We start from the raw sequence: 59,672 nt of genomic DNA on the forward strand, positions 1-59,672 counted from the left end.
AATAGTCAAGAGTCGATTCTCAGGAACTGACGATCTAGGATTTACCCCACCATGGTAACAAAAAGGCGAATACGCTCGCCCCCAACACCCCCGCCAACCCGTCCCAGGGCCAACACGGATGAGGTAACTCACGGACGGCTACTAGCCTTTGGAATAGTGACTAGCACATAAGGGAGACATTTACCTCGATTTTATCGAGATTCGAACCCCAGACCTCATGGTGGCAACACCTCATGCGCTAGCCACTAGACCCATCCGAGGGGACAAAAAACTAAGGTAGGGTAAACTTTTTAACGTGACTGAACCCACCGCTTCGCGACCCCGTACTCCAGAAACCCCCGAAGGGATTTTTTGGGGAGCCTCAATACCACATATCTGACGGATAAAGAGTTGATAAGAGGGCTCGAACCTGACACCTCAGTCAACATTGCCCCAAATTGGGGATTTTTTAATTGATAAGAGCGTGCGTAGGTGGGGGCTCGAACCTGACATCTCAGTCAATGGATAATAACGTCATAACTAGAGCACCCCTAGTTCAATTGGAGGGTTTACCCCACTATACACCTATGATCTGTGTACCTGTATGTACCTCCTCCATATCTATGGGGGCAGTACTAAAAGACTACTACAATAACGGATCTACCTTTTGACAATAAAACACACATTCCATCCTGCTTAGATCCTTTTTGTGAACGGAAGCAATATAACCCAAAAAAAAAAAAAAAAAAAATCCTTCCTGCTCCAAGATCTTGCAAGACATGCATACAAACACATCAAGCACTTCAGTCGAAAAAGATAATCTTATGCGCTAATGACTAGTATTCAGTCGAATAAGTGTTGCATCTTGCTAACATTTTCAACTGACTCAGTGTTTTGATTGAGTGAATTGGATAAGATTATAAGTTTATTTGTCAGTGACTTTATCTTTAGTTGACTCCATGAGGATCAAATCGATTTAGAATGTTTAATGGACTCAGCTAGCTGATATAGTAAGTTTATCTTATCCAACAATCACATGAGTTGACATTCTAATCGACTCAATCACATAAAGAGTAAGTCTAAGCTCAAGCATAGGATTCTACTTGATCAGGCAGTCTAGTCGATTGAGAAAGAAAATCAATTGACTCAATCTCCAATTTTACTCGACTTACACCTCTTAACCCCTCATAATATTTTTAGTACTTGGACTATGACCAACAACACATGTTTGCCACCATTGTAGAAAACTCTCTATGAAGCCTACCTAATCAAAAATCACAAACTAGAGATTACAAATCACACAATCTCTCCCAGCTCACTATCTTTCAGTAGTTTATGTCTTCTAAGGTTTCACTTTTTATGAAGTCCTTAATCTCTCGAATGCATCGAGCCTTTTTTCACATGTCATCACTATCACCTACAAAATCCATCTCTTACGACTTTTTTCAGAGTTGTTGAACCAACTTTAATCTCTCCTTTCTATTGCCCTTGAGATGTTTCATGTCATCCTTCTCCAAACTCTAGTAGACCTCTTAAGACTTGAGTTGAATTAATTTGGTCGTGACAAGTCAATATCACAACTCAACCACATTGAGTCACAAACTCCGCGAGCTCCATATATTTGTTATCAAATCCCTAAAATCTTCATGCATACATCAGCAAAATAGGAAAAAACCTAATTTAAAGCTCTTTATCAAATACATCAAAACTAGCTGGTCGAACACAACCGCTCAAAAATTGATTGCACTTATATGAGTTACTCTTGGGACCAATGTAATAAGATGCTAGAGAGGGTGTATAACAATTTTATCTGCAAATGTTATTTTTAATATACTCTTGCTACAAAATTAACAAAGTCATACAAAAATTAGCAAAAAAATATAAATAAACCTAAATGCAAACATATACCAATCGACAACAAGGTCGATTTGATGGTCTCTAAAGCTCTTATTCCTTGGCTTATGATTTGTCAACTCCTTCTCGATCAACTACTTAAAAGAGAGAAATCATACAACATGCAAGAATACAAGAATTCAGGAGGAAGGTTTAACATTACAATGGACAAGCTTCTAAAAGAATTTAATTAACTTGATTTTGTCAACCTCCAAGCTTCCACCAAGCTCCCCTTTACAACCTTCATCACCTCTTCATTCTTCACTCGTTATAAGCTAACCTTTGTAGCTTGACTTTGCCGGACAATCTCTACTCATCCTCAAATGTACCAAAGCCTCAACTCGCTTCACCTATTAGCTTTCACACTTCACATACATGGTGAACCTCCATCGAATGTCATTAACACTACCCTCTACCCTCGATGCTCCTTATCCTACAGTTCTTCAAATGTCCCCTTTCAACCTTCTCAAAACTCATTGAACCTCAAGCCACCGAGCCACTAATTTAGTGATGTCAAGTCGTGCTTTAGAGCTACTGAATGTTTCTCCGATCTCCGCAAACCTCCAAGCCACTAAATGTATCGCTTTAGAGCTACCTAATTGAGTCACAAGCTCTCTAAATCTCTACAAATTCAAACATACATATTAAAACGCAATGCAACACATCTTAAATCCATGCACAAACATCAAAATCAAAGTCACCCCCAACCGTTTAAAACACAATTCCATCGTACTATAACCAATTGAATATAATCATCATCCAAATTTGTTTATCATCATTTGAAAATCATTCTAGCATGGCTTACTCCATTCTATCATCTCCAACCAGTTGAGTAGAGGGACTAAGTCTACCTAGGAGCACAGGGCAAAGTTAATTTTTGATCATTCAACATTTCTAGGTCCATCCTATCGTCAAAAAATTACTTCTACCACAAAGTCACTAAAATTTTATGTCCATAATAGATACCTCAAACATGCAAATAAAATAAAAAACAATTTAATATGATCAAGCATAAATCTGAGCTTGTAAAAAATCTAAATGGGAAAAGAAAAGTGCAATAAAAATAGAACAAATGCAAGACAACTTATACAAAACCCTTTCTAATCCTCTCTATACTCCTCTCGACACAAATGAGAGAAAATAAACTCATCTCTAACATCACCATACACCAAAAAATGTTTCATAGAGAATGAAAATTTTCTTGTCTGCAAATTGTTGATCTCTCACAATTTATTCAGAAGACATCTATAGGCTCCAAAATGCTCCCACAATGTAAAAAAGTCAGCTACCAGAATTTCAATCATCAAACTCATACACAAATTGGCATCAAATAATCTTGACAGAAGTGAAATAAGAATTTTCCAACTTGTTGGAAGAATGTACAACAGCCCTATGTTGCAGAGTGAAATAATCATACAACAGAAATGCAGGAATCTGTACGACAAGAATGTACAGAACTAAACCAAAAAGATTACATAACCAAAAGATTGCATGATCAAATAAAACAAGATAAATCTGTCTAATGTACCAACTCTCCACATCTTAACATCTTTACAGTCATCACTCTCTTTATCATCTTTACAGTCATCACTCTCTTTATCATCTCTTTGAACTAATTAGAGCTTACTTACCTAGAGAATTTACAACTTTTGGTACCCAGGTAAACATTCGTACTGTCTATTAACCCTGTAAGAACCTACAAAATGACAGGAGCTCAAACTATCCTCAGCTGTACAATGTTGGTTCTCGTGCCAATGGACTGGTGCTTTGGGTCTGAAATTCAATCCTCCTTTCTGCAAAAGGACATAATGAAATGCCAGTTTGAATATTAGTGAAAAGGAACTTGGAAGATACAAGTGTGGGTAGTGGCAAATTGTAGAACCATTTTAATCTGTCACATGTTTTCTGTGTTCGACAATGAGAAGAGTAGCACAAGCGTTAAGAAAAGAAGGGACAAATAGAACATATTAAAAATTATAAATTTAGGTCTTTGCATGAAGTTTTCAGCTCCACACAACATGAATGTGGCTGAATTTTGCACTGTGTTCATCTATCCTAACGGTATTAATCAGCCCTAGGTGGATCCAACATGTATGACTTGTTTTTGCATCCCGCTACTTTAGTACACATACAAATTCTGTTATGGTTGCATTCGAGAGCACAAGTTTTCTTGTCACAGATTGTCCATCAAGCACACGAGGTGAAATATTGTTTACAATCCATCAATTTTGGATTTTAGAGGACAATAGCACTGTATGCAAACTGATTAAGAGTCTAACCACACACCATTTTTTATCTTCTGCGTATTTATTTTCTTTATCATCTTGTGCCATTGAAGATGATCAAAGTTACACAAGGTGTTTAGGGTTTTTCACCAAGGAGATGAATTTAAGCCGCATGGCTGTGTAATGATTTCAAAGTGAAAGCAAATCTATTCTATCTTCTTGGGGCAGAAAACAAGAAATTTCTTGCTATTTTAACCTAGCAAATGTTCTCAGAGAAGAGTCAACCCCAACACTTTGATAGAGCATAAATTTTAAACAATATCTAAATGAAATGAAGAATTTGAATAAGCTAAAAGGAAATATTCTAGTAATGCTAGGTAGTGGTAAATAGTAGAAACATTCAAAGATGGTGTATGTATCCCATGTTTGCTATATCTTTTGATAAATAATTATGCTATAATCAAAATCATAAGCATCAACAACCAATCTATCTCTAGACAATAGGATTCATCTTCCAAACCAGAGATAAATATCGGCAAGAAAAACCAACAGTTGGATATGATTTCATGACAGTTTGCATTCCATCTGAAGGGTTAAAATTCAATGTGATAAATGGGCAATTGGGAATTTAATGACGAACACTTTTTGACATTTGACTAAAAAAATGTAATGAATGAACAAAATTTGGAATTTACAGACAAATAATGTCAGTTTCCTTTTGATGTTTGCCTTTGGAGTAGGAAATCAAATGAAGCAACTAAAACAGCAAACTAAAGGACAATGCCTTACCCCCAGCTGCAACAAGTTTCTCCACACGAGCAACTATATGCTTTCCGTATGTATATTTCTTCAGAGCACTCAAGTGGTCTTTTATTCGTGACACTATAAACTCACGCTGCTGATTATCACAGGTCTCTAACACTTTCTGTATAACGTAGTTAGCAAACTGATCTTTCATCATTGCCTAACACAAGTAGATTACTGTATAAGTATACAAAAGAAGAATATTTGAGTTTCCTACTCCTAGCTGTTCTTTTCAGACTATTGTAAGTCAGGATCTTGTATTGTATGGAGGAGAAGAAAACCTTTTGCAAATTGCTCACGTAATAGTTAACATGCTAGAATAAAAATGTTATACCAAGAATGCAATGCCTTTCTTTCACTTCACCACTAATAAAATGGTATTATTAGAAGACATTATTCAAAGACTTCAGTTATATACAATATAGGAGCTGAACTTCTAATAATAAAATATGCTCCGACTAACTTGGAGCTTGAATCACTTGTTCAATGCAATAAAATGATGTCGCACACTTCAAAAGGACCATATATGAGAACAGCCAAGCGTCCTGGGAACTATTTCATGCTTGGTATTTTGAGAAAAGAAAAATGCCTTCACCGCATTGCCCAGATGAACTGTGAAAAAAATTAAGAATCTAGCGACATGGTAGAACAGGATTTGTGCATGGTAGGGTAAGTAAAAAAAAAAAAAAACATTTTAAATGACAGAAATAAACCTGGAGAGGCGCGTTCTCATCAGTTGAACCAAGCATTTCATTTACCAAAATCTGGCGTTCCTCAAAACTACCAAAAGTCAAACACTTTTCAACAACATTTGAAGCAAACTTCTGCAAACTCATCTGAACTATCTTTCCAGCCAACTGCTTAATGATGGCAGAACGCTCATCAGGATTGCCATGCTCTAAAACATGCTGTTACAAATATAATTTCAATGAGTAAAAAAGCTTCAAGATTACAGAATAAATATTGTATAGATCTCAGCATAGAATGCGACAAGAAAGTCAAACACAAGTTTAGTTAGATCCATGACTCGTCATGAACTGAAGCTAGTACGTTGAACTGCAGCGAGATATTTCTGAATTTTCTAACAGGAAGATGGTATTAGAACTACAAAAGATATAGTTTCCTAAATTACCAATTGTGGTGGAGTGATTTTATGCATTTCTAAAAATGATTAAATTTAGGAGGGCATGTCCTTGTCAGGTCCAAACTTGAATTGCCACTTTGAAACCACCAAGAAAAACCACCTGAACCAAAACCAGAGCAACTGATTGAACTAATTTAAGCCGAAATATCCAGTGTAGGGTTATTTCAAAAGTTATACATGGTACATTTTACTTACATATGAAATGAAGGTAGTTTTAGTAATAGTTTAATTTAACAGTCATTTGCTGAACTAATTTTAGCATTTCTAAAAATGATGGGATGTCTTCAAAATGTTAAGTCTCTTAGCAGGCCTTTGGCTTCCAAACTCCAATTCCCATTCTAAACCATTTAGAAAAATTGGAACTAGAGCAAGAGTAGAACTAATTTGTGCCAAAACAATTTACAAACTGTAGTAGTATAGGGTTAACTTTGAAGTTTCACACAGTTGATATTCCATCCATTGTTAGGAACAACAGCCTCATTATTTAACTAATGAAGATATCATTAACAGGAAAAAAACAGGTGGTTGACATAGAAAGGAGTTTTTAAAGCCTTGAATGATTCCCGTTTGAAAATTTTATAGGATTGTGGTATGTCCCAACATTCTTTTGTAGTTTTATGCATTGGGGGTTGGTGAGCTATTAGGAAACAAATAGCCCAAAAGCTTAATATAGTAAAAATAAGAATGCTAAGACATGCATGGAGTTATTCCAAAGTTTACAATAAAATTTCAACAAAAAAACAAACTAATATGTGAGAGCATTTAAGTGTAGCTCCAGTGGATGTTAAACAAAAAAAAAAGTGTTGATATGGCATGGACTTGTTCAAAGGCATAATTTTAAAATTTAAGGAGTTCAATAGATCAGGAAGATGAAAGGGTAGTCAATGTAATATAAATGGTTTAATTGATTTGTTTACCAATGATACAACCTTTGTGTAAAGGTCAATATTCAGTACCAAACATTTGGGACAAGTGTGGCTTAACAATGATCCTGATAAGTCATATAAAGTATTGTTTATGAGTCAAATATCAATATTGTCAATATATTCTTTCCTTATTCTTCCTTCCTTATTTAATTTTTATAGCTATAAATTCCTTGGTTGTCTCTCTCATCATTGTTATATTCTTACTGTAATTATTGCTGTATTTTTTCCTAAATTAGATCCTAGGATTAAGGAGTTAAGGGATCTGGTAATCCTTGATATTTATATATTGTAATTCTCTTAGTGAATTAGATAGAAAATATTTTTTTAGAAATTCTCTTTTATTTCTTTTTCATTTTCTTTGTAATGGTATCAAAGCCAAAACTCTGAGATCATTTCATCCTATGTCTGATTTCTTGTCTAGCTCAAAGATCTTAATGTTTTGTTTTGTTCTCGTGTTCTTCTAAGTATGTTTTCTTCGACCTGATCTCGTAATACTTGTTTCTAGTTGAAACATGTCTATGGAACGATCTGAATATTTTCTTGTTCGATTTAATGGAAAGAATGGCCATTCCAACTTCAGATCTTTATCAAGGGAATGGAATTATGAGGTCATATTGATGGGACAAATCCTGCACCTAACAGCGAGAAGGAGAAGTAGAAATATGTGAAATGAGAGGTGAAGGATGTTCAGATTATATCTTGGATCCTTGGAAGTGTGGAATTCTCCATACTTCTCAATCTCAAGCTTTATAAGACCTCTAGAGAAATGTGAGATTACTTAAAGAAAATTTACAACCAAAGCAATACAACACGAAGGTTTCAATTGGAACTCGAGTTGAGTCAGCTCAGTCAAGAGAGTATGTCAATCCAAGAGTTTTATTCTTCCTTTGGAAACCTTAGGGTTGAGTTCACCGATATTGTGTATGCAAGTGTATCTTCTGAAAGACTCGTTGCTATCCAAAGTATGTGATCCTGTCCGAAAGCGGGAAGGTGGAAAATTGGGATGTGGCAGCTTCACTAACAACACAAGTTTCTCAATAACAAATTGATGTTGATAGACTTATCTGCATCAATTTGAGGAGGGATGTTAAATTGTCCATATTGTCAATATATTCTTTCCTTATTTAGTTTTTATAGCTGTAAATCCCTTGATTGCCTCTCTCATTATTGTTATATTCTTCCTGTAATTATTGTTGTATTTCTTCCTATATTTTAGACCCTAAGATTAAAGGATTTGATAATCCTTGATATCAATATATTGTAATTCTCTTAGTGAATGAGATAGAAAACATTTTTTCCAAAATTCTCTTTTATTTCTTTGTCATCAAACCCCCATTCCAATTCTGAAGTAACCAGGATAAACCACCCAGAGGAAGTGGAAACCGAACAAGAGCTGTAACCATAAAATGTCTACACACACTAGCTCCAGGTGTTTAGTTTTATTTTTACTAGTCACTATAAAGATAGACATAGGTGGTTCTCAGTTAGCTAAAGTCATTATAGCATCCAGTTGCAAGGTAAGTTCCAAAAACATTAGTCACACAAACCTGGACAACATAATTTCCATACTGGTCTTGAGCCAATAAACAAACAGATTGTATAATCTCTCCCATCACGATATGCTGGGTTTTCACGTCATCACAATACTCCAGAACTCTCTGAAATCAATATAAGAGTTAATTAGCCTGAGGAACAGGCAGTATGGACATAGAATTTATTATTTGAAAAATGCCAAAAGTTAAAGGGCTTATTAACCTGTATAACCCGACAACCATATGGATGTGTAGATAATGCCACAACTTGATCGTAAAAAGTGGATATGATAAACTGAATCGCATCCTGCGGAACACACTCGATACATTTCTGAATAACATGGTTTCCATTTTGGTCACGGACACATCGAATGACACTTCCATCAAGTTCCAAAACTATTTTTTTCTTTTGATCCAAATCAACCACTTCTATGGCCTGTGAAGTATGTCATGTTTACTTTCTAAGAGATTAATCAAAATATTCCATACTATTAAGTTCACATATATCTAGAAAGAAGCAAACCACTAGCAAGACAACATACAAGTCAAGGATATCCTGAAATATCTGTAATCCATATTAGGAAAAGGCATTATAATTAAATTTATTGCATATTTTACACTAGTACTTAAAAATAAATAAAGATGTACATGTAACATTGGACAATGAGAATTCAGTAGCAATAATTAATAAACCTTAATTGAATTTTTTCATAATCAATCTGGGAACAAAAGCAACAGAAAAATCAATCATTTAGGCAAAGAAACTACAATAATATTTGATCAGTAAACCTCTCTTAGCAAACTTTTCACGCCCTGAATCAAGAAATTGCCTTGGTACAGAAAGTTCCAGCCTCTTCCAAACTAGAATGATGGTTAGACTAAGCTGCTACATGATTAAAAGCAAAAAAAGTAGTGATATGAACAATGGGCACTCACAAGAGTGTTCAAGCATAAAACTTCTTGCTCCTAAGATTTTCAACAGAAACAAACAGACACCTATATGATATATATTCTTTTGTAAATAAGAAAATTTTCCAGCAGTGCCTCCTTTTTTTGTTTGGTTCTTTTCCTGATTATTACAGAAATGTCACATGGCAGTTAATCCCTTTATTCCTATCATCACTCCTTGTCTGTCCAATTTTCACTTCTCCCAGCATTGCTTTTCACCATCTCATCACATGCTTTTTATTCCTTTTTCATTTGCAAAAACAGAAGGTGCTTATCCTCTCACATTCATTTTCACTGTCTCTTTGCATTACTTTTAGCAATATCTATTGTCTTTCTTCCTCCCCAAATCATGAGGTTGGCCTCATTTGTATTTGCATGTTGCTTATGCCACTCAAGGTGAAGAGAAAGGACAAGGTAGACATAGATGTGATCATCAGTGGGACACCAGACAGTGTACATCAACCATGAGAAGGGCAGACCACCACCATCATAGTGGTTCAAGATACCGCTAATTTACATCAACAATTCCCTGTTGGCAGAGTTGATGCAGGATGTCCAAGCAGAGAGGGTCACATAATGACTCAGGCCTATGATCAAGTCAGTAATATGGAACTCTAACACTGCCATATTTGTTGATGATTAGTATTAGTCATAGGGATCACTCTAAGCCCTACGTCCATTGTGGTTGGAATTGAATGGATAATACAGAAACAATACAGAATTGCAATGAATTCGACAGAGTAAAATTAGTGTTGTTTTCAGCAGTGAAGACAGCAAAGCCTAACCTCTTTATCATCTATCAATCTTGCCTTTATTTGTAATCAACCTAGGTGGTTCTTATAACATTGCAAGAAAAATGAATAATTTTGTCTATAAATATGAACTTTTGTGTTAAACACATAAAGAATATGATTAAGTTGATTCCTATGAAACAAACAAGGATGAAACCAAATCATGTCTCTGCTGACTGCTCTCAATCTCATCTCTTCCAACCTCTTCTTTACTGAAACAGAATTGAAACCAGATGTTTTATCATATTAAAAGCAGAAATGAACTCATAGGAACTGTGGAAGCCATTGTGAAACTTCCTAAAGCACGAACAGCAACTAATTGATCAAATTGAGAAGGTGATGCAAAACTAGTCTAATGCTTCATCTCAGATGTAAACACAATAGATAATTTTTAATTAAAATTATCATATATGTGTAGCAAAGCTTTAGAATGGAATAAAGAAACTAGGGTTATAAATGAAGCAAACATTAGTGAGCAAACTTGGTGTTCGATTTAATAAAAACTTGTTTATGTTCATTTAAGATCAATTAAATGAAAAGGCTTGAACAACTCATGTTCAGCAAATTAGTGAACAATGTTCACAAACAAAACTTGTGAACCATGTTGATCAACAAAGCTTTTATCAAACTTGTAAATAAAAAAAAGTTCTAAAAACAAACAAACGCACTTGTTATCGAATTGAGAGCTCGATAATATCTAAATGAATCAAACTCAAACCAAGCTCAAGCTCGTAAAAAAAGAAATCAAGCCAAGCTAAAACAAATATTTCAACAGCTTGGTTCATTTTAGACTCGGCTTGGCTTAGAATGGTTACACTTAAACACAAAATTTTGCACAAAACTTGGAGCCAACTTGGCTGGTTTACAACTCTAAAAGAAATTGAGTGAGAACAATTTATGTTTGATTTTTGTTAACGCATTTGAAATTTATTCCAATGAACATAATGAGATCTCTTGCCACAATTTTTTTTATTCAAATGTACATTGTGTTTTATCATTCAAGCAATTAATTTTTTCCATGAAGCTAAGTGACACACAAGGTAGATGAGAAGAACATGTAGAATAAGCTACTCATTCTAAATAAAGTAATAAAGTTACTCTTTGTAAATTCTCGTGTTCTAAAGATAACAACAAATAATTTTACCAGCGAACACTAATAAATGCACAAAGTCTTAAAGAATGGTGTCTTTCCAAAAGATGTGTAAATTGTGTAGGAATTTACTTCCCACAATCTGTCATATTTGCAAATTGATTTAATCCTTAAAAATAATTTTACCAGCAACCAGTGATTAATACAAGGAAATAAAATACTAAAGAATGACACTTAAAACTTTTCTAATTTGTAGTCATATTTATATTTTACATATAGTTTACCTATAGTAAAACTTGTACATATAAAAACCTAAAAAAATCATAATACGATATCCTAATTTTTTATTATTAATCAAAATTACTTTAAGCTAAGATAAATAAGAATTAATTCAACAGCCCTAAATTTCAACCTACACATAGCGCAGATATTTATCTAGTTGAAAAAGTTATAGTAAGTTTGAAAAAACATATCAGAGCTGTTTGAATTTAAATAAATGAATGATAACTTTAGTAATTTTAAGTACAAGATCAACATGGGAAAGCAACTAAGAAGTTTCTTTACTTCAACAAAAAAAATTTTAAAAAGTGTCCATTACTTGGTCTATCATCAGAGAAAGGTCATATATCACATGAAATCATACAAAATGAAGATACTAAAAAAGAGCATACACGCACAGAGGACTTAAACTAAATACCTTTTGAATTACCCGACAACCATACATTTGAAGGCTGAGAGCCAATACATGCCCATTAAGTTTGTTAGCCAGTTCCCTTCTCTGAGCTGAAGATCCATGCTCAAGAAACTAAATCAAAGCCAAATATAAGTGACATTGTGGCACGTGCATTTCACAAATAACATTTCATACAATACCTTCTGCACCACATAATTGCCAAATACATCCGACATCAAAGATAGAGCATGAGGCATGATTTCTTGGAAAACCATGTTTTTCTCTTCAGTTGTAGCTATTTCAAGTTTCTGTTGTATAAAACGACTCCCATATTGGTCAGCACTGGACATAAACAAAAAGAAAAAGATTGATGGTTTAGACCATGACACACAAAATTATGTCAAAACCTTCATAAACATGGGTCTTAGATATATTTTAACTTGGCTAAAAGTTTGATCATATTAAATTAGTAATTATGCCACTGCAAGAAGCTTAACGGTGGTATTCATGTGACTATTCACAAATAATAGCTACACAAGAATTGTTTTTATTGTTTCCAGTGGTTATACAAGGTTCTATTCCTTTAATGTTCATTCATTTGGTTGGTTTCCTTCTAATAATAAGATCATAGCTATTTGATAGTCTATTGAATTAAATTATGAAGAAAAAATTTACAAACATATAATAAACATCTCGACTAGTGAGCTATCAACCACCAGATGTTCGCTGGAGATGTGTGATCCACTATCATATCACAACACTTACAATGCTAGTGGAATTGATTCTCTGGCCTATGGGTTTGTTGAAGAATTGGACTAATGTTGTATTGGTGTTATTGCTTAGACTTCATTACATGTCAAATAATTAATTACAAAAAACTATTTATAATTAATAATTCAAATTTTCAGTTCCTCGGATGCTCTAAGCCATCCTTTGTGTATCACCTCTAAGTACACCTCATTTCAGACCTCTAAGCTTTATCGAACAAAATCCATCTAATTTGATTGCATCAAAACCATCCATAATAAGCAATCTTATTAAGTCACAAGCTATGAGAGCTTCATATGAAGTTGATCGCTTGAGAACATTGTTGCACCAACAATTGAGTCAAAAGAAATATGTCAATAGAAGTTTTAATTGATTTGCAAATTTAAAAATTAATTATCTAACACTCCAAGTTCTTGATATCATTTTGTTCAATTTGCCTTTTTGGCTTCTTTGGATAATATGAATGAGTTATGTAAGCCTGTGTTGATCAACATCAAGTTGTGTCTTAAAAGGGTTAAGTCAATAAGAGGTTCTTTTAAAATTATATTACCAAGAGGATCATCGAAAATGTTATTAAAGGATTCTTTTAAAGTTACATCATCTAGGGTTCATCTAAAGTGTCATTAGGGACTCTTCTAAAACGTTATCTAATGACTTTCATATAATCAAGTTAAGAGGATTTTTTAGCATGATTCTTTCATTTTAACTAAAAATTTTATTGATTGTACATGATGTTGACTTTGAGTTTGGTTTACCTAAGGAAAATTACTTTGAGCTGACAAACTTATAAGGAAATTAGCAATTTACGGTCAATTTTATTTTAATTTCAAGGCAATACATGATGAGGTTTACTCACATCATGTAATGGTCGTCCTCAACATTGTCAAAATTTCTACAGCTCCTATGAGTTTATTATTGGCAAATTGTATTCGTTTAACTGATGTCAAGTGATGCCAATCAAAATGATTTTCAATGTCATCAAACTATCGCATGCATAAGCTTATATCGAGCATGATTTTTAGGGAATAATTTAATTCTTCTCTAAAAATGAGATAATTTAATTGTGCACAAATGTCCCTGTTACTCATAGAGTTGTAAGTGTAGAAATAATTATTTTAGTTCTTATTTTAGTTGAGGACAAACTCCGAGAGACACGTTTAAGATGGTACGGGCATGTACTTAGACGACCAATAAATGCTCCAGTTAGGCGATGTGAAACTATGATAAACATGCATATCAAACGAGAAAGTGGAAGACCAAAAAAGACTTAGTTAGCAACAATAAAACAAGATAAAATTTATTTAAATATAGATGATGATATAATAGGAGATAGAGCTCAATGGCGTAAAAGGATTCATACAGCCGACCCCACCTAGTGGGAAAAGGTTTGGTTGTTATTGTTGTTGTATGAATTAAACTCACTCTTTACATGGTAGTTGTTGGTGCTGGGAGCACCACATTGAACCTATGTTTTGATGTATGACTAAGTTTAAAGTTGGTTTATTTGTGATTTGACGAGTTTATCGAGTTTGCATAAGCAGGTAACTTGACAAATGATAAAGTCCTAGTTGGGAATCATGCAATGGCAAAGACCTAGTGGGACTAAGCAATGGAAGTTTTGATTGGAACTAGGCAGCTGAATGCCCTAGTGGGACTAGGTAAGGAGGTCGAGGGAAGAATCCAGCAAAGGAAGACCAAGTTGGACTAGGCAAGAAAGACTTGATTGGGAACCAAGTAAGGTATACCTAGTTGGGAACTAGGTGAAGAAAATCTAGTTAGGAGCCAAACAAGGTAAACCTAGTTGGGAACTAGGTAAAGAAAGTCCGAGAGAGTCAGTTCGGATCTAAGGTCTTGGCAACAAGTCAACTAGGAGTTGAGGTCTAGGCAACTATGTCTAAATGGGTCATATGGGAGTTGAATATCTACTCAAGGTACGTTAACCATTTATAATCTCGTACTTATTAATGTTTATCGTGTAGGGAGCTACTCAACAGTTCCAAGCGATCGGAAGGGATTCTAGGCGAATGGTTGCGGATAAGTCTCGACTGACGAAGTCAATAGCTTCCAAGCGACCAGAGTGAGAAGCAGGGCAACCTTGACGTCCAGGCGACCGGAGTAGGCTTCCTAAGAGATCGGAGACGATGTGATCCAACGATCAGAGGAGGCAATCAAGATTGCAATTTTACCACGCTCTAGGCGCCTGAAGGGAATCCAAGCGACTAGAGATCGTGGAAACGTTATTTGCAGCCACGTCAGCAAGCTCCAAGCTACCGAAAGGAGCTTCCGGTCGACCGAAATGGTACCAAGCTAGCTTCGACAAGGCTCTATAAAAGGAGGCTAGAGGCAAAGCTTTACAACACTCTATAAAAGTAACCAGTTGTTTTTTTAAGGAGATCTATAAAATTATATTGCTTAGAGTGAGCCACATCATTTATCACTCTTATATCATCAACATATACTAAAAATGCAGTGACTCTCCTTGAAAAAGAGTATTTGATAAACAATATGTGATCCCCTTAGCTTTGTCTATACCTTATAGCAATCATAACTCTTGCAAACTATGCTCGTGGTAATTTCTTAACTTCGTATAAAATTTTTATACAGTATGAGCTTCCAAATTATTTTTATATCGTGGTGGGACTTCCATATAGATTTGTTCCTCTAGTCCTTCATGCAAATATGCATTCTTGACATCAAACTCATTCTCAGCATTTGGGTTGGATTCTTGGACTCACAATAGTTCAGGGGTGACCATCTTATTCCTTAAACATGTCTGGTCAAGTCTCACATTTTTAATGAACAAGCTTGGGATTTTCAAGCACAAGTTCAAACATAGAATTTGACATAGACTTAGATACTGATTTAGATATTGGAAGTAATACAAAAAAAAAAAAAAAAAACCTCCATCCTAATCTTCTACTTCCCTGAAGATAAAGTGGTGAAGCAAGGCCTGTGCATTAAAAGTAATGTCTGACAGATGGAACTTCTTTGATAGAGGATGATAGCACTTGTACCCTTTTGATAAATAAGTTAAATATCTTATGGACAAGATTATTTTTAGTGTCAATGTTTAAATAGTATATTAAAAGTGTTTCTCTTGAACTCTTAAGCCCTAAGAAATCCAACTATGAAGAGAATTGAAGGTCAAGCAACTAGGAAAAATATAGCTATGAAGGTTGGTAGAAGAAATCCAATTATAAAAGTTGGTAAAAGAAATTCCTCGCTAGAAGACTGGCAACAAGGACAAGTCAACAATGAAGGTCGAACAATAATAGAAATATCTAGCTGTGAAGATTGTTAAAAGGAATGAAGCATAGCTCATATTAGCAAAAAATCGGCAATGAAGGTGAGGCAATAGATAATAAACCAGCCATTAAAAAGAATCCAATTACGAAGGTTGGTAAAAAAAATGGCAATAAAGGTTGAGGAAAAAAAAATCCAGCTATAAAGGCTAGTAAAATGAATTCAACTATGAAGGCTACAATAAAGGTCAAGCAAAAGGAAAAAATTCAATATAAAGGCTAGTAAAAGGAAAAATCGGCAATGAATGCCAAAAAAAAGAGAAAAATTCAATTATAAAGGATTCAACTGTAAAGGCTGATAAAAGAAATCCAACTATGAAGGTTCTAAAAGAAAAAATTTGTAATGAAGACCGAGCAAAGAAAAGAATAGAGCCATGAAGCTTGGGAAAATAAATCCAACTATGAAGGTTGATAAAAGAAAAAAATCAATAATGAATGCCAAGATAATCCGATGATGAAGGATAGAGAAAGGAATCCAATTATGAAGTCCAGTAAAATGGAAAAAGGAAAATTCGAGAATGGATGAGAAAAGGAAATATAATAAATCTAGAATGGTCCCACCCTTCCTTAGGACTCTGCATTGACTGGAGTTTCATGCACCAGACTGCCGTTTTGGGTTTTGATTGGAGGCATCGCAAGGAGAAAAAAAAATAAAAGAAAAGGAAAAGGAAAAGGGACAAAATCTATAATTGGTGAGAATAAATGAAAAGAGATTTCAAAAGATGAAAGTAGCGGGGAGATGAAGAACATAAAGATAAACACTAATAATAGAAAAATCAAAAACAATAAATGAGTTAAAGAAGAAGAAAAAACAATAATAAAAATAAATTAAATGAGATCGAGATAAGGAAGATAAAGGAGTATAAAGAAGAGAAAAAAAAAATTAAAATAAGTTATCATGGACATAAAGCAAAGAGAGAGATAGGTTTCCCAAAGAAACTAGTTATCATTGCTAAATTTAATTAATAAAAAAGATATTGCATTCATTGGTAAGGAAGAAATTTGTATTGTGGGGTTATTTCACCGGTTGAAGATGGAGATGAAAGTTTTGTTTTTTTTTTCTTTTACACACTAATCAAGAAGGAAATATATACATGGATAAATTATAAAAAGATAAGAGGCAAAAAAAAGTAGAAGAATTACAAAAAAGAAAAATAAGATTAAGATGACATGAAGAAAGAGAGGATAGAAAAAAAAATAAGATATAGAATACAAAAAAAAAAATCAAAGACTTAATTTTTTATTTGTAAAGAAAGAATAAGGAGAGGAGGAACCAAACAAGACACCGAAGTAGTGCAAATAATATATGGATAGGACGGTGTTGACAATGATGATGAATTAAAGGATAACTAGAACTTAGACTGAATCACTAAGTTTTGGCTTTGATACCATGTTGAAAATTAAAAATTGTATTAACTGAAAACTTCTCTAATACATGGGATCATAACCCCTTTTAATAGATTGATATCATAACCTATTCTTCATAAAATAACATATTATTCTAAATAGACTTATCGAATAATAACATTTTTATGGAACCTAGCTACACTATTATATATATATACATATACAAAATCAAGTTTCCTCACACTTTGTAATGCATCTTTGAATCAATAATATTTCTTTTTGATAAATTTATCATTGTGGAAATCATGTACTTCAAGTTCGTCCCTCTGCAGTCTATTTGTTGTTTCGTGCTCCTTCATAAGCTAAACCTTATCAGTATTATTATCATTCTAAGAGCCTCGCCTTCCACTGCTATCATTTATGCCACCTTCACTCCCAAATTACAACCTCACTACCTCCACTCAATAAATAAAGGCATGAACCTAGGTGGTTGTTGTGCCTCTTCCATAAGTCAAGTAAGCCATCATTGCACAGGGCACCCTCAAGAGTTATCATCAGTAGCTTTTACTACACCTATTCTTCATCTTTGTTCCGGATCTAGAGATCTCTCTTATATCTTTTTCTTCATCATTGTTCCAGACCTAGAGATCTCTCTTAGAAAACAAAAACAAAAAAAAGAGAATTCAAATGGTTGATCTCCACCTCATCCTTTGGATCTCATACAAAACTTGGTCAAAGACAAAACATATGTTCAGCATCAAGATTTGCTCCAACATTTATTACAAATAAAATCTTACCAGGTGTGATCTGAATCTTGCAAAAGATCGAATAATTTTAGTGCAAAACGGGGATAGTCTGAATTTTGTACAGCACAATGATCTGAGTCTTGACCTTTAATGTTTGCGCCATCTTCTTCTTTTGATCTCTTTAATGTACTTTGTTTCTCCTAGTTACTAAAAGTTGAAGCTTGATTTCGTTCTCACACTTTTACCACCCTTTCCAAGTAAGAAAATATTGCAATTGATCACAAGATAAAGATGATGCTTGCATCTCCACAGTAAGCATAGCTATGAAATTTATAATGTGGAGGAATCAGTTGGTAAATCAGTTGGTACTAAAGATTGACGAAGTGTGACATGATAAAAAATTGATATGCAAGGTGAAGACTCAAGTGTCTTATTATGAATTACTAAATCTTCTTATTTGAAAATTAAACTAATGCTTGAATAAGCCACTAAGTTAAAAAAAAAATGCACTAAAATCAACTATACTCAAAATATGGCTAAATATATTAGACAAGTAACCAGTTGTGTGACAATTTATCCAGATATTTTATTATAATCATTTAGCAGTCTATAATTATATTCTTTGGTGGATGAGAAGAAACATTTATTCCATGACATCAACGCCCTTATCCCAACAAATCTATGGCAATTCTTTAATTTGGGTCAAAAAAATTATAAGGTTGATCTCAAGGATGCTAGAAGAATCAACCCTCTCATCTGATACACAAGACTCATTTAATTATTAGTTAAAGTATTATCATCTATTAAAATAGTTATTAGCAATTTGTTACTATAAAATTTTCGTTCAATTGATTTCCTAATTATTATATGCTTCTGTTTGGAAGTAAAGGGCAACCCAATGCACGAAGACCACGCAAACCCGTGACCATTAAGTCACATGGCAGCAACTTTACCGTTACGCCAAGGCTCCCCTTCATGCTTATATTTGTATGTAACAACCAAAATTGGTCATTATAAGATTAAAACTCATTTGCGTTAATTTTATCTCATTGTTGAAAGTGTGCTACTAAACCAAAACCAAAACCAAAACTCGAGCACATAAAAGTACTTTAAATCTTGACTAGAACCCATGATATAAAATATTGAGTTTTGCTGATTGAGATGGGCAGAATTTACAATTCCACCTGTCGATCGACGCCAACACAAGTTCGAAGCCTTGAGGCTGCCCCGACCTCACGACAACCTCGTGCGATCGTGGAGACAGCCGAACCACACAACAACCTTTAAGGTCATAAAGGTAGTTGCTACCTTGTGAGGCTATGGAATTCATTTTCGTTTTTATTTGTTTCATTTCCATTTTTTTATTTTTTTATACAGTTAATTCTAATTCCTTTCCCTCTCTTAATTTTTTCTTCCTTCATCCGTTAATTTTTTTCTACTTCATCATTAATTATTTCTTTTCCCTTCATCCATCTATGAGGGTAAATAGAGAAGAAAAAAAAGTCTCTTTACCTATTTAAGGATAGTTATTTTTTCGCTCCTTCATCCATCCACGAGATAAACAACAAAAATACCTCTTAAAGGATAGTTAATTTTTTCCCCTCATTCATTTATCCATTGGTAAATAGAGAAAAATAAAACTTTAAGATGGCAGAAATATATTGTTAGAAAAATATATATATATAATATAATATAATATAATATCTAACCTTATAAAATATAGTACTATGAATTAAAATATATATATATAAATTTGGTTTAATTTTAAAATGATTAAAATAAATTATGTCTACATGGTGGACTTCAACTAACCCTAAATTGACTTTTACTCAATAAGCATCAAACATTTTTAATAACAAAACTTGAATTCAACATTCAACATCTCAAATATAACTCAAAAGTAAACATTTATATCAATCAATATTATTAAAAATATTTTTTAATTAATATATTTATATTTTAAAAAAAGTACCAGAACAGCATTGGCACGAAAACAACATCATTCCAGTCATAAACTGAAACTTCACCATGATTCAAAAATTTAAACCTTGACCAAACCATGATAAAGTTTAGGATCCCATGACATCTTCAATTTAGAAAAGATGATTATATCTGGATCGTCAACAACTTCGTGTTTTGAAGATGGGCATCTTCAAGATTGTCATCTACTTCAATCAAAGCATTGCATCCTCAAAATTTCTCAATCTTTTGGCAATGCTCTAGCTTTATCACCTTGGTTTAATGTCTTTTCATAATTTTTTTCTTTTATAAGACATTTGATATAACAAGTTGTACATAATATTTGTGCCCAATTTGAGAAGAGTTAAATTATTAAAGTTATTAGTAACATTTACAGCAGTTTAGTCCGGAATTGGGTACTTTGTCTTTGAGTTTCATGAAATGCTGCACCGCCTTAGCCCCAAGACAACTTTTCCCTACCTCCCAAATGTCAAACTTTTGAACTACTCCTTGGAGGTGTTCCCAATATTGTTCCATCGCAATGTCAGGGTTCTAGATTACTCTTTGCTGTTTTTCATACATGTAATAAATCTTCTGAAATCATTTTTAAATTGGATAATTCTTCATCAAATTTCTTTTTTATAAACAACTGATATTTTCTCATAGCAATATGTGAAGATTCTGCTAATAATTTTGTTCAAGTAACTCTAGCCTATTTTCTACCACTGTATTGGTCATAATAGCACAAGAACCTAAATCTCTTTAAATAAACTAGCTGTTCTATCTAAAAACATAAATGCCAAATGTATATAGCATGTAACTTCAGCATACCTGAATTCCACAACATGACCAGCAATCTCGGCAAGCTCAAAGCATCTTGTTTTGTTGTTCTTGAACTCCTCTAACAGCGAGGATGCTATGTGTTCCTCCATGTTCTGGAGTTTATTAAAAATCCATGATCCTATACTGCTACCTTTTTCATTTCTCAAGCCATAAGGAAATTGCATAGAGCAATCATCAAACCAAAGTGTGCTATTATGTCCAACCGGAGAACCAAGCCGTCCTGCTAAAGGGCTTTGTGGATAAGGTAAGCCAAGTCCAAAAGTAGGATTAGCATAGTAACCAGCATTAAGTGAACCAGATTTTGCGAGCATTGGGAAACCAGACTGTTTCTGTGATTGAAAATATGATTCAAGGTAAGCCTTTAATGGAGGATCACTATAGTTAGCAGCAACTGGAGCAGTATATTCAGCAGCTTTCAGGTTCTCAAAGTAGAGAGGGTTATTAAGAGGTGTATGGACAGCAGATGCTGCAGGCTGACTGCCAATTAGACTATGATTCTGCCAATCTGCAAGTCGAGTTAAACTTGGTGTTACATAAGTACTGCCTCCAGAAGCCCTGGATTCTGTTGTAAGAAATGCTCCTGAAGCAGAAGCATAATTTCCAAATACAGAGGGCATAGTTCTTGAGTCAATATAATTGTGCAACTTTGAAGATAATGCAGAGGTACCAGAATAAGTACTGAATCCACTACCTGCAAAGGCTGCATTTACACTCTCAAAGTTCTGATAATGGCAAAGTGAATTATCAGGACCAGTAACGATAGTTGACGAAGGTGACTTCACATATGAATTGGCAGATGATTTGGTAGACCTACATGGTTCAACTGAATCACTAGCTCTGGGACCTGAATCTCTGACCTCCGCCACACATCCAGAAGCAGCATCAAGTGAAGACTTGAATGAACCTGCAAGAGAGTGGACCTTTAAAGAATATGGATCCAAATTGTTCTCCATAGTGCGCATGTTAACATTTTCTTGGATTGACAGCGAACCAAATAGAAAGTTATGGTGATCAGCCAATTCACTTCGAAGATCTGATTGACATACACTGCCATTGTTTAGTGTGCCATTAGTTGATAAGTTTAAATTTGATAATGCAGCTATAAGGTTATCAGAGTCAATAGAACTTGATATGTCTTTACACTTCTGACCATTGGGACCAATTCTCTGGCCTATAGGTGGAAGAGAAGGACTAACAACCCTAGCAACTACCTGAGGATCAGAAGCAGTGTGTTTGCCAAGCGATGAATTTCCAACTGATACAAAATTATGTGACATTGGAAGTCCGTTGATGCTTTGTACGTATTCAACAGATTTTTGTGCAGCTAAAGTTGAGATTTCATTGTTTAAAACAAGATGAGAATCAACAGAGCTTGATACTTCAAGATCATTCACATGGTTACGACATAGTGAATGTGGTGGCACTTCACAGTCAAAGTCATCCTGAGAAGACAAACAATATTTCTAACTAAATTTAGAAAACAAATTTTGAACAAGTAATGTGTGTCTCTAGATGGCATCCATAAAACAATCCTAGAGGATATCCATCTAGAATGAATTATATGCACCTGAATAGAGATTGAATGAGAAATAATTCAACTTTTGGTTCCAAAAGGCATGCTATTAGTGATCAATCATAATTCATAATGAGGGTAAATAAGAACATTTATAGACAAAATCATCTTTACAAGAATGAGAACATTAACATTTAAAACATCTTCAGAAGAACCATGATTCACAAACTCAAGGAGTATTATCAAAAGTTAATATTAAAAAAAATGTGCTGATTGTAATTCCAAAAGTATGTGTGACATTTTTGCCAAGTGTATGATTCTGAGTTTTACACCAAAATCATTGGTTAAAGATGCAGTATGTATATGATGGATCGAACTTCAAATTCCATTGTCAATATGCTATTTGTCGTCTCATACCAATTTTATAGTATACCGATCCAATTCCATTTCATTCTCATGTTAAGTATCTTTTCCTACAGGTCTTAATGACAATATTAACTTAGTAATATGCCACTTCTACTTGAAAATTCTAAATTCCTCCATAGTCCACAGTCACCTTAACTTGCTGTTTCTGTGTCCATCACCGAACCATTTTCCCATCTAGCAACATGTAATTAGAATCCAGATATTTAATGACCACGAACATTGAAGGAAGATGAACCACTAGGAAGGTCATAGAAAGTATCTTGGTTATTGCTCAAAGTAAATCAGCGAGCAATTTAAGATTCTTCATTGAGGACAGTTCTACTCCAACAAAACTTAGAGCATGGCTTGCTATTTCTAGAATAACTCACCATAGGCAGCAGAACATACTGCAACAATAAGTAAAATGAAACACATTTGAACAAGATATAGATATACTGGAGGAGATGTTTTTGGAATGGAAAATCACCTGAAGGTCATCAGCAAAGCTCTTTTGTCGACCCGGTGAATACTGAACCAACCCTTCTTCTGTGTTATCCAACCATTCCCCTTTTTCTGGGACCTCCCTTGGGTCGACAGCAAGCTCCTCTGGAGTGAGCATTAGCCGCTGCGACAAAAGTGAGGCACTGCCCCCTTCGTCCCACAGGTTCATTGTCCTTCTATTCCCAAACCACTCGCTAGCTGATCTTCCAACTTGAAGCCTATGAATCGACCTTGAGTCCTCTTTGGAGAGCAACGGCGGTGGAAGCCTAGGGTTCAGATTGACATGCGAGTAGTAATAAGAGAAGTAAGCCGGATGGGATCGGAGTTCCTCCTCAGACGATGGCTCAATTCCATTCTGCGATTGCAACAAATCCAGCACATCGGCTCTTACCTCCTGACTCAATATCCCTCCCACAGCATTTATGGACCCCTCGACGGTTGGTGGGGCTGAGCCGCTGCGGAAAATATTGAGGTCCCTCTCTTGATCACTCATCTCATGCTTCCTCTGTTCCGGCAGCGGCATTCCCAGCGCCCCCAAATCATCACCCTTTAAACTCTCTCTTTTCAGGTCATCAAATCAACGCCCGTCTAGGAATGCATCGTCACTGGCCTCTCCTTAGAAGGACAAAACTCGCGGCAATGGGACACTGTACAAAAAAAATTAATGAACATAGAACAAGAGATGCGTTAATGATTGTAATTTTACCAGCTCTACTCTTCGAAAACACCAACATAGCTACCACAAATTAGCAATTAGCAATGGGAAACTAAGTAGCGCATCAGTTCCGATTGAAAACCTCAAAATCCCAACTCTACAAACGGGCACATAGCGGTTCTCGGAGACGCACCGCTGCGCCAAGTTCAAGTTTTTCTTAAGGAATGCGATAGATCGGAAATAAAAAGGTGCAATCTCAACTTCACTGAACTTGAGATGATTGCTAGTTGGCGACCCGCTCCGCCATTAGGATGGAAGGTGCAGCTTGCTCCAGGCGCGGCCTCCTCAGAGGCAGTGGGAGCGGAGAGTGGGAGTGACGTAGTGCGGCGATAAGCAAAAGATGAGGAGGAGGCCAGCCGTCTGATTCTTCATCGAACGGCCCAGGTGGATCGAGCCTCCTGCAACTGCAAGAACCCTAGGTTTCTAAGGCAAATGCTTAATCCAGATATATTAGCAAATTTACAGAAGAAGAAAAAAACGCATTTTAAATTTTACTTGGAAAAAACTCTAAAATATTTAATGTGACTCGTTGATGCCTTATTTTATCCCAATAAACGCAGTAATGAAATTAAAAAAAATGAAATATATATATATATAATTTATATATAGTGTGTTGGGCGTTATATGAGACGAAGGGGGTCGTCTCTTTCATTACTGCAAACGTCTCGTTGCTGCAAATGCCAAGGAGATGAAGGGGTGTCCTTTCCCCTTCGTCTTCCTCGACCTTCCTATAAAAGGAGCGTCCAAGCAATGAGAAAAGGCAAGCGGATGAAGTGGAGGTGATCAGAGAGCGTAGCGAAGTTGTGAGGTGATCAGCGAACGTTGGAGAACGTCTAAAGGTTGGGATTTGATTCGTGAAAAAGTTCGAGGAGGTTCCGAGTGGTGATCTTCTCAGCGACAACAGCAGCGACGTCTTCAACAATACCTTCAGCGAGTTCATCTGAGCAAAATTATGGTTATAAAAGCATGAAATAAAATTGTGAAATGCTCGTGTTTTTTTTCGTCGAGAAGAAGATGAATAGTACATACTGTTCATCCGTCAATTGAATCGATTAATGAATCGATTAAAATGAATTTCAATCGATTCAAAATCGTAATGCACAGTGTTTCCTTTTTTTCGAAGCACAGTACTGAATCGATTCATGAATCAATTGAGAAAAAAAAATGAGGAGGCGCTTGGTTCAAGTAAGGGAATGAGAATGAAAATAGAAATAATTGCAAATATTAATGAAATGTGAATGATTCTCATACCCCCATATTACTCAGTAACAGTCCATTCCTATATTTAGAGGAATGAATTCGTAGGTCCCACCATCATTTTTCCAAACCAAATACCAAATTTCATTCCATTCCCATTCCAAACCTCTCAAATAAGCCGGCCCTAAATCAATCTAATGAGAAAAAAACCGAGAGATGCACAGTATATTTTTTTTTTTTTTTTTTTTTTTGACGAAGCAGTGTACATTTAATTTCGTTTTGTTTTTCTCCTTCACTTATATAAACTTGCATGTGTAAAAATTTAATTAAATATATTTATTAAGTAATTAAATACATAATAAAATATATTATTAATTAATAAATAAATATCTAATTAATTTATGGTTCAATTTATTAAAAATTGAATCATACCCACTTGTTCAATCAAATTTAGATCTAATTTAAATTATTAATTGATTTAATGTAAGAACCCTAGGTTTCTAAGGCAAATGCTTAATCCAAATATATTGGCAAATTTACAGAAGAAAAAAAAACGCATTTTAAATTTTACTTGGAAAAAACTCTAAAATATTTAATGTGGCTCGTATATGCCTTATTTTATCCCAATAAACGCAGTAATGAAATTTAAAAAATGAAAAAAAAAAAAAGATAATTTATATATAGTGGGTGCGTCAAATTTTATGTTTCATCTAGACCTTTATTGTCGCTTGTTTAAGGTGGGGTGTCAGCTTTGAAATACGTAACAATGTTTTTTCATTGTACATAGGGAAAGATAAATTATAAGAAGTTTTTTTGCTTAGCATCATGATCTTTGTATGGAAGAGGTGAGAGGTATGATATTTTATATCTTTAGAAAGTAATTTTAAAATTTATTGAAATAAAGATATTAATTATGTCAATAGAGACATTATGGCAAAAGACGAATATGTTTATCCCCAGTGCTCCTGCCAATTCGTCTCAAGGCTAACACGGAGAAAGTAAATCACGGACGACTGCTAGGCTTTGGAATAGTGACTAGCACATAAGGGAGGTATTTACCTCGACTTTGTCGAGATTCGAACCCCAGACCTCATTGTGACAACACCTCATACGCTAACCACTAAACTCATCCGAGGGGATCAATCAAGGACATATATACATGGAGAGTAGGGAGTGAATGTATGACATCTCCAATTAAATTTAAATATTCCCTAGAGATCTATTTATATCTATTCGGTTGATCATGTCAATAGCACGGTGATATATTATGGCTCAAATATTTTATTTTTTTAGGTAATCGATGATTTCTGAGTAATGTTTTATAGCCGACACGCTAGTAAAAGGAGCATGCAATCCAAAATCAAAAAATCTCAAAAAAACTTATTGTGCGTTTGGTTTATGTGTTTTTCATTTTTATTTTATGAAGAACGCACGTTTTAAAAAAATGGTGTTTGGTTTGCATTTTTAGTGTCTGTGTTTCTAAAAAAATAGCTACATTTTCTAGAAAAATATATAATGACAAAAAGTCGTTTTTTGTTTTCTAGAAAATGTGTGTTTTCCAAAAAATAAAAATGGAAAATGTGCAAACCAAATACAGATTTTTCTTGATTTCGGAGTTAACAGATTTTTTTTTATATATAAAAAATATTCTTCAATAAGAAAAAAAAATGTGAAAAAAAAAAAGAAAAATCTAACGAAAAAACGGAAAACATAAAAAATAAAATAAAATAACTTTAAAAAAAGAAAAATACATAAAATTAATAAAAAATTGTAAACAAATTCTAAACATTTTTAAAAAATAATAAAAACGTAAAAAAATAGAAAAACCGTAAAAAAACATTAAAAAACAGAAAAAAATATTTAAAAAACAAATAATTAAAAAAAACACCCACAGAATAAAGGAAAATGTGAAAAAACATTAAAAAAAAAAAGAAAACGTGAGTTTAAATAATAATAATAATAAAAATATTATGGTTGATTTTGTATTTGAGAGTAATACAGTAAAATATTAAATTAGGTTATTCATTAAAATCTTCAAACAAATAAGGGTGCGCTTGGTTTGTGTATTTTTCATTTTTATTTTCTGGGAACGCTCGTTTTCTAAAAAAATAGAAAATGACTTTTAACTATTTCTTATTTTTTCAAAAAATACTATCTATTTTTTTAGAAAATAGACATAAAAAATACAAATCAAACATTATTTTTCAAAAACACACATTTTTCAAAAAATAAAAATAGAAAACATATAAATCAAACACACTCTAAGTTTTTCTTATATTACCTAAGTTAAATCAAATAATATTTGGTTATATTTTATTCTATATAACCTTAGTTATGTGATTACTTGGTAATCACATAACCAAGGTTATACATAATAACTTGAATTAAACGCACCCTTAGAGCAATCTGTCCATCTCCACATAAATTTTTTATAATCTTAGTTATGTGATTATTTGATAATCACATAATCAAAATTATACATGATAACTTAAACATCTCCACATAAATTTTTCATCAGTTACCACAAACAAATATCCTACTTTTACACCCCCAATACATGACACAATTGTTGTATAATGACTTCCAAAGAATTCCATTTATCCTACTTTTACACCCCCAATCCATGACACAATTGTTGTACGACTTCCAAAGGATTTCATTAATTCGTACTTCACACGAGCCAATGGGCCAAGCTTTTGCAATTTCAACCCATGGATATTCTAACAAATATCTCCACTTATCTACGGATGAAAATGAAAAATTAAGATATTGTAAATTACTAAGAGCTTAAGTTCAAGACTTTATTTGGGTTTAAGTTCTTACAATCTTTTAAGCAATTGAACACTTAGAGATTTTTGTTTTTTTTTGTGAAAGTTAAATGTCCAAAAATATATCCTTGATTGATCAATTGACTAAAATACTATAATATAATTATTAGAGTGTTTTTTTTATTCCTCAAACATCTAATGATTGAAATTAACGAATAAATTTATTTTAATAGGTAGTTGACCTAAGAAAGTTAGACTTATAGATCAACTGTTGTGAGTGATTATTGATTTATCCTGATAATTCATTGAAAAATTTTATGGAAACAGATTAATCAATATAAATTGAATTTATAATATCAACTAAAAACTAAATAAATAAAATAAAAATATAATTACTAGATGTGAATGAGGCTCTATGTAATTGATTATAAAAAAGACAACCAATTGACTAGTCGGCTAAACCATAAACCTTTTTATAAAAGTATATTTAATCAACTCCTGGTTGGTTGGCATGACGAGTCGTCTAACTAATCAACTAGCATCTAGATGGTCTTATCTCCACTTGGTTTAATTACACCCATTGTAAGCCGATAAAAAGACCTTGGACCAACTCGATCAACAAACTATGACATCGAAGATTATCTTATGTATTTGTATGCCCTATTTAATTTAGTTTTCATTGCTCTTAATGTATTATCAATTCTTATATCTATATTAGCATCCAAGTTGTCCTGGGGCTTTAGTGTCGCGATAAGATATTCAGATTATCATCTAGACACCCGCGGTTTGAACTTCATTTACGACGTATTTATAGAAAATTTTCTTCAGGACCGTAATCAAAGGATACTGAGCTTTTGGACTAGCCGTCGCGTGCGCTTCTCTATTTACCTTAGTAACTGGTGAGAAACTTTCGTGGAACCAGACCGATCATCCCAAGAATAATTAATGAGGTTAATTGGAATTATTATTTTTTATATTAGCACCCGAGTTTTATTTTCATGCATGCAACGAAGATTAGAAAAAAGAGGAGTCGTTTGAAGAAAGATGTATTGAAAATGTGTATATGGTGACAAAGATGAATACGTTCGCCCCCATCGTCCATGTCAATCTGTCCCAAGTTAACACGGAGAAGGTAAATCACGGACGACTACTAACTTTGGAATAGTGACTAATTAAAAATATGCATATTGTGATAAAAAGTGAATACATTCGCCCCCAATATTCTAACAATCCGTTTAAGATGGAGTCGATCTCAATAAAGTTGTTCTGAATGCTCCAACAAAATGAAGCCAAACATAACCCAACTCCCTCTCATCCTCACTACCTTAATATGTTTAAGTATAAGATAAAATGACATTGATATTAATTCTTCCCAATGACAGTATGCAGATAACCCAAGTGGAAGGTCGAAAAGGTCAGGTTCAAATTTTAAATCTATATATTTTTTACTTCAAATTTTAATCTTTGTATATATATATATATATGCAATATACATATTAATAAGATATAATATTCAATATTATTTGTATTGCGTTAAGATAAAGAGGTAATGTTATAAGGATATAAAGATCGAATTTAATTTATAAAGTTTAGTTTATTTTAATCTAGTTGTCTATTTTTTTTCTTATTTTAAAGTGTTGTTTTTTCCTTAATTTTTAATAATTATTTATTTTATTAGTATTAAATGGCTCGACTGGCTTGAACCGCGACTCGCCCGGACATGAGCCAATCAGACCCGGGCCAATCGAGGTGGCTGCCTGGCTGGGCCCTCCCCCTCACCAGTTCAATCTCTCTCTACCTGTCGGTAAAGACAATCACAAAGGTTTCTTTTTTTTTTGTCCCTTCAGCGCGCACCGAGTCTCTCAATAGAATTAACGAGGCAAGAGGAACAGCAGCGAAGTTTCGACATCGATCGATCGATCGATCACCATGAGTTTTATTTTCGGGAAGCGGAAAACTCCGGCAGGTAGACTTCGCGATCACAGTTTCTTGTTAATTTTGTCTATATTATCACTACGTGGATCCAAAGGGACGCTGTATTCTGACCATGATTCACTGTCGCCGCAAGAATTGCTTTTTTGCCCCAAATCAGGCTTAGTTATGATTTAGGGTTCTGAGGTGTTTCTCATGCGACGGCTGAATTTTGTTCTTGTTATCTGACCGCATTTCTTCTCTCAATGGAAAGTTGCAAAGGATTCTAAGTCTCATGGGTGCTAATTTTGGTTGCAGAGCTGCTGAGAGAGAACAAGAGAATGCTGGATAAATCAATCAGGGAGATTGAAAGGGAGAGACAGGGGCTGCAAGCACAGGAGAAAAAGCTTATCGTGGAGATAAAGAAAACTGCTAAGCAAGGACAGATGGTATATATTTCTGTTCTGCAAATATTTAAATGTTTATAATATGTAGTCATTGGCCTTTTTTTATGTCCGTTTTACCTTCTTTAAATTCTTTTAGCTTTATAATTATGCTTCAAACTCTGGCTTGACAATGATAGGGTGGGTTTATAAATCATTACTATAGTTATTACCAGAAGGAGAATTACTTTGTAAACATGAATGATAACTAATTGTTTTTAAGCATTGCTCCACTTTACTTCTTTACATGTTGTCCGAGCTAAATTCACTTGGCATGATGCAAGCCATAGCAGTTAGATGCCTAAGCATGGTATATTTCCTCCAGCTAACTATGTTAAGTTAATATGTTTTTTTTTCCTTTTAAACTCTTTTTGATACACATACCTCAATTGCTTAAAGAGAGGTTTCACAGGTTATGATGTTGAAGTGGTTGCTTATACTGATTCTACTTCTGAGATTTTTTTTTTACTTAGAATATCAAACTACAGAAGTTGAATATATATATATATATATATATATATATATGGATAAAGTCTAATAAAGCTTGTCTAGCTTTTACCTACTTGTGTCCTAGGCTTAGTATCTGATTTTGCTTCACAACAACCCATTGACGCTTTTAGGAAGATTCTTATATTCAATATACTTATTATAGTCTAACTATGTCACAATCTGTTGAACAAGCTTCTTCTGTCTTGTTTTCTTGTACGGAGTGAACTTTTCTGAATGAACACTTTGTAATGGAGGACTCATCTATGGAAACACTTGTCTGAGAAAATGGATAGCTCCCTTTCTTCTTTACCCTATTTCCATATGTGCATGTGTCTGGATGTAGATGGTTTGCTGCTGCTACCCATTTACAGTTCATTGTACACTGGTGTTTTACTTCACAATGAATGAGCTCACCTATCAACCATACATAACATGTATTATACAAGTTCTAACTGCATGCATATGACATATGACACTACCCACAAACTTAATATTGATACAAAAACAAAAAGTGGTTGCTTCCCCAAGTTGCTATCCGTTGTTTCTTCATTTGTCTTACTCATCTCATTGGTCTTCCTCTTCTTGGAAGAATGTTGTCAATATACCTTTGTGAAGCCCATAGCAAACTAATTTTGGTCAGATTCAACTTTTGATTTATTGTTCTACAGAAAATAAATATTTTGCTCAAATTATTGAAAATTGAAATAAGTTTTAAAAATGATCAAGAAGTTAAAGATATTGATCACACTCATTTTTTTTCTCGCTTTATGCTTTATTGCACTATAAAAGTAAAAAAAAAAAAAAAGAGAAAGAAAAGAAGTGTAATTAAGAAATTTGAGAAGTGTGGATAATTAAAAGTAATTGAATGGCGATAAAAAAAAATTGAATGCTATCTCCTCTACATTTTCATATCAAATTTTCCCTAAATGTGATCCATGTATCTCAACCTATGGACAGCATTAAATGATTTTGGTGGGGTCTCATTCAGAGGTTTTTCATGTCTGGTATAAATAACCTCTTAATGAGACCCCACAGAAATCAGTTCATGCTGCCCATAGGTGAAGATACATGGAGCACATTCAGGGAAAAATTGAAATGAAAATATAGGGGAAATAACATTTGATCCGGATGTAAGTGGATGGCATAAGAGTGGTTAGGGAATAGGGAAAGGGCAGTTTTGTCATTTCATTGATTGAGGGTTTTTGCTCATAAAGAGCACGGTTCACACAGCGCAAGAGGGGGCTCTCGTGTGGTGATTTTCCGCCGCCAGCCAGGGAGGAACGTTCTCCCTCTCACATCCTTCGTCAGCGCCCGATGCAGTCGCCGGCGCTACTCTTCTTCTCCTCCTCTCCTCCCTCGCCGGCAGCCTCCGCGCGCATAGCAGCCCTCCTCGCCGGCAGCCTCCGCGTGCACAGCAGCCCTCCTCGCCGGCAGCCTCCGCGTGCACAGCAGCCTTCCTCGCCGGCAGCCACCACGCGCACAGCAGATCCTCGCCGGTAGCCTCCGCGCGCACAGCAACCTTCCCCCGCGGCCACAGCCGCCGCCGGCAGCCACTATTACCTTCCCCCGCGGCCACAGCCGCCGCCGGCAGCCACTGCTGCCTTGCCCCATCTCGCATCTACTGCCGCTGTCTTTAGTGGATATCGTCACTTTCCAGATAGCCGCAGCTCGATACTATTTGGGTTATTCCGGCCATCGCGCCGAGGTTGGGTTCGGCCATCGAGCCGAGGTTGTTCCGGCCATTGAGTCGTTGGGTTTCACTCTGTGCATCTCTTATGATTACGAGCTATCTATCTCGTCCTGCGTGCCGCTATCATGTCTCGGCCTACGTGTCGCGATCGGGACCACGACGACTTGATCATTAGCTCGACCACTCATCCATCCATCAGGGCGCCCACAGGCGTGCGTTCTCGTACCTTTCGCATTCGATTAATTATGCTATATTATTACGGTTATTTATATATACGTAGGATTCGCCTCGAGCGGTACCAGAGAGGGCGACCCGGCTGGATCTGATACGATTGACCGGAGGAGGACTTCGACGATCCGGTCAACGTAGAGGATGATCATCGGCCGGGTCGTGGGATGCGGCGACCTTCCGGACCGCCACACGGCGGTTCGTTTTCTCGCCTTCCAGACAGGATCAAATGGCGCCGTGGGAACGCGCCTGATCTGGAACGTGAAGATGAACGACGCCGGATAGTTCTGTCATCCTCATGATCACGGTCAGTTTTTCTGGTATTTATCCTGGCAGTTATATGATCTGTATTAGTCCCGAAGGCCCCCGAGCCGTTCGGCCGGGAGGTTTATATCCGAGCCACAGGCTCGAACCCGAAGGCCCCCGAGCCGTTCGGCCGGGAGGTTTATATCCGAGCCACAGGCTCGAAGCCGAAGGCCCCCGAGCCGTTCGGCCGGGAGGTTTATATCCGAGCCACAGGCTCGAAGAGGTTTATATCCGAGCCACGGGCTCGAAGCCGAAGGCCCCCGAGCCGTTCGGCCGGGAGGTTTATATCCGAGCCACAGGCTCAAACACGAAGACCCCGAGCCGTTCGACCGGGCTGCATACTATTATGGCAGGATGGGAAACCAAAACCCTGCGCTGTTCAGGATGATAGAGGGAGGTTATTGCCTAGGAGCGAAGGCCCGAGCCGTTCGGCCGGGTATATGGTATCCGAGCCCAGCGCTCGATGTGAAGGCCCGAGCCGTTCGGCCGGGAGTAGCCCAGCGCTCGATGTGAAGGCCCGAGCCGTCGCCGGGTATATGGTATCCGAGCCCGGCGCTCGATGTGAAGGCCCGAGTATATGCGAGCCAAGCGCTCGATGTGAAGGCCCGTTCGGTCGGGTATATGGTATCCGAGCCGGCTCGATGTGAAGGCCCGAGCCGTTCGGTATATGGTATCCGAGCCCGGCGCTCGATGTGAAGGCCCGAGCCGTTCGACCGAGCCCAGGGCTCGATGTGAAGGCCCGAGCCGTTCGGTAGGGTATATAGTCTCACGAAGACCGACGAGCACCGTTAAAAATCGAGAGACGATCGATATCCGCGCCGCGACGAGCACCGTCGTTAAAATCGAGAACCGACCGGCTATAAATATCCGCGCCGACGAGCACCGTCGTTAAAAATCGAAAGTCGGACCGGTGACTATAAACCTTCCGGGCGACCGACCAAGAGTCGGGACACAGTCGGACCGGTATAAACCTCCCGGGCTGAAGACCTCTGCACGGACCAGCATATCATATATTCTCTCCCCTGTTCGGGGTCGAGTTATCACCGAAGGCCCCCGAGCCGTTAGGCCGGGAGGTTTATATCCGAGCCACGGGCTCGAAGCCGAAGGCCCCCGAGCCGTTAGGCCGGGAGGTTTATATCCGAGCCACGGGCTCGAAGCCGAAGGCCCCCGAGCCGTTCGGCCGGGAGGACCAGTATATCGGACCAGTATATCATACATCTATCTCTCCCGTTCGGGGTCGAGCAGTCCTTGCGGCCCGGCATCTATTTGACCGATCGACGTCACCACGGTCGCACGCGCGACATCGTCCGCCCGGCATCTATCTGACCGATCGACGTCACCACGGTCGCACACGCGGCATCGTCCGCCCGGCATCTATCTGACCGATCGACGTCACCACGGTCGCACGCGCGGCATCGTCCGCCCGGCATCTATCTGACCGATCGACGTCACCACGGTCGCACGCGCGGCATCGTCCGCCCGGCATCCCACGTGTCATTCGGTTGGCTGTCATTTTACATGTCTATCACTTAGCTTGTTGTCGTCCGCCCGACATTTATCCGATCGATCCGGCATCTATCCGACCGATCGACATCATTCCGGTCGCACGCGCGGCATAGTCCGTCCGACATCTATCCATCCGATCGGCATCCGTCCGATCGCTCGTTCAGCATTGTCCACTCATCGCTACTCGATTGCTAGAACAGCATTTTATGTTCGCTCGCTGACCATTCTCGGTGCGGCTCATTCAGTGCGTCGGGCCAGCATTTCATGATCGACTGATCGTCATTTTCTCTGTCGCCCGTTCGGTATTGTCCGCTCGCCATCTACTCACTCGATCGACATCTTTCCGATCGTCCGTTCGGCCACACGCTTGATCGTCTATCCACCCGATCGTCATCTCTTCGATCGCCCGGTCAGTATCTGCGTGGCTGCGCACTCGGCATTGGACCGATTACAGACTTGGTCCGCTCTGTATCGCTACCATCTCCTACGACACCACTATTATAGCGACCGCTCGAGCGACATTATATTATTGGTTTAGCGATTTGGTTTTGACATCGAGAGTGGTTCAACTCTTTGCAATAGACGGTCCAGTCAGTCGGACTCACGCCTCCTTCGACTAGACTTGAAGGGGGGGCTTGTGATCCGGATGTAAGTGGATGGCATAAGAGTGGTTAGGGAATAGGGAAAGGGCAGTTTTGTCATTTCATTGATTGAGGGTTTTTGCTCATAAAGAGCACGGTTCACACAGCGCAAGAGGAGGCTCTCGTGTGGTGATTTTCCGCCGCCAGCCAGGGAGGAACGTTCTCCCTCTCACATCCTTCGTCAGCGCCCGATGCAGTCGCCGGCGCTACTCTTCTTCTCCTCCTCTCCTCCCTCGCCGGCAGCCTCCGCGCGCACAGCAGCCCTCCTCGCCGGCAGCCTCCGCGTGCACAGCAGCCCTCCTCGCCGGCAGCCTCCGCGTGCACAGCAGCCTTCCTCGCCGGCAGCCACCACGCGCACAGCAGATCCTCGCCGGTAGCCTCCGCGCGCACAGCAGCCCTCTCGCCGGCAGCCTCCGCGCGCACAGCAACCTTCCCCCGCGGCCACAGCCGCCGCCGGCAGCCACTGCTGCCTTCCCCCGCGGCCACAGCCGCATCTTCCCCATCTCGCATCTACTGCCGCTGTCTTTAGTGGATATCGTCACCTTCCAGATAGCCGCAGCTCGATACTATTTGGGTTATTCCGGCCATCGCGCCGAGGTTGGGTTCGGCCATCGAGCCGAGGTTGTTCCGGCCATTGAGTCGTTGGGTTTCACTCTGTGCATCTCTTATGATTACGAGCTATCTGTGTTATCCGGCCTGCGTGCCGCGTATCGGCCTACGAGCCATTATGTCTCGGCCTACATGTCGCTTTTCGGATCCGGGACCACGACGACTTGATCATTAGCTCGACCAGCTCATCCATCCATCCGAGGGCGCCCCCCTGGGCCAGGGTACGTTCTCGTACCTTTTCTGCATTCAGTTAATTATGCTATATTATTATGCGGTTATTTATATGTCTGTGGGATTCGCCTCGAGCACCGAGGTACCAGAGACCGGGGGCGACCCGGTCGCTGGATACAGGTACAGTTGACCGGAGGAGGACTTCTGACGATCTGGTCAACGTAGAGGACAGATCATCGACCGGGTCATGGGGATGCGGTCAACCTTCCAGACACGTCACACCGGCAGGTTCGTTTTCTCAGCTTCCAGACAGGATCAACATTCAATTCTTTTTTTATCGCAGTTCAATTACTTTAGTTATCCACACTTCTCAAAATTCTTAATCATGCTTCTTGGTTGTTATTTTGACTTTACTTCATGTATAGAGTTTGCTTTTAGATTCTAAGAACTCATACCTGTTGGATGTCAAGAAGTAGATTGAACATGCAAAATATCTCTATCAAGTCTAAGACTAGAAAGAAGTTGGATTCTAACAAAGTACTATTTTACCTGCTTGAATTAGTTTTTCGTTAGATATGACTGAATTCTTTCTCATCTCTAGGGACTAAGGGTATGTTGAACCCCTTTACTCTATCAATAAAATAGACCTGCATTTCATGATTTGATGATGGCAAAGCAGAAATCTAGATATACTTTTTAAAAGACTCATAAAATGTTCGTATGGGTTAACAAGATGCTTATTTTCCCTTGGTGATCTGCATGGATCTCACTTCACATGAAAGATGAAAAAGAATAATTTCTCTTCGATAATAATATGGGCTGGATGCTCTTTATGTTGAACCTTTGATTTGTTTTTTCTCTGTGAATTACTCTTTAACATTTGGTTAATTTTCACTATGACTGGTTTCGGCCTTATTTTCCATTATATATGGTTATTGTATTTTCCAGCTATATTATTTTCCATATGTCATTCATCTTATATGCGTGTGAGTGCCGTGATATGGCTTCTCTTTGTGTGATAATTATTGATGACAGGCAGCAGTCAAGGTCATGGCAAAAGACCTAATTCGAACAAGGCATCAGATCACAAAGTTTTATGCACTTAAATCACAACTCCAAGGTGTATCATTGAGAATTCAGGTAAATGCTAACTTTGAATTTTGTTCTCTTATTTATTCAATTAAGTAATAATTACTTCTCAGGATGAGAAATGCTATGAGTCATCTCCATTTATTATTGATATATGCTGGTATGTGGGAATTCTTCACAAGTGTTTCGATAACATGAACATTAAGGGGAAGATGCTAAATTCCTATTAAGATAAATGTCTCAATCATGTTTTAAAATTTCGAGTTGTATCAGAGTTTTGGTTTATGACCAAAACGATATAGTGGTATCGTATTGTGCCATGCTCATATGATTTTGATATTTTTAAATATAAATTATATTAATTTAAAATAATTTTTTTAACCTAAATATTAAAAAAATTAAAATTAAAAAAGAAAAAAATGTGGAATTGTGATGCCCTTGGGACCCCATAAAGGTTGTCGTGGGATTGCGGTGCCCCCGTAAGCGGAGGTCGCCGTAGGATCGCGGTTTCCTTCGCGACCCCATGAAGGTTGTCGCGGGATTGCAACACCTTTGTGACCACGTGGAAATTGCCATGGGATCGCGGAGGCTCGTGGTGCCAGTGCCAATATCGATGGCCGGTGAGCGGAATAACAAATTTCGCTGACCATGGACTAAAATTGAAAGATGCAACTCCAGAATTGAAGTTTCAAACCATACAAAAAATTAAGATGAAATTGACAAAGCAAAGCATAACTATCTCAAGAAATAAAACCAGACAAAATATTTGAAAAAGAAATAGTTTATTAATTGAAAGTTGAGATCAACATGGGACACTTTTATAACTCGATGCTTTGAAAACTAGGCTACAAATAAGCAAATTGAGAAATACAACAATCTTCATTAATTGATTATCAAAAATGAAAGATATCAATCAATAATAGACTAATTACCAAATAACTTAACTAATTATTAAACATCTAAAATTAATTTGAGTCAATCAATCTACTATAGTTCTTGTTTAGGACTATTGCAACACATAATTGAACTCAATTCAAGTCTTAAAATCCACTATAGTTCTAATTCAAATAATACTTGAATAAACATGCATTTTGGCTTACTTGGAGCTATAGATATAACTGTTAGAAACCTAATTATAAATATGTAAGGGACTTGGTTGTAAATATCACATATTAGAAGAACAGGTGTAAATTGTAAACTTAATAATAAATATAAATACAGGAATAGGAGATTACCTAGGTAAGAAATCCCCATTAATTGTTTCATGGTACTAGAATCAGACCTGTCAATCTACTACAGTTCTTGGTTAGGATTATCGATACGAATGGATTAAATCTTGAGCTCTTGTGCCTGCCTCTGTGCAACACTCAGTCTGCAGACACATGCCCACCATCATAGACCTGTTTGATACCATGATGCACAATTGCAATCCCCTACTTGTGGACAGCTGATTGTCATCGGACCTCACTCATGATTGCCATTCTTCTCCACGGCCATGCGACACCACCTTGTTCATCCTCTGCTTTGATCTCACACATAAGGTCATCCTTCTTCTTGCAAGGACTTTCGGGCAACCTCTTGTGTGATTCCTTTACATGAGACTCCTTTGCCATGTATTTTGGTGAGGAAGACTGCACCCTTGCTGTTGGTTTTCGGCGAGCAACACAATGCCCTCACTGTTGTTCCTTTTCATCATGCTGGGACCCCTTTGAGGCTGCTCTGTCCCTGCTTTAAGCAACAAGAAACATATTGTTTCCATCATCGTGCTGCTTCCCACAGTAAACAATTTCTCGCAGCTCCCTTGCTATTTCCTTTGAGCAGCAAGCAACATACCGTTTTGAACAGTATATAACTGCTTTCACTTCTGACACTGAGCAACATCCTCTTGACTTACAAGATCCACTCAATTTAAAATGTTGGATTCAGCAATTACTTCCCAATTGCCTTACATCGTTGGTTCTCTATGCCTTTCTGGCTCCATAGTAAAAGTTGACATTGAAAAAACGTTCTGTGTTGCTCATACATTTTTTTTTTTAATTTGAGGAAATTTTTTGATTCAAGTTCTTTAGATTTTAAAAGATTAGAACGCTGATTTATTTGGAAAGACTATCATCTTGTATCTTCTCATCTAATTGATCCAATTGGGAGTATTCTACTGAATCAAGATGCTTCTGCATGGACAATCTTGGTTAAAATTTTTTGTGGCTGTCATTGGAGTTTCAATTGTTCCAGTCAATTTTGGTCATCTTTTTTGCATGATTATATTCAAGATAAAAAAACATCTTTGCCAGAGGAATTTCAGTTCACCTAGGAGATGGTAATTTTTGGTGGTGCTCCTTGTTTTTTTTAAGCTAGTACTATGTTTCCAGTCCTCCGGGCCTACTAATCATGGGGATGATTGCCCGACCCTATAAAAGTTTTCCACCGACCATTAGGTTAAATCCGGAACTGCTTGCAACGGGTAGCTGCCGAACATCCTAGGTTTGTCATCCCACTCTAGGAAAATGCCATGGTGCATCGTAATTGGGAATCAAACCATGAGTACTTGGAGGACTACATGAGCGCCCCCGCTTTACCATAGCCCGGGAGACATCTGATAAAATTTTGGGTGCTCCTTGTTTGATCACTAGTTTGGGGTTACACTTCTTTGCCACGAGTTCAATTCATTATTTGAATTTAGGGTAGCTCTTATGCTAAACTATGGCTCAAATCAGGCATTCTTAGGTAAACCTAGGTCTCACATCATGCTTACCAATTTAATGGAGTGATGTACAAAGGCTCCATAATCAAGGAACTAATTTTCTTCTTTATTATGATATGGATTAGTTACAATGGTGATACGGTGATGAAGAGGGGCCCACCAAAGATAGGTCAAAGGAAGGAAGATCGGCTGACGTGGAGGTCAAAGTCAAGGAAGACAGAGAGACGTTGTCCACAGATCCGGCGAGGTCGACCGAACGGGCCAGTTATGACTGAACGACCGAGCGGACGAGTAAGGCCAAACGGACAACATAAGGTTAAGAGATAAACAGACAATATATCCCCCGGTCGTCGTTCGGCCGAGTGGGCGACATGTCCGTTTAGGGGAGAGGCAGCCCTTCGGCAACAGAAACGCTAAGCGAAGGGAGAAAGCTTTGTTCGATACGACTGAGCTAGGAGCTCCTGGCCGAGAGGCCACCGGTCGGCCTGCTGAAGGACCCACTTACATATCTCATTGTACCCTTTTGGAAGTTTGCGCCACTTACAACAGAGCATGTTTCGCAAGTAAATCATACTTTAGAAGCTTCTAGCCTGTCACATCAGAGATTTGCATGCTCGCTTAAGGAAATGTGTCGGGACACTTTTTGATTTGTCTTTTCCCAGTACGTTTTGGAAAATGTGCATTTGCTTTGAAATGCGTGCACAAACACTACAATAACATTATAAAAGGGGGTTCCTATCTACAGGCGGAGGTCTGCACAACTTCGTTATTTCACATGCTCTTTTCTACAACATTTCGACTCTCTTCTACTAGATCGAGAACTGACTTGAGTGTCGGAGGGCTAACGCTAGGAACTCCTTTCTGGCCCGGCACTAACGTCTCTTATGTTGCAGGATCGCGTGAAATCTTCGCCCCGTCAACCTTCGAGCCATATCCCCAGCTTGCCATCTTCCCCGCTTTCGGACAAGATCAAATGACATTGGTGATCTTTGGATGTCTTCACTTATCAGTGCTTGCCAATTTTCTTCTGTCCAGGATTGCCAAAAATTCCTTCTGATATTTATTATCTACTTAGCCATTTTCATTTTAGTTCCTTGAAAAATTTCGTAACATATGTTGCACTAGGGGTAGACAGGCTTATTTCAGAGTTTTATAAGTTAGCATAATTACTGACTCACTGTTATTTTTCAGACACTGAAATCGACACAAGCAATGGGAGAGGCAATGAAAGGTGTTACAAAGGCTATGGGACAAATGAACAAGCAGATGAACCTACCTGCACTACAGAGGATAATGCAAGAGTTTGAGATGCAAAACGAGAAAATGGAAATGGTCAGTGAAGTCATGGGAGACGCCATCGATGATGCTTTGGAAGGAGATGAGGAGGAGGAAGAAACTGAAGAACTAGTGAACCAAGTGCTCGATGAAATTGGAATCGACATTAACTCAGAGGTGGATCCAAATGTCTCCTTTATCAAGATCTTTAGCTTAATTGAACTTGTCTTCTATTATGTTTAGTAGCAAACATTCTTGATTTGTTCCTTTGCTTGCAGCTTGTCAAGGCACCTTCAACTGCAGTCACAAGCGCTGAGGCAAATAAAAAGGTTGCTCAAGTCGAAGCTGCTTCAAGTGAAGGTGGTGGAATAGATGATGACTTGCAAGCTAGATTAGACAATTTGAGAAAAATGTAAATTTATATAAAGTAGATGAACACAAGGGTGATCAGAACTGAGAATTAATAGTCGTCCCATAAAGTTGACATAGTAATGTCCTTGTTGTCTTGTGTTGAATGATACCAGAAAATGTGGGTGGCAAAAAGACTAAATTAAAGTCTAATAAGGTTGATGGCCACGTCGCTGAAAAAAACAAGTCTTTTACCTCAAAAATCAAGCTAGCAAGGTTGTTTATGGTCAAGTCACAACAAAAGAAAGTTTGAATATAGTTCTTTTCATGGTTTAACTCATGCTAGTGATACAATAAGCTAAAATATGCAACAATAAAAAATTACCAACTCTCTTAGTGATTAATTGTCTATTAGCAGTTTAGGGGTTTCAACCATCAACTTCTGGGCAGTTCCGCGTTACAGAATCTGATAGTTTTGTTCTCAGATATTCTATGACGTATCTTGTCATATATATATATATATATATATATATATATATATATATATATATATATATATATAAATTCTACATAACATACGCGTTATTAACTAAAATATTGTCACAAAACAACATACATTCTTCTGAGTCAGAAAAAAGAAATATCCAAAGGCATCATTACCCACTACCACCTTTCTAATTACTGCTATAACCATAATAGACTATAGTTATACTTACATGAGTTTTAAATATTGATAAAGGGTTTAAAAACTTAAGTTTAATCGTGATCTAATAAGGTTGATTAAATGGCTAAATAGCTCAATCAGGAAAGTCCTAGTGAGACTAGGCAAGTGAAAGTCCTAGTAGGTCAGCTGGATCAAATAGTAAAAATCTTGATAGATTGAGAACACCAGATGAAAATACTAGATAGGTCAGCAGACGGGACGTCTAGCAAGTTATTAGGTCAATGAGGACCGAACATCGAAGGAAAACCTGAGAGTCAAGGATCGGTTGCTGAGCAAATTATAAGTACCCCAGGATAGTTTTGATGTGATGAACCGAGTTAACTTAGACCCTGTATATTTAATGTCTTGTGTCTGAGTATGCAGGGACTTAGGAATATAAAAAGTCGAGCGGAAGATGCAGCGAGCGAGAAAGATGACACAGGAAGCTAGTCGATGGGTTCAGTGCATTCAAGGGACAAGGAGTTGCAGAAGAGTACATTGGTGGAGTGAGAAAGACGCGTGCGGAGCGTCCGAAGGACGAGAAGTCGAGGAGAAAACCTGCTCGAGGAAAAGGCTGGAGTTGAGTTCGGATGAGCTCAATTTTGGATGACTGGAGCATCACCCAATCGTCCGGACGAGAGAATGGTCAAGTTCTAAGTTGACCATTCTAGACACCTGGATTCATTTCAGGTGCTCGGATTTTAGGTGCCTGGATCTAATCCAAGTGCTCGAAAAGGGTGATCATGGCAGCGAATCGTTGTTGAAGCATATGAAGCATAGCGACCACATTAGTAGACTCCAGGCGCTCGCATTGCTTACATGCGATTGGAATGCCCAAAGTCATCCAAAGCCATTAGGTGGACTATTGCTGAATGGTTCGACCTCGACCGAGTCTAGGCATTTAGATCACTTCCAAGTGTCCGAAAGGTGCCACATTAGCAAATGGTCAAATTGAAGACGAAGGTTGTAAAAGGAGGATTGATGCTCAAAATTTTAAATAACACGCTTGTATTCACTTTCATTCAATCTTATTGCTTTTGTACTTAATCGTTGTAAGGGGCTTCTCCGCCTCCAACTTATAGTCAAAGAAGGAGGTCTTCATAGTGTGCTTCATAGTCTTGGAGTAGCAACATTCTAGTTGCAAACCATGTAAAAAATTGATCTGTAGTCTCTTTTATTTTGCATGTTATTTTATATATTAATTAGTGTGCGTCCTTGCTAATCCGATAGTAAGAAAAAGTTGTAACTTTATTTTGTAGGTCTCTATTCACCCCTCCCCTCTAACTTTATGAACCAGTTTCGTTGCACTAACATAAATGTCTAAATAAGTTTGGAGGATTAGATGTTTGACATCAAGTAAATTCTCCTAAGAGGAGAAGTTCTTCTAAAAAGAAGAAAAGGTAAGGACGAGTTCCCTTTAAGGGAACAATAGGCGTCAGTTCGACTAAGGATTTCACTGGAAATCCAAAGTTAAGATCGGATAGTTATATTACCATCCAAACTTATATTATTACTGTGCTAACTCTATGGTACAGGAACCTAAAATCGGGAAGTTGGCCAGACTTAGTTGACTCTAGGTGGTCGAAGCTCCAAGCACCCTGATAGGGTCAAAGTGTCCATGATGTTTGATCCAGCCATGTGTGTAGATGTCATGTTCGAGTCTGGTTGGTCTGCGACATAGGATGACACATCGACATCTAGGCATTTGGACGGGGTCTAGGCGCCCGAGAAAGAATAAGCTGAGGAGGATAGAACTTAATCCAAAACGTTCCACATCAACAATCTAAGTCATCGGAGATGGATAAAACTGTAACACAGTCAGATCAGATGAGGTCGAGCTAGGGTGCCTGCGGCTGGTCTAGGCACTTAGAGAGTATCTATAAAAATCCTACGAACAAAGGCTTTAGAGAACACTTTTGATCATATCATCTTCCAAGGTCTTCTACTCTCGCCTTACCACAAAAAGCTAACGACACGACAACCTACTACTCCGACAACTGTGCTTATCTTCGATTCTTAATTGTTAATATAATTTATATTATTTATCGTCTTTCATACTTGATTTTGAAAAGGAATGATAAATGTGTTACCGTTCCTCGATTTTTTTTGTAAAAGCTAGTCTTTTCCTCTGAATCGTTGTTCGGAGGAGAAGACTCTTAGTGGATTGCTTATCCGAAGTGGTCAAAGACCGCAAGCCTTGACCAAGTAAAAATAAAGTGTTTATGTGCTGTGTGTTTTTTTTTTAAATTTCCGCTGCTATCTCTTAAACAAGTTTTCAAAAAATGTGAAAAAAATGACATGCGCTATTCAACTCCTAGTACTTTTCAATCCTACAATTGGTATCAAAGCGACACTCTGAATTAGTGTAACTACCTGTTAAGCAGATTTTTTTCCCATAAGTCTTGGAACGTTTTGTCTCAGTTTTTTTAGTGCAAGGTTTTTTCTTAATGGTCTATCAAGAAGGAGTACAATATGGTCTGATCTGTTCTCTAGGGAAGATTTTGGCTATTAGACGGGTCAAATGGAGTGCCATCTGAAAACTTAGGCAGAGATGTGGATCATGATTTAAACGAGATTCATGCTCCCCAACAATGAAGGAGTACCACTTAGATACGACCAATGGGAGAATGCCACAAAGAATAAGATTGAAGTCGGATGCAAAAGATGCTTTGACTCTCCAATGCAGTTTGACCAAGGGAGAACTAAACCGATTTGAACCCCTTCATCAAAGTGAATGACCTATGGGATATGCTATTTGAGCTACATGAAGGAACCTTTGACATTAAGGTATGTAAAAGAGATTTATATTTAAGTAAACTATATAACATCAAAATCCAGGATGGAGAATTGACAAGTTAGCTACACGTTCAGATCCAAGACATTTTAATGGGATGTATGCAATAGGACAACAAGTGGAGAACCGCGACATAATAAAGTATGTATTAAAAGCATTTATGAGAAACACTTTTATGAGCATTGATGGTCGATGTCTACAAGATTTCTCAGGATCTTTCAAAAGTTAAATTAGATGAGTTATTTTCAGAATTTGAAATACATGAGTAGACTAACACGAGCCAACCAAGAAAGATATAAGCATTACTTATGATCCTATCCGAATGTCGAATCAACGGACGCTGGGCACGTGGCGCTTCCGGCTGCTAGCGTGGATTTTCGACTGGTCGCACGAACCTCCGACGAACCTGCACAGAAGTCAGGCCGGGAAGGGGTTCCCGGTGGCGACCCTCCAACGCTCAAGTCAGGTAAGCAAGTGGTGGAAAAAGTAGCTCCCAAGATTGTAAAACGCGTACCTCCGGCGAAGTCTGCGGCTCTTTATATAGAGCGGTGAAAGAGCTCCTACACGCCCACCGAGGCACGTACGTGTCCGCAGCCCATACCTCGGTGTGTGTCTGTCAGAAAGCTTACCTGACGCCATACTGCTACAGTCCCATCACACCTTCGATGGGATAACAGGACACCCCGTTGTCAGACTAGGAGTATGACCTAGCCATACGACTTGACGGCTGTCAGAAGATGATCCCGTCCCTATTTACCCACCACCGGCCAGGACGTCCGTCCGGCCAGCTGGACGAAGAGCGTCGTCTGGACGGCCCTCATTTCATGCGCAGTCCGGGCGGCACTCTCGTCACGTCCGGACTGCCGTTTGCAGCGATATGCTGGGGAGAATTTCGGTAGGGTGCTATGTTAGAACTGTTAGCAGTACATCACCTTCTCTTAGGCCTTCCGCTCGGCTCTTTGCTACTGTTCCATTGAGCGTCGGAACCCCAACTTTAGTCGGGGCACCTATTGCCTCAGCTATTCACCGGTCGGTCCGCCTAGGCCGGTCGGTCTGCCTATCCGGTCGGCCACTTGGCCTTTTGATCTCCACGTGGCGTTGACCCCTCGCAATGGGGTCCCCTGCCTTGACCACCGGATCGCTTGCCTCCCCTTCAAGTCTAGTCGAAGGAGGGTAAGTCCGACTGACTAGATTGCCGATCCGAGCGAGGGACGACCGATACCTTAGTCCGCTCAGACGGGTTAATGGATGCTCAGCCGTTTGGCGATATCTTGCCCGTGCCTTGGAATTTATGCCGAAGCTTCCGTCAGCCACGCGCGTTAACCCGTAACTTGATGACACGTGGCTACCTTTCTCTTGTCAGGGTATGGCGGTGGCGTCACATCCGATGGGACAACCACCGTTTGAAATGAACGGCTGGATGATGACCTCGTTATCGACGACCTGGATCGGACGGTGGAAATTGATCGCGGCCGCCCTTATAAAGCTCCCGACCCCTGCTCTTCGCCGCATTTCGACCTCATCGTCTCCAGCCATCCCTCTGTTCCTTTTTTTCTCCGGCGACCTTGCGTTTCAGCCCTCCGACGACTCTACCGCTCCCTTCGATCATCTTCTTTGCCCGTAAGGATTCCTTTTCCTTGCTGCCTCTCCTTTTTTTTCTCTCTATTAGCTATTTCTTTCATCATCCCGCATTCTTTCCCTGTTTTTATTTCTCCTTCCTTCCATCGCGCGTCCATCCCTGGCCTTATACCATGACCAACACCTCACAGCCGACCGGCGGTGCTCTGGGTCTTTGGTATTCGACCATGGAAAGTCGGTTCGACGAGGAGGACGCCTTGCGCCTCACTCGAACATATGATCTGCCGACCGACCACCACATCATAGTAGCTAACACCACCGACCGGCCACATGAACCGCCGCTCGGCACCGTTCTCTTCTTCCGAGACCAATTTCTGGCCGGGCTGCGTTTTCCACCCCACAAGTTCTTCTTACAAGTCTGCAATTATTTTCGCATTCCACTCGGCCAAGTAGTCCCTAACTCTATTAGGCTGTTGAGCGGAATGATAGTCCTTTTTAAACTGAACAACATCCCTCTTGACCCTAAGATTTTTCACTACTTTTTTTATCCCAAGCAAGCCGAGTGGGGTACCTTTATTTTCCAGTCTAGGATAGGTTTCGTCCTATTTGATAGTATGCCGAGCTCCAACAAACATTGGAAGGAGCACTTTTTCTATGTGCGTTTTCCCGAGCTGCCAACTTTTTGTACCCAGTGGCAGACGGCAATGCTGACGCAACCGGAGCTCGGCAAATTTAGAGGCGATGCGGCCTACCTTCATGCGGCCGAGCGGTTGGTGGGTCAGCGCTATCACATTGACAAGCTGCTCCTTCCGGGAGTAATGTATATATTTGGCCTATCTTCTACCCCAGCCGATCTGCCCTGCAGCATGAGTAAGCGATTCTCATCCCTCCTTTTTCTTTTGTTCTAATTGATTTAATCTTTGTTTCTGCAGCTGAAGTTATGTGGCGCGCTAAGGCGACCGAGAAGCTCAAATTGAAAGCCGCTCAGATTGAGGCGGTGAAGAACAAGGAGGTCGTCGAGCGGGGCCTTGATCCAGCCGATCCGACCGGCGAATTAGGTGAGGGGACTCAGGATGCCCCTGAAGCCTTAGCAGCTACTACCTCTCACGACGAGGCAGCGGGCGGCACAGAACCTTCTACACAAGCCGAGGTGGAAGGCCGTTCGGCCGATGATGTTCCCCTGCTCACTCGGAAGCGCAGACGGCCAGAGCCGGCATCTGCATCAACTGCCTTTGATGAGCCACCGCCCGAGCGGGACGCGGATGCTCCGATGTTATCTGGGACTATTTCTCTAGAGAGTACCCCGACCCCCCATGGCTCTCCAAGGGCAAGCTCTGAGGTGCCGCCGTCCAGCCCTACAAGAACTCTGCGCCGTATCAGGCGTTTGGGCGAGCTTCCCTCCTCGTCCACCGGCGGGCCATCCGGTAAGGCCGATGCTTCTCAGAGCGAGCCGAGCGGCCCGAATTTAATTAAAACCGTCCTGCGCCTCCCCTCAGAGGAATACATGGCTGCTGCTGATCGGCCAGTGGTCCCCGAGCAGCAGATCACCTTGACGGGCCCTCTTGCAAAAGCTTGGGAGGACGCTCAGCGCCGAATAAAAGCGATGACTCCCGGGCAGCTCGGCTACAACAACCTTCAACAGGCCACCGGGGTATGCTCTTTTTCTTTGTTCGTGTATTTGAATTAAGTTTTTAACCTGTTCACTTTTGCTCGTAGAACTGGGTGGAGCAGATTGCTATTAGCAATCGGTTGGCCGAGCTGAAGGATGAATTGAAAAAACTTAATGCCGCAGGGGACAACCGACAGTCGACGGCCGCTCTGGAGAAGGCCAAAAAATTACTGGAAGCCGAACGGAAACGAGCTTCCGATCTGGCGAGCGAGGTCGCTCGGCTTGAAGCGGTGGTCAAACAACGAGATAAGGAGATCAAGACGGCGACCACCCGGAAGCGCCAGGCCATCGATGACATGGACCGAATGAAGGTGGAGATCAGAGGGCTAGAGCAACGCATCAAGGATCTGGATGCCCTTCTGGCCACCGAGAAGGAGGGCCGCTCGGCCGATTTACTCAAATTTGAAGGGGATTTAAAGGATCTCCAGGCCGCCAACGATGCTTCCCAAGCCGGGCTTAAAGAGTATCAGGATGGGGAGTCGGCTCGTTCTGACGAAGTGAGGCAGGCGTTTGTCCGCTCGGACGACTTCGGGGAGAAGTTCACCGACAAGATTTCCCTCACCTTCGAAGAAGCGATTAAGGCGGCGGTAGATTATTTGAAGACTAAAGGCCACCTTCCTCGGCTATACGCTTTCAGCTGTGTACCTGCATTTACCTCCCTCCATATCCGTGGGACCAGCTCTAGGGGGGCCGCTGATGTGGCGGTTCCACATTTTTTTTAAAGGCCACCTTCCCGCCGAGCTGACCATCCCCCCAGAGGATCTGGCTAATGTGATGGGCGCCATTCCTGATGCCCTTTTTTATTTTGACGCATGAGGAGTGTATTTTATCCACTTTTTTGTATCTTCGCCGTTCGGCAAGACTGATTTTCGCTGTAACTTCTTTTGTTTGCCTAGTATTTGGCGTAAATAAACCATCTTTCTGTTCTTGTCACCTTTGTTTTGGGAAGAAAATTTTCTTTCGTCATGTGTGAAGTGTTCTTTAAAACTCCTCCGCTCGGCTTCACGCTCTAACGTGGACCCAAGCCGCCTGCCTTCAATAACGTCTTTCGCCACGCAATTAAGCAGCCGCTCGGCGCGCGAACGTCACTCGTTCACTTGCTCGCATTTTTAATTCTAATTAACCATCTTTTGCTTCGCGCCTTACCTCAAAGGGGTTTTCGCTAGATTTTCGCAATGCGAGCCGCTCGGACGTTTATAGACGCCGGCTCGTCTCTCGATATTTAACGTCGGAGCTCGACGGTCTTCCGCTCGGACGTTTATAGACGCCGGCTCGTCTCTCGATATTTAACGTCGGAGCTCGACGGTCTTCCGCTCGGACGTTTATAGACGCCGGTTCGTCTCTCGATATTTAACGCCGGAGCTCGACGGTCTTCCGCTCGGACGTTTATAGACGCCGGCTCGTCTCTCGATATTTAACGTCGGAGCTCGACGGTCTTCCGCTCGGACGTTTATAGACGTCGGCTCGTCTCTCGATATTTAACGTCGGAGCTCGACGGTCTTCCGCTCGGACGTTTATAGACGCCGGCTCGTCTCTCGATATTTAACGTCGGAGCTCGACGGTCTTCCGCTCGGACGTTTATAGACGCCGGCTCGTCTCTCGATATTTAACGTCGGAGCTCGACGGCCATTACGGCTAACTTCGACACTGTCGATCGGCGGAACCCTTGACCATCCTTTGAATTAATTTTGCTTCCTGCATTACAAGGACACGGGCGACTAGCATATACACAAAAATGAGTTACATTCGTGCACCTTTCATCCAGCTCGATAAGGCTGGAGATGATTTGCACTCCACGGTCGATCCAGCTGTCGCCCGTCTTCATCCTCCAAGTAGTAAGCGCCCGAGCGGAGCTTTTCAATAACCTTGAAGGGACCCACCCAAGGAGCCTCTAGCTTGCCGACGTCGCCGACCGGCTTGACTTTCTTCCAGACAAGATCGCCAACCTGGAATGATCTGGGGATTACGCGGCAGTTGTAATTTTGCTTCATCCGCTGCCGGTACGCCATCAACCGAACGGACGCCTTGGCTCGCTCCTCGTCTACCAAATCCAGCTCCATGTTCCTCCGTTCGGCGTTGCCATCATCATAGCTCTGGATCTGGACGGACTCAACGCCGACTTCAACCGGAATGACCGCCTCGCCGCCATACACCAAATGGAACGGCGTGACGCCTGTCCCTTCCTTCGGCGTCGTTCGGATGGCCCATAAGACGCCCGGCACTTCATCCGGCCAACTTCCTCCCAAATGGTCGAGCCGAGCGCGCAGAATACGAAGAATTTCCCGATTAGCTACTTCAGCTTGACCATTGCTTTGGGGGTATGCTACGGACGTGAAGTGTTGCTCGATGCCATAGCTTTTGCACCAATCTTCGAGCAACTTTCCCGTGAATTGCCACCCATTATCAGAGATAAGTTGACGGGGGATGCCGAACCGACAGATGATGTGTTGCCAGATGAATTTTTTGACCATCTGTTCGGTGATCTTTGCTAGCGGCTCAGCCTCCACTCACTTGGAAAAATAGTCGACCGCCACTAGCAAAAATTTCCTCTGCCCGGTCGCCATCGGAAATGCACCAACAATATCCATTCCCCATTGATCGAACGGACATGAAACGGTTGATGCCTTCATTTCCTCTGCCGGTCGGTGGGAGAAGTTGTGATACTTCTGGCACGAAAGGCATGTAGATACTGTCCGAGCGGCGTCTGCTTGTAAGGTTAGCCAAAAGTACCCGGCCAAGAGGATCTTCTTGGCCAACGATCGTCCGCCCGGATGCCCCCCGCACAATCCTTGATGTACTTCTTGGAGGATGTAAGCTGAGTCCTCCGAGCTCACGCATTTCAACAGCGGGCGTGAGAAAGCCTATTTGTAAAGCTGATTGCCGATGAGTGTGAACCGACCGGCTCTCCTCCTTAGCAGCTGGGCTTCATACTCATTGGATGGTGTGGCGCCCGAGCGGAGGAACTCTATGATGGGTGTCCGCCAGTCGCTTGGAAATGTGAGGCCTTCCATCCGGTCGACGTGCGCCACCAACAGTACTTTTTCAATTGGCTGCTGAATGGCGACCGACGTTATTGAGCTCGCGAGTTCGGCTAACTCATCGGCTGCTTGATTTTCTGCTCTAGGTATCTTCTGGATAATAACTTCTCTAAAATCGGCTTTGAGCTTCTCGAAGGCTTCAGCGTAGAGCTTGAGCCGAGCACTATTGATTTCGAAGGTACCAGAGAGCTGCTGAGCGACCAACTGCGAATCCGACATGCCGAGCTGCCTGCAAGCCGGCTATGAGGGCTTCATACTCTGCTTCATTGTTGGTAGCTTTATAATCCAGCCGGACGGATAAGTGCATCTTCTCTTCTTGAGGGGAGAGTAACAATATTCCAATCCCGCTTCCGAGCCGAGTGGACGACCCATCCACATATATTCTCCACATAGCTTCCGGCTCTGGCCTTTGCACCTAAGTCACAAAATCGGCCAAGGATTGCGCTTTGATCGCCGAGCGGGGCTGGTATTGGATATCAAATTCACTTAACTCCGTCGTCTATTTGATGAGCCGTCCGTATGCCTCTGGATTTAGTAGAACACGTCCGAGCGGGCTATTGGTTTTGACGATGATAGTATGCGACAGGAAGTATGGACGGAGACGCCGAGCGGCGAGGACCAGAGTGAAAGCCAGCTTCTCGAGCCCAGTGTAGCGAGATTCAGCATCTTTTAAAATGTGACTAAGGAAATACACAGGCTCTTCTCCGCTCGCCCTCACTAAAGCTGAGCCGATTGCATGCTCGGTTGAAGACAAGTATATATAAAGTGGCTCACCCGCAGTCGGCTTGGCCAATACCGGGAGAGAGTTCAGATATGCCTTCAAGTCTTCGAACGCCCGATCGCATTCTTCATCCCAGTGAAACTTAGTGGCCTTGCACAAGATTTTGAAGAAAGGGAGGCTCCGGTCGGCAGTTTTGGAGATGAATCTGGACAAAGCAGTTATCCGACCGGTCAAACGCTGCACTTCCCTTGTATTTCTTGGAGGCGGCATGTCTTGTAGAGCTTTCACCTTGCTGGGATTTGCTTCAATTCCCCGCTCGGTCACTATGTACCCCAGAAAACGCCCTCCTTTTGCTCCGAACAGGCACTTCTGGGGATTCAGCTTGACTCCATATTTGCGCAGCGTTCGGAAGGTTTCCTCCATGTCTTTGAAGAGATCGGCCGCTCGGACGGATTTGATGAGAATGTCGTCCACATACACTTCCAGATTTCGCCCAATCTGCTCTCTGAATACTTTATTCATCAAGCGCTGATAGGTGGCTCCTGCATTCTTCAATCCGAACGACATCACATTATAGCAATATGTGCCGTCTGCCGTCACAAAGCTGACTTTTTCTTGATCTTCACGGGCGAGTGGCACTTGATGATAGCCTTGGTAAGCATCGAGCATACATATTAATTCACAGCCGGCCGTAGAGTCCACCAACTGATCTATCCGGGCAGAGGATAAAAGTCTTTCGGGCAAGCTTTGTTGAGGTCCCGAAAATCTATGCATACTCTCCACTTGTTGCCCGGCTTGGAGACTAATACTACGTTAGCCAGCCAGCTCGGGAACTGCACCTCACGTATATGGCCAGCTTCCAAAAGCTTCTCCACCTCCGCTCGGATGATGGCATTCTGCTCGGCGCTGAAATCTCTTTATCTCTGCTTCACAGGCCGAGCGTCCGGTCGGACGTGGAGCTCATGCTGCGCTACACTTGGTGAAATTTCGGGCAGCTCATGCGTTGACCAGACGAAGACATCATGGTTTCTTCGGAGGCATTGGATCACCTCCTCTTTATGGTTGGCCTCCAGATCGGACGCGATGAAGGTCGTGGCCTCCGATCGGGTCGGGTGTATCTGCACTTCCTCTTTTTCTTCATAAACTAAAGAGGGAGGCTTTTCAGTTATGGCGTTTAGCTCGATCCGGGGCGATTTCTGAGCGGAACTTGCTTCTACTCGGACCATTTCAATGTAGCATCGCCGAGCTGCCAGTTGGTCTCCCCGTACCTCTCCCACTTTGTCTTCGACGGAGAATTTGATCTTCTGGTGGAAGGTGGAGACGGCGCCAATTTGTTCCTGTCTGGAAGCTGAGAAGACGAACCTGCCGGTATGACGTGTCTGGAGGGTTGACCGCATCCTTTTGACCCGGTGGTGAGCTGTCCTCTACGTTGACCAGATCGTCAGAAGTCCTCCTCCGGTCAACTGTACCTGCATCCAGCGACCGGGTCGCCCCAGCCTCTGGTACCTCGGTGCTCGAGGCGAATCCCACAGATATATAAGTAACCGCATAATAGTATAGCAATAAAATGACCAGATACCGAGTATGAGAACGTACCCTGGCCCAGGGGGCGCCCTCGGATGGATGGATGAGCTGGTCGTGTCGCTAATCGAGTCGCAGCGGCCCGGAATAATACAGCGACTCACAGGCCGGCACACGGCACGCAGGGCGGATAATACGAATGACTAACAAGCATAATAATGGTACGAAGAATGAAATACAACGGCACGATGGCCGGATCCACATCGGCTCACAAGTCGAGCATAATCTTGGCGCGAAGGTCTGAATAAGCAAACCTGAGCTCGTCATATGACGGCTACTTGGAGGGTGATGACGGCTGCTCGGAGGTGTCGGTGGCTGCGACAGGGGCTGCCGGAGGTGACGGCGCTGGACGCCGGAGGCGCTGGCCGCCGAAGACGCGGGCTGCCAAAGGCGGCTATGGCGGTGGTCTGAAGGTGGTATTCGCCGTGATCGCCGGCACCAGCCACGGGAAGTGCAGGCGGCAGTGGCGGAGGTGTCGGCGGTTGCTGGAGACGCCGACGACGGCTGTGGCAGTCGCCGGAGGCGACCGTGGCGGCTGGAGACGCCGGCTGCTGCTGGAGGAAGCGACACAGGAGGAGGAGGCGGCGCTGGACGCCATACGCGACGGCGGTGCTCGGTTTCTCCCTGGCAGCGATGCAAACACCCTCTCCTAGGCGGCGTCGATGGCGTGAGACCTGAGGAAAGGGGTGGAGGAGAGGAGGAGGAGAGCGGCCGGCACCGGCGTCGGCGCTGGCAGAGCATGTAAGAGGAAGCAGCCCCTATCCTGGCGACGACTCCCTGCACGAACCCGTCCCCTCCCTCATGATGACGGAGCAGGAGTGAAGAGGTGATAAAGGAGAGGAGGAGGATAACTCCGGCGGCTTCGTCGGTCGCCGACGAAGGGCGTGAGAGGGGCAAACCCGAGCTCCTCCTTGGCTGGCGGCAGGTCCCCAAAAAAACCCCCTTTCCTTAGCACTGTGAACAGTGCTTAAAAGCACTCAAACCCCTAAATGCGCCCAAAGACGAAAATGCCCTCCCTTCTCTCCTTATTTCCCCCCATGTCCTCAACTACATCCGGATCACAAGCCTCCCTTTCAAGTCTAGTCGAAGGAGGTGTTAGTCCGACTGACTGGACAGTCAATCACAAAGAGCTGAACCGCTCTCGATGTCAAAGCCAAATCGCTTAACCGATAATATAATGTCCCTCGAGCGGTCGCTATAATAATGGTGTCGCAGGAGATGGTCACGATACCGAGCAGACTAAGTCGGAAACTGGACCAATGCCAAGTGCGCAGCCACGAAGATACCGACCGGACGATCGAAGTGATGCCGATCAGGTGGATAGACGCCGAGCAGAAGATGCTGAGCGAGCGACAACGTCAAGCGAGTGCCAAAACAACAAGCAAGCGAAGAGTGCCTGGATAGCAGACCGAGCGATACGGTGGACTACGAATAGACCAAGTGGACAAGCGATGCTGAGTGCGCGACTGCGGAGATGCCGGATGAGAAACAAAAACATCTCTGCGAGCGATGACGATGCTGGGCACACAACAACGAAGATGCTGAGCGAGTGATCGGAATGATGTCGATCGGACGAATAGATGCTGGCCGGACGATGTCATGCGTGCGACCACGAAGGTGCTGACCAAGCACTCATAGGAACGGAAATCGATGTCGGACGAACGATGTCGGGCGTGCGATCGAGCTGATGTCGATCGGAATAATAGATGCCGAGCGTGCGATCGGAATGATGTCGATCTGAATAATAGATGCCGGGCGGACGATGCCGAGCATGTGACCGGAACGATGACGATTGATCGAATAGATGCCGGGCGGACGATGCCGCGTGATACTGGTCGGACGGCTATGAAAGTGCTGACTGCGCAGCCCCAAAAATAGTCAATGGGCGATCGTAAAGTGCCGGCCCAGCAATCAAGTAAAACTAAGTGACTGATGTCGTACGGGCGTATCATGCGCAAACAGAGCTGGAGTGTCGTGAGCCGAACAGACGCAAAGCCCAGAGATATCCTGGTCCAGTTGATCCTGTCCACGACCATCGATGATAGCTCGACCCCAAACGGGAGGGATAAGATGCTAAGCTCAACCCCGAACGGGGGAGATAAGATGATATGTAAGTCCATGCAGAGGTCTTCAAGCCGGGGTTTTTATAGTCGCCGGTTCGACTCTACGGTTTAACGTCTGGGCTAGACGGTCTTCAAGCCGGGGTTTTTATAGTCGCCGGTTCGACTCTACGGTTTAACGTCTGGGCTAGACGGCCCTGAGGGCTAATTCAAACCCGGCCGATCGGCTCGGGGGTCTTCGCCATCGAGCCCGTGGCAGCCACGGGCTCGTATATAATCCTCCCGGCCGATCGGCTCGGGGGTCTTCGCCATCGAGCCCGTGGCAGCCACGGGCTCGTATATAATCCTCCCGGCCGATCGGCTCGGGGGTCTTCGCCATCGAGCCCGTGGCAGCCACGGGCTCGTATATAATCCTCCGACCGATCACTCGGGGTCTTCGCCATCGAGCCTGTGGCGACCACGGCTCAGATATAATCCTCCCGCCGATCACTCGGGGTCTCGCCATCGAGCTGCAGCTGGATATAATCCGCCTACCGATCGGCTCGGGGTCTTCGCCATCGAGCCGCACCGGATATAATCCGCCCCGATCGGCTCGGGGGTCTTCACCATCGAGCGTGTGGCTCGTATATAATCCGCCCGGCCGATCGGCTCGGGGGTCTTCGCCATCGAGCCTGCAGCTCGGATATAATCCGCCCGGCCGATCGGCTCGGGGGTCTTCGCCATCGAGCCTGTAGCTCGGATATAATCCGCCCGGCCGATCGGCTCGGGGGTCTTCGTCATCGAGCCTGCAGCTCGGATATAATCCGCCCGGCCGATCGGCTCGGGGGTCTTCGTCATCGAGCCTGCAGCTCGGATATAATCCGCCCGGCCGATCGGCTCGGGGGTCTTCGTCATCGAGCCTGCAGCTCGGATATAATCCGCCCGGTCGATCGGCTCGGGGGTCTTCGTCATCGAGCCTGCAGCTCGGATATAATCCGCCCGACCGATCGGCTCGGGGGTCTTCGTCATCGAGCCTGCAGCTCGGATATAATCCGCCCGGCCGATCGGCTCGGGGGTCTTCGTCATCGAGCCTGCAGCTCGGATATAATCCGCCCGGCCGATCGGCTCTGGGGTCTTCTCCATCGAGCCCGTGGCTCGTATATAATCCGCCCGGTCGATCGGCTCGGGGGTCTTCTCCATCGAGCCTGTGGCTCGTATATAATCCGCCCGGCCGATCGGCTCGGAGGTCTTCGCCATCGAGCCCGTGGCAGCCACGGGCTCGTATATAATCCTCCCAGCCGATCGGCTCGGGGGTCTTCGCCATCGAGCCTGCAGCTCGGATATAATCCGCCCGGCCGATCGGCTCGGGGGTCTTCGTCATCGAGCCTGCAGCTCGGATTTAATCCGCCCGGCCGATCGGCTCGGGGGTCTTCGTCATCGTGGGACTAATACGGATCATATAACTAACCGAGAACAGATAACGAAAAAACTGACCGAGGTCATGAGAATGGCAGAACTCTCCGGTGTCGTCCATCTTCACGTTCCAGATTAGGCGCGTTCCCACAGACGACGCCAATTTGATCCTGTCCGAATGCCGAATCAATGGACGCTGGGCACGTGGCGCTTTCGGCTGCTGGCGTGGATTTTCGACTGGTCGCACGAACCTCCGGCGAACCTGCACAGAAGTCAGGCCGGGAAGGGGTTCCCGGCGGCGACCCTCCGACGCTCAAGTCAGGTAAGCAAGTGGTGGAAAAAGTAGCTCCCAAGATTGTAAAACGCGTACCTCCGGCGAAGTCTGCGGCTCTTTATATAGAGCGGTGAAAGAGCTCCTACACGCCCACCGAGGCGCGTACGTGTTCGCAGCCCATACCTCGGTGTGTGTCTGTCAGAAAGCTTACCTGACGCCATACTGCTACAGTCCCATCACACCTTCGATGGGACAACAGGACACCCCGTTGTCAGACTAGGAGTATGGCCTAGCCATACGACTTGACGGCTGTCAGAAGATGATCCCGTCCCTATTTACCCACCACCGGCCAGGACGTCCGTCCGGCCAGCTGGACGAAGAGCGTCGTCCGGACGGCCCTCATTTCATGCGCAGTCCGGGCGGCACTCTCCTCACGTCCGGACTGCCGTTTGCAGCGATATGCTGGGGAGAATTTCGGTAGGGTGCTATGTAAGAACTGTTAGCAGTACATCACCTTCTCTTAGGCCTTCCGCTCGGCTCTTTGCTACTGTTCCATTGAGCGTCGGAACCCCAACTTTAGTCGGGGCACCTATTGCCTCAGCTATTCACCGGTCGGTCCGCCTAGGCCGGTCGGTCTGCCTATCCGGTCGGCCACTTGACCTTTTGATCTCCACGTGGCGTTGACCCCTCGCAATGGGGTCCCCTGCCTTGACCACCGGATCAACTTACAAGTCAAATAAATAAGGAGACCAAATTCAAGTCAAGACTTGAATCATAGTTTGAAGAGTCAAAATTCGAAGATGACAACGAAACCACCTCTGAATTGGTTAACCTAGTCTGAAAACTTTGCAAGAAGAAGAAGGGATTTACAAAATGGGAGATCAAAAAGGTGATCTGAGCCAAAGAAAAAAGATCTGAGTCCAATCTAACCACCAAACCCAAGTCCGAGGTGATTTGCTATGGGTGCAATCAGAAGGAACGCTACCAGGCTGAATGTTCAAACTTGAAAAGGATAAAAAGCAATGGACACTCTAAAAGCAACGTGTGATGAATCATCATCAGAAGGGACAGAAGAAGAAGAACAACGTCAAATGAGTTACCTAGCTATGATGGCAAAAGATAAAGTGATCGAGTTTGAGACCGAGTTTGAAGCCGAGTCCGAGTCAAGTCATGGATCCATATCCAATTTAGAAGGTCTAGACCCAACTGTAAGTTTTACTTTAGTTGAAAAATCATATAATATGACACCATGTTTAACTCGTAAATTAGCCAAGTTCAATGTCCAAGTCAAGTCACTCCAAAAGGAAGTTAAAATCTTTAAGGAAAAGATTAACCCGAGTTCTTTAATTGATCCAGTTCAAAATGGAACCTGAACTCAGGTCCAAAATTTTGAGGAAGAGAATTCAATTTTGAAAAGTCAAGGTCATTGGAAATGTTCACTTTGGGATCCAAGAACTTTGACATGTTACTTGGATCTCAATGAGCTATGTACAATTAAGACTTGTATTCAAGGCTAATACTTCAAATAAGTCGTACTTCTCTTTAGTTAATCGGAATAATAAACCAAGAATCTAAGCATGGATCTCTAAATCTAATTTGATTAAACAAGTCAAACCTAACTAATATTGGGTCTCCAAAGATTAAGCCTGCTACTTGAATAGACCTTATCTAAGTTATAATCTAGGGGGAGTTAATAGAAAAACTAGTTTCTTAATTAAGTAAATTGCATGCTTGATTGCCTTAGTTTTAATTTCAAATGCATGTAGATCCTCTGGTTTACTTTTTGTGAATTAGGGGATGGTTTATAATGCAATTGAGGTTGAATTGCGGCCACAATTCGGTCGTAATTACTTGCGATCCCTGCCTAGGTTCACCTTCCCACTCAGGTTATATTTGGGTCGGGGTAGGCAGCCGAAGGCCGCCCTCGGCTCGTCGCCCGACAACCCAGTCACCCCCAGCGGCCTTCGACCGCTCACCCCGACCCAATCACAGTCGCAATTCGATCATAATTGAATTGTGGACCATCCCCTGGTCCACAAAAAATAGACGAAAGGATCTTTGTACATGTCTTTCATTGCTTAACTTAGAACGGTTAGATAAAACATATGTTTGGTTGACTCTTGCCAACATAATATCAAGATGCAGCGAGATGATAGTACGTTAGGGACACTTAGTCTAAGTGTGTCAGGTGGGGTAAGGAGTACCCTACTTAGTGTGCTTAACTAAGAGAATTAAGTGAAGTTATCTCACTATATTCTAAACTAATTATACCAAGATTTTTGAATAGGTTAATTAAGTGTCCAATTTCTAAAATCGACTTCGTCTAAAGAAGTGGTCACTGCGCCAAACTCAAGAATGTCACTGTACCTCACTTAATTAAAAATAA

General features: G+C 41.1%; 2 protein-coding genes across 4 annotated transcripts; one reads left to right on the forward strand and one right to left on the reverse strand.

Annotated features, from left to right (window-relative positions):
• Nucleotides 1-3,343: 3,343 nt before the first annotated feature.
• On the reverse strand, nt 3,344-24,523 carry LOC122002692 (pumilio homolog 1-like). Of its 3 annotated transcripts, none has more exons than XM_042557967.1 (10): nt 24,316-24,523; nt 23,376-24,036; nt 20,959-22,412; nt 12,206-12,347; nt 12,030-12,137; nt 8,727-8,939; nt 8,519-8,629; nt 5,615-5,809; nt 4,887-5,061; nt 3,344-3,665 (listed from the first exon to the last, which is right to left on the reverse strand). In XM_042557967.1, the coding sequence occupies exons 2-10, from the start codon at nt 23,910-23,912 to the stop codon at nt 3,598-3,600; spliced, it is 3,003 nt and encodes a 1,000-aa protein (XP_042413901.1). In that variant the 5' UTR covers nt 23,913-24,036; nt 24,316-24,523; the 3' UTR covers nt 3,344-3,597. The 3 variants fall into 3 exon arrangements, with proteins under 3 accessions (XP_042413901.1, XP_042413903.1, XP_042413902.1); XM_042557969.1 differs by lacking the exon at nt 24,316-24,523 and adding an exon at nt 24,187-24,303; XM_042557968.1 differs by lacking the exon at nt 24,316-24,523 and adding an exon at nt 24,130-24,148.
• Nucleotides 24,524-29,888: 5,365 nt separating this feature from the next.
• On the forward strand, nt 29,889-41,689 carry LOC122002693 (vacuolar protein sorting-associated protein 2 homolog 1-like). Its single transcript, XM_042557970.1, has 5 exons — nt 29,889-30,035; nt 30,299-30,429; nt 37,099-37,203; nt 41,045-41,305; nt 41,407-41,689. The coding sequence occupies exons 1-5, from the start codon at nt 29,999-30,001 to the stop codon at nt 41,542-41,544; spliced, it is 672 nt and encodes a 223-aa protein (XP_042413904.1). The 5' UTR covers nt 29,889-29,998; the 3' UTR covers nt 41,545-41,689.
• Nucleotides 41,690-59,672: the final 17,983 nt, after the last annotated feature.

This window comes from Zingiber officinale, chromosome 7A, assembly GCF_018446385.1.
Source record: "Zingiber officinale cultivar Zhangliang chromosome 7A, Zo_v1.1, whole genome shotgun sequence".
NCBI classification, from domain to species: Eukaryota; Viridiplantae; Streptophyta; class Magnoliopsida; order Zingiberales; family Zingiberaceae; genus Zingiber; species Zingiber officinale.

Coding starts and splice junctions, on each gene's coding strand:
- LOC122002692 (XM_042557967.1), bottom strand. CDS start 23,912: ATGCCGCTGCCGGAACAGAGGAAGCATGAGATGAGTGATCAAGAGAGG. Junction 8,940..12,029: donor GTTGTCGGGTAATTCAAAAG/GTATTTAGTTTA, acceptor CATACTTCACAG/GCCATAGAAGTGGTTGATTT. Junction 5,810..8,518: donor ATGGAAATTATGTTGTCCAG/GTTTGTGTGACT, acceptor TATTTGTAACAG/CATGTTTTAGAGCATGGCAA.
- LOC122002693 (XM_042557970.1), top strand. CDS start 29,999: ATGAGTTTTATTTTCGGGAAGCGGAAAACTCCGGCAG. Junction 30,036..30,298: donor GAAGCGGAAAACTCCGGCAG/GTAGACTTCGCG, acceptor TTTTGGTTGCAG/AGCTGCTGAGAGAGAACAAG. Junction 30,430..37,098: donor CTGCTAAGCAAGGACAGATG/GTATATATTTCT, acceptor TATTGATGACAG/GCAGCAGTCAAGGTCATGGC.